The sequence below is a fragment of the Nicotiana tabacum genome, chromosome 16, assembly GCF_000715075.1.
Source record: "Nicotiana tabacum cultivar K326 chromosome 16, ASM71507v2, whole genome shotgun sequence".
NCBI classification, from domain to species: Eukaryota; Viridiplantae; Streptophyta; class Magnoliopsida; order Solanales; family Solanaceae; genus Nicotiana; species Nicotiana tabacum.
In genome coordinates this window covers 7,119,065-7,190,865 of record NC_134095.1, presented here as the reverse complement: position 1 = coordinate 7,190,865, position 71,801 = coordinate 7,119,065, and the positions used below count along the sequence as shown (strand labels likewise).

General features: G+C 38.6%; 5 protein-coding genes across 5 annotated transcripts; 2 read left to right on the top strand and 3 right to left on the bottom strand.

Moving 5' to 3' along the window:
• Positions 1 to 41,995: 41,995 nt before the first annotated feature.
• On the bottom strand, positions 41,996 to 42,451 carry LOC142170147 (uncharacterized). The gene has a single exon (XM_075231972.1). The coding sequence runs from the start codon at positions 42,449 to 42,451 to the stop codon at positions 41,996 to 41,998; it is 456 nt and encodes a 151-aa protein (XP_075088073.1).
• A 2,943-nt stretch (positions 42,452 to 45,394) lies between these two features.
• LOC107790025 (uncharacterized) lies at positions 45,395 to 48,168 on the top strand. The gene is made up of 5 exons (XM_016611921.2): positions 45,395 to 45,552; positions 45,628 to 45,718; positions 46,142 to 46,474; positions 47,460 to 47,800; positions 47,879 to 48,168. The coding sequence occupies exons 1-5, from the start codon at positions 45,475 to 45,477 to the stop codon at positions 48,095 to 48,097; spliced, it is 1,062 nt and encodes a 353-aa protein (XP_016467407.1). The 5' UTR covers positions 45,395 to 45,474; the 3' UTR covers positions 48,098 to 48,168.
• Positions 48,169 to 48,512: 344 nt separating this feature from the next.
• On the bottom strand, positions 48,513 to 53,968 carry LOC107790027 (octanoyltransferase LIP2p, chloroplastic). Its single transcript, XM_016611923.2, has 5 exons — positions 53,321 to 53,968; positions 50,193 to 50,328; positions 49,844 to 50,108; positions 49,327 to 49,477; positions 48,513 to 48,938 (listed from the first exon to the last, which is right to left on the bottom strand). Exons 2-5 carry the CDS (start codon positions 50,324 to 50,326, stop codon positions 48,577 to 48,579), a joined length of 912 nt encoding a protein of 303 aa, XP_016467409.1. The 5' UTR covers positions 50,327 to 50,328; positions 53,321 to 53,968; the 3' UTR covers positions 48,513 to 48,576.
• A 5,947-nt stretch (positions 53,969 to 59,915) lies between these two features.
• On the top strand, positions 59,916 to 61,919 carry LOC107790028 (uncharacterized). The gene is made up of 4 exons (XM_016611924.2): positions 59,916 to 60,341; positions 60,918 to 60,995; positions 61,158 to 61,257; positions 61,392 to 61,919. Exons 1-4 carry the CDS (start codon positions 59,970 to 59,972, stop codon positions 61,736 to 61,738), a joined length of 897 nt encoding a protein of 298 aa, XP_016467410.1. The 5' UTR covers positions 59,916 to 59,969; the 3' UTR covers positions 61,739 to 61,919.
• Positions 61,920 to 62,591: 672 nt separating this feature from the next.
• On the bottom strand, positions 62,592 to 67,370 carry LOC107790029 (putative hexosyltransferase MUCI70). The gene is made up of 6 exons (XM_016611926.2): positions 66,779 to 67,370; positions 65,017 to 65,231; positions 64,731 to 64,907; positions 64,368 to 64,523; positions 63,354 to 63,630; positions 62,592 to 63,194 (listed from the first exon to the last, which is right to left on the bottom strand). The coding sequence occupies exons 1-6, from the start codon at positions 67,143 to 67,145 to the stop codon at positions 62,962 to 62,964; spliced, it is 1,425 nt and encodes a 474-aa protein (XP_016467412.2). The 5' UTR covers positions 67,146 to 67,370; the 3' UTR covers positions 62,592 to 62,961.
• Positions 67,371 to 71,801: the final 4,431 nt, after the last annotated feature.

Here is a 71,801-nt window from a genome sequence, read left to right as displayed (position 1 = left end):
AATATATATAGCGCGGTTAAATACTATGTTATGTGTGTTGTCTTGTCGGTCTGAAAAGCTGCTAGACTACGAAAAAGTTGTTTTGTATCAGAAAGAATCTTTAACATGCCAAGCATAGAGCGGTTAAATACTACATTTTGCGTGAATATATATATAGCACGGTAAAATACTACGTTTTGTGTGTTGCCTTGCATATAAATAACGGGCGCATTCTAGTTGTTTTCTGTGCTTAACCATAACAAATAGCAAAACATTCCATAAAAGAAGGGTTTGTTTAGCTTTAACAAATGTCTAACCGCATGTATGTACCAATGTGCCAATATGGCAAACGCTGTATGATAGCGGATTATTGGGATGATGGTCAAGTTGGGCACAGATATTGGATGTGTGTGATTAGGTATGGAGGGAACAATGGAAATTTTTGCAACTTTGAGGTATGACTTGATGAACCCTGTGAGCAGGAATGCCACAAAAAATCTTTGCAGTATCTTCATGATTTGACCAAAAAATAGTTGGAATATGAACGAAACAAGAATATAAAGGAGAAATTGCGGAATTGAAGGAGAAACTCAAAGAAGTGAAAGAAGAAAAAAATAAGCTGGAAGAGAAATTTAAGTGGTTGGAGCAGAGAATACTAGGCAGTGGTGACTAAACAATGACATGTATGTATTGAGTGTAGTACTTTATCTTTATGTTTCCCGTGTCATGTATTTTCATTAGTTGTACTGCATTTAAATTATGTTAAGTTGCTATGTTTGTATTTGTGTTGTAGTATTAAAATAAAGAAGAAATGGGGAAATAAAAACATAATGCGCATATTATGTAAACATAAAAAATTATTGTTATTATTTACATAAAATAATATTTATATAGCGTATATAAAATACAAAAAATAAAAAGAAAATCAATGTGTCTCACAGCCTGTGTGCTCCAATGCAGCCGCTGGCCTGAGGCACATCCCATCCCCCCAGGATACGCTATCAGGATCATCCTCATCACATCGCCTCTTTATCGGAGGATGTGATGTCGCATGATCGTCAGTAGTGCTGACACGATCGGTAGAAGGGGTCGTCGGTCCATCAGCAACCTACAAAAGAATAAGTCAGCTCAGTATATGAAAATATATATATTAGTAGTGTACGTGTTAAGTCAAAAAAAATTATTACCTTGGTCTCGTCGAGCTCCTGAATATAAGCATTCGTCGTATCTTGCTCAGCATCGGACAAAGTGGCCTCTGTGACGGGCTGGGATGAAGTCTTAATAAGAAATATATAAAATTATGTATGGCGAAACAATGAGAAAAAAATAAATTTAAATTTAGTAGTAATACAAATATACCTGTGCTTGTGAAAGATCCACAGCACACGTCGATGATGAGCCATAACTCAGCCGGGATGAATAGGCGGCACCTCCATGTCGTCTATTGTAAATTAAACAACATTAATTACATGTTAGTTTTATAATTTTATATGTATGTTTGTAAATTAAATAATTAATTTTTATAATTATAAAATATTTAATTATATCAGTATTTGTAACGACCCGACCGGTCGTTTTGAGCTCTAGCGCATCGTTTAGCAGTTTGAGTTCACGAGGAGCTTCACTTCAGGTATTATGACTTGTGCGCATGGTCGGAATCGAATTCCGGGAAGTTCGGGGTTGATTTGGAAAGAGAATTCTCATTTCGGAAGCTTTGAGTTGAAAGAATTAACTACGGTTGGATTTTTGAGTAAACGACCTCGATATCGGGATTCGAAGGTTCCAGTAGGTTCTTATGATAATTTCGGACTTGGACGTATGTCCGGACTGGGTTTTGGAAGACCCGTGAATGTTTTGGCGCCTATTGTGGAAGTTAGCATTTTTGGAAGAATCTCAAAAGTTTGGATTGAAGTGCATTTCAGTGTTATCAATGTCCGTTTGAGATTCCGAGTCTAGGAATAGCTCTGTATGGTGATTCTGGTATTGGGAGAGTGTTCGGAAGTGAATTCGGAGGTCCTTGGTCATTTTGGAGTCATTTGGATAAAGATAGGAATTTGAAGGTTTTGGGAAAGTTTGACTGAGAGTTGACTTTTTGATATCGGGGGTCGAATTCCGATTCTGGAAGTTGGAGTAGGTCCGTAAAGTCAAATATGACTTGTGTGCAAAATTTGAGGCCAATCGGACTTGATTTGATAGGTTTAAACACTCAAAGTAGAAGTTTGAAATATTAGAGTTCATTAAGCTTGAATTGGAGTGCGATTCAAGATTTCGATGTTATTTGATGTGATTTGAGGCCTCGGGCAAGTCCGTGTTAAGTTATGGGACTAGTTTGTGGGATTGGACGGGGTACCAAGGGCCTCGGGTGGATTCCGGATGGTTAACGGATCAAAAATAGAATTTGGAGAAGGTTTGATGTTATTGGTACTGGTATGACCACATTTGCAGTGTTTGGGTCGCAAATGCTACATCGCATTTGCGAGAGGGAGCTCGCATTTGCGAACCTGGGGGCTGCTGAGGGGAGACCGCATTTGCAAGGGGGCCATCGCTTTTGCGATGTTGTCCTCTTCGCATTTGCGAAGAATTTTGTTGCAAATGCGACCATGGCAGGGAAAGCTGGGTTTCGCATTTGCGATGCCTTTGTCACAAATGCGACCATCACAATTGCGAGCTGGGAGTCGCAAATGCGACTTCTACGTCTGGTGCAATGGCTTTTATTCCCAGACTTAGCCCATTTCCCACTTGGTCTTAGGCAATATTTTAGGATATTTGAGGAGGGGTTCCATCATCATCAAAGATGTAAGTAATTTCTACACATCATAAGTTAAATACATGGATTATAGGAAGATTAACATGTGAAAATTAGGGAAAATCAAGGGTTTTCGATGAAACACCTAGAATTTGGTAAAAACAATATTTAACCACGAAATTTGTTAGGGAATGGAGTAAAAATCATATATTCTAGATCCTTAGGTTATGGGTAACAATTTTCTTCAAAAAATTTCGGAATCCGGGTACGTGGGTCCCGGGTTGAATTTTAGGAACCTTGCTTTAGGGTTGGGAAATTGGTTTAATAATTAGAATATGAACATTTGGGCATGTATTGACTCGTTCTTACCCTATTTGAATAGTTTTGGATCGTTCGGGAATTGGAGGTTCGAGCGCGTTCTTGAATCGGAATATAGGCTTTGGAGTGAGGTGAGTCTCCTTTCTAACCTTGTAAGAGGGAATTGTCCCCATAGGTGAATTAGTTGGTTATGTGCTCCTATTTGTGGGGGCTACGTACGCACGAGGTGACAAGAGTCCATCCGTTGCTACTATTATGCTATTGTCCGGGTAGTCTAGGACCAAAAGCATGTTGTACTTGGAAATATTTGTAATCCTATTGACGGTTTGACTTGCTTAAATTCTATCGAATTGGTAAATGGATTTCTAAAAGGATTAAACTTCATTTTTCTTAAATCGTTAAAAAAGAGGATTTGGAGTTTCCTTGGATAGTTGTTCCCTAATGAAGTCTTGATTAACTGTTTGAATATGTGATTCTATGTGTACCTGCGTCGTATGTATGACTCGTGAACCGGGTGTTTATTTATTTTATGTTGACTGCATCGCATGGATGATTCGCGAGCGGGGTAATAGATGCATCTATGGTTCGCGTCGTTCGACCCTCGGCAGTGCACATTTTACATTTATGTTGGATCGGGTCGTACGACCTCGGCATGATTTGTCCATGTTTGCATTGCTTGCCTTGAGATTTATTGATATTGATATATTCTCTCCCCAGTTTGAGATAATTGAAAATTTTAAATTATGAACTCGGAGACTTTTAATATAAAGAGGAACTTTTCCCTGTTTGTGACTTATTTGAAATTACTGTCGTTCTTAATAAATCCATGATTATTCGCATTATTAATATATTACCAATGGACCACTAGTAAGTGTCGGAGTCGACCTCTCGTCTCTACTTCTTCGAGATTAGATGGGATACTCATTGGGTACACATTGTTTTCGTACTCATACTACACTTGTTGTGTATTTTTGTTGCACAGGTTCATATGTGGCTAGTGGCTTAGTGGCATAGCGGCAGGGTTGACACGAAGACTTAGGCGAGCTGTATTTATCGAGATGAACCGTAGCCAGCAGAGTCCCATTCAGAGTATTTTACTATATATTCATTTCTGTCCATTCTGTAATCTAGACAGTTACTGTATTTTATTTCATTCCCTAGTAAATGCTCATGCACTCGTGACACCGGTTTCTGGAATGGTTATGGGGTATCTTGTATTAACTTCTTAACATTCATATTTGATTTGAAATGATTCTCTTTTACTAGTAAAATTGACGGAAAATCATAGTTTTCAAAATTATTAAAATGAGAATTTAATTAAGTATTTTGGTTGGCTTGCCTGACAGCGGTGTCCGGCGCCATCATGACCCTTAGTGGATTTTGGGTCGTGACAATATGGTATCAGAGCACTAGGTTCCCTTAGGTCTCACGAGTCATGAGCGAGTCTAGTAGATTCTTGCGGATCGGTACGGAGACGTGTGTACTTATCTTCGAGAGCTACAAGACTATTAGGAGCACTTCCCTTCTTGATTTCCTCATCGCGCGACTTGATTCCTTAGGGATTATGCCCTTGTTTCCTTCCTACTCAATATTACGTGACGTGAACCGCTTGTTATAAATCGAGAATTGAAGAATTGTCATGGTATTATAGATGTGGTGCGGGATGTTTCTCCCAGTATAGTTTGGTGAGCTATTGTCGTCGCCTTGCTGAAGGATTTTTCTATCGTTTTGGCTTGATAGTTGTGCTTCTAAGAGCTTGGAGGCTATGCACAGGTTGCTATGATGCTCGTGATTGTTTATCGCACAGTATTGACTTGATGGTAGGAGACTTGCCTATGTGTTGGGGCGGTGAATGAGTTGAAAGGAAATCTACTCATTGCACGATTCAGAGATATGATATTTCACTTCTGGCGGAGGAAAAGCAATTGGCTTATGAATGTCCAGATATGGGGTGATGGAGTAACGAGACTTGATAATTTCGAGCGTGGTGGAATTTTTATTTGCAATGTAGTGTCGTCATCCTCGATTGTATGTGTTAAGTTCGCCGAGTGTTATGGTCTTCTGCGATTCACCATTGGGTAAGGATATTGTGAAATAATATTGGAGAAACGACTGTTGGATATCGCGGGGTGTGGTGGTTCAGGATTGAATCGGTGTTTCTAATGTCGACGGCTCGAGAAAGATGATCTTTGGAAGGTTTAAAGTTAGTAGCGATTTGTGAGTTCAAGTGCTACGAAGATAGATTTTATTAAGGCAACAACTGAGCAGCAAAGGATGAGGAAGGACATGTGGGGAGTGTCAGGCGATGGTTAAAATTTCTAGAAGGCCAGGTATAAGAAGCAAAGGTCGAGTGGTCAATTAGAGGGGTGAGCTCCGCCAAAGTGGGAGACTGGCGGAGTTGCATATGGGCTTTGTGTTAGGATGACTATGCACCTTAAGGAGAGTTTGGAACGACTTGGAAATTTTAGTGATTGATGATTGGGGTCTAAGGATCTAATTTGAAGTATGGGCTATTATGCGGCAAGAGATTTGATATAACAGAAAGGAGCTACTTGAAATGAAGAATGATACAACGTAACTTTGAACTGGAAGGATGTTGCTTGTCATGACCCCGGTTCGCCCTTCATGAACTATAGTGACGGCACCTAGTCTCTACAACTAGGTAAGCCTAAACTGCGGAAGATAACCAAAACTTGCAGAAGTAAACAATTTAAAAACAGAAACAAGGCAATAACAATGTTTAAATGTGCCGCTCGGCATACACCATATATAAATCTCAAAACCAATATCCAAATCCAAGACCCGGAAACCCACGAATCACAAGCTAAGAAAAGAAATACTACATAGCTCTAACTCCGGAATTTTGTCTAGTACAGAAGGCTAAATACTAAAAGCAGGAATAGAAAAGGACTTCTCGGTCTGGGGACGCGGCAGATGTACCTTGAAGTCTTTAAGCAGTTGTCTCCCTCAATGATGGTAGGCCTGAGTAAAAGTACCTGGATCTGCACATGAAAAATATGCGCAGAAGAGGCATGAGTACACCACAGCGGTACTCAGTAAGTGCCAAGCCTAACCTCGGTTGGGTAGTGACGAGGAAGGTCAGGGCCCTACTGAGATTAAATAAATATAGAGAATATGAGACATGATAGTATAAGATAATCAGTACAGTTGAAAATCTACAGTAAGATTCTACATAGGATAATAAGAGTACAATAACGGAAACAGAGATGAAGGCAAACCACAAGAAAGTAACCAGGGATATCACAGTATCCCGAGGATCTCTTAGTACCCTCAATATATATCAGGGATATCTTGGTATCCCGAGGATCTTTCAGTATCCTCAATATATGCTAGGGATCTCTTGGTATCCCGACGATCTCTCGATATCCTCAATATATGCTAGGGATCTCTTAGTATCCCGAGGATCTCTTGGTGTCCTCAATATATGTTAGGGATCTCTTGGTATCCCGAGGATCTCTCGGTATCCTCAATATATGCTAGAGATCTCTTGGTATCCTCTATATACGTGCCAGGGATCTCTTGGTATCCCGCACCTCAGTCCAGATCATAAATACATACAGGGGATCTCCCGGGATGTCGTCCCGTAGTCCCAAATTAAAAACACATAGAAGCAACACAAGAATACTCAATTAGATGCAAAATTTCATACCAAGTAACCAGTTAATTCTAGCCTAACATACTTCACATAATGCAATTAAGGCAGTTTAAGCAAATAGGCAATTAAATCAACTAAACATGCTTTTCTAAACTAGCAATAGGCTGAATTCACAAGTAGAATAAAACAGGAAAAAGAACTCAATTTGAATACTTAATGAAAAACCGAATTTTCAACAATTAGCTCAAGTACGCGCTCGTCACCTCACGAGGCATTTCATTTATCAAATATCTCATATCCTAAGGGGAAGGTCCCCCACACAAGGTTAGACAAGCCATTTACCTCGAACCGGCTCAAAATCAACCCAACACCACGTCTTTGCCATGAGTACTCAACTCCAAATGGCCCAAATCTATTCAATTCAATTGCATAATGTAAATAACACTTCAAGTAACTGATTCTACAATTAAATTCTAAGCTAATGCGCGAAATTATGTAAAATAACTAAAATGCCCATCGAGCCCACATCTCGGAATTGGGTAAAATTTATATTTTCAGAAACCTCGTACTCTCACGACTCTATACATAGCAAGAACACTGAAATCAGAGTACAAATGGCCCCTACAATCCTCAATTAAAGGCCTCTTAAACTCAAGCCCTAATTACCCATTTTTCCCAAATTTCTCACTACTAATTAGGTCTTTAATCATATAAATACGAGTTATGAAGTCAAGGACGTTACCTCCAATTGATTCCCCTTTGTTTTCCTCAAAAATCTCTCTTAAAAGCTTCAAACCCGGATGAAAATGGTGAAAGAATCCCTCAAATTCGCGAAGGCAACTATTTATATGTTCTGCCCAGCGATTTCTGCATTTGCGGCCTTGGGACCGCATCTGCGGTCCCGCTTCTGTAGAAACTTTGTCGCATCTGCGATTTTCACTTAAATGGCCAATTTCCGCATCTACGACTCCCAATCCGCAGATGCCGTACCGCTTCTGCGGTTTTGAAGAAGTCCCCAATTTCCACTTCTGCGGAAAACTGACCGCATCTACGGAACCTGCTGAAGAGACCAAAATCCGCTTCTGCGGTGACAACGCCGCTTCTGCGGTGACAACGCCGCTTCTGCGGCTCCGCACTTGCGGAACCCAAACCGCAGGTGTGGTTATGACAGATACTAGCTGAACCAGTAACCTCTTAACTTCAAAAATCCTTCCGTCAACTATCCGAAATCATCCCGAAGCCCCCGAGACCTCAACCAAAAGCACAAACATCACCTAATACCTTATTCAAACTTGTACCAATCCTTAAAACACCTAAAACAACATCGAAACCTCGAATTAACCATAGATTTAAGCCTAAGAACTCCAAATTTTCTCAAAATATGCTTTCGATCAAAAAGTCTATCAAAACACGTCCGAATGACCTGAAATTTTGCACACACATCCCAAATGACATAACGAAACTACTGCAACTCTCGGAATTCCATTCCGACCCTTTGATCAAAATCTCACTATCAAACCGGAAACTTCCAAAATTCAACTTTCGGCATTTCAAGCCTAAATTAGTTGCGGACCTCCAAAACACATTCCGATTATGCTCCTAACCCCGAAATCACCCAACGGAGATAACGGAACCATCAGATTTCCATTCCGAGGCCGTCTTCACACTGTTCCGACTACGGTCAACTTTCCAACACTTAAGATCTCATTTAGGGATTAAGCGTCCCAAAACTCTCCGAAACTCAAAACCAAACACCCCGGCAAATTGAAATAGTAGAAATAAACTTGGGGAAAGCAGTTAATAAGGGATCAGGGCATAAATTCTTAAGACGACCGGTTAGATCGTCACATTCTCCTACACTTAAACATTTTCCCGTCCTCGAACGAACATAGAGACATACCTGAAGTAGTGAAAAGATAAGGGTAACAGCTATACATATCCTTTTCGGTCTCCCAGGTCGCCTCCTCAACCGGCTGGCCCCGCCACTGAACCTTTATCGAAGCAATGTTCTTTGACCTCAGCTTTCTAACCTACCTGTCCGATATTGTCATTGGCTCCTCAACATAAGATAGATCCTTGTCTAACTGGACTGAACTGAAATCCAACACGTGCGGCGGATCGCGTGATACCTCCGGAGCATCGAAACATGAAATACCAGATGAACTTCTGCCAAGTTGAGAGGTAAGGCAAGCTCATAAGCAACCTCCCCAACACGCCCCAATATCTCAAAAGAGCCAATAAACCTCGGACTCAACTTCCCTTTCTTCCCAAGTCTTATAATGCCCTTCATAGGCAAAACTCGAAGCAAAAACCCGCTCTCCAACCATATAGGAAACATCACGAACCTTCCGGTTTGCGTAACTCTTCTATCTGGACTGGGCTGTGCGGAGTCTATCCTGAATTACCTTAACCTTCTCCAAAGCATCCTAAACCAGGTCTGTGCCCAATAATCTGGCCTCACCCAGCTCAAACCAATCCATCAGAGATCTGCATCGCCTACCATATAAAGCCTCATACGGTGCCATCTGAATGCTGGACTGATAGTTGTTGTTGTTGTAAGCAAACTCTGCCAATGGCAAAAACTGATCCCAAGACCCTCCAAACTCAATCACACATGCACGGAGCATATCCTCAAGAATCTGAATAGTGCGCTCAGACTGTCCGTCCGTCTGAGAGTGAAATGTTGTACTCAACTCTACTCGAGTACCCAACTCATGTTGAACGGCTCTCCAGAACCGTGATGTGAACTGAGTACCTCTATCTGAAATGATGGAAATCGAAATACCATGTAGATGAACAATCACCCGGATATAGATCTCCACCAACCGCTCAGAGAAATAAGTAGTACACATAGGAATAACGTGAGCAGACTTGGTCAGCCGATCCACAATCACCCAAATAGCATCAAACTTCCTCAACATCCATGGGAGCCCAACTACAAAGTCCATGGTGATCCGCTCCCACTTCCACTCCGGAATCTCTATCTGCTAAAGCAACCCACCTGGTCTCTAGTGCTCATACTTCACCTGCTGATAGTTGAGACACCGAGCTACGAATCCAATTACATCTTTCTTCATCCGCCTCCACCAATAGTGCTGTCTTAAATCCTGATACATCTTCGCGGCACCCGGATGAATGGAATACCGCGAGCTACGGGCCTACTCTAGAATCGACTCTCGAAGCCCATCAACATTGGGTACACAAATCCGACCCTGTATCCTCAATACCCTATCATCACCAATAGTTACCTCTCTGGCATCACCGTGCTGAACCTTATCCTTAAGGACAAGCAAATGAGGGTCATCATACTGCCGCTCCCTGATACGATCAAATAAAGATGACCGAGAAACCATGCAAGCTAGAACCTGATTGGGCTCTGAAACATCCAATCTCACAAACTGGCTGGCTAAGGCCTGAACATCCATCGCCATAGGCCTCTCCGATGCTGGTAAATAAGCCAAACTCCCCAAACTCTCTGCCCGGCGACTCAAAGCATCGGCCACCACATTGGCCTTGCCCGGGTAATATAATATAGTGATATCATAGTCCTTTAGAAACTCCAACCACCTCCTCTGGCGCAAATTTAGATCCTTTTGCTTGAACAAGTGCTGCAAACTCCGACGGTCAATAAAAATCTCACAAGGAACCCCGTATAAATAATGGCGCCAAATCTTCAGGGCGTGAACAATGGTAGCTAACTCAAGGTCATGAACAGGGTAGTTCTTCTCATGTATCTTTAACTGTCTGGACACGTAGGCAATCACCCTACTGTCCTGCATCAACACCGCTCCGAGGCCAACCCTCGAGGCATCACAATAAACCGTATAAGACCCTGAACCTGTACGTAGTATCAAAATTAGGGATGTGGTAGCTATATTGAGCTTGTAAAAGCTCGCCTCACACTCCTCTGTCCACTGAAACAGAGCACCCTTCTGGGTCAACCTGGCCATAGGGGCTGCAATCGATGAAAACCCCTTTACAAAATGATGGTAGTAACCCGCCAAACCAAGGAAACTACGGATCTTTGTAGATGAGGATGGTTTGGTCCACTCTGCACGGCCTTTATCTTCTTCGGATCCACCGAATACCCTCACTCGATACCACGTGGCCTAGGAATGCCACTGAATCCTACCAAAACTCACATTTCGAGAATTTAGTATATTACTTCTTTTCTCTCAAAGTCTGAAGCACAGTCCTCAGGTGCTGCTCATGATCTTCCCGACTCCGAGAATACACTAGAATATCATCAATAAAGACAATGACAAACGATTCAAGATACAATCAAAAAATAGTGTGCATCAAATGCATAAAGGCTGTTGGGGTATTGGTCAGCCCAAATGACATAACAAGGAACTCATAATGGTCATACCGAGTCCTGAAAGTAGTCTTCGGGATATCTGGCTCCCAAATCTTCAACTGATGGTACCTTGAGCACAAATCAATCTTAGAAAATACTCGTGCGCCCTGAAGCTGGTCAAACAGATCATCAATACGAGGCAAAGGATAATGGTTCTTCACTGTAACCTTGTTCAACTGGTGATAATCAATACACATACGCATAGAACTATCCTTTTTCTTTACAAACAAGATAGGAACACCCCAAGGTGATACACTGGGTCAAATAAAACCCTTATCAAGCAATTCCTACAACTGATCCTTCAACTCCTTCAACAGGAGGAGTCATACGATACGGAGGAATAGAAATGGGCTGAGTTCCCGGCAACAGGTCAATGCCAAAATCAATATCTCTATCAGGCGGCATGCCTGGAAGATCAGCTGGAAACACATCGGGAAAATCCTGTACTACTGGAACTGAATCAACTGAAGAGGTATCAATACTGACATCTCTTACATAAGTTAAATACGTGTCACACCACTTCTCAACCATACGATGAGCTTTAAAAAAAGAAATAACTATACTGGGAGTGTGATCTAAAGTACCCCTCCACTCAATATGCGGTATACCTGGCATAGCCAGCGTCACGGTTTTGGCATGACAATCAAGAATAGCATAATGGGGCAACAATCAGTCCATGCCCAAGATAATATCAAAGTCAACCATACTGAGTAATAATAAATCGGCTCTGGTTTCAAAACCACTAAGAGCAACCAAACACGACCGATAAATGCAGTCCACAACAAGAGAATCTCCCACAGGAGTAGAAACCTAAATAGGGGAACTCAAAGAATCCCGAGATACACCCAAATATGGAGCAAAATAAGAAGAGACATAAGAATAAGTAGAGCTTGGATCGAATAGAACTGATGCATCTCTGTTGCAAACTAGTATAATACCTATGATGGCAAAATTGGAGGCAACAACCTCGGTATGGGCAGGAAGGGCATAGTAACTGGCTTGGCCTCCCCTCGAGGGCGACCTCTACCTCCCCGACCTCCACCTCTAGCTGGCTAAGCAGGTGGGGTGATAAGTTAGGATTTTAACATGTTTTATGCCCCTACTTGCATATGCTTTGATCATATATTATTACAAAATAGTCCTAAAAGGCTCACAAGTTGTGCTTGATCGCAGGTTTGATTGACAAAGTGACAAAATGTCAAAGATCGACTCAAAAATGAATGAAACCTGCTCAAGTATCAAAGACCAAGAAATTTACGAAAAGAAGGCCTAGTGCGGACCGCGCAAAGTGGAATGCGGCCGCACTAGGTGGTTCAGAGAGTTGGTGAATCAGGCTAGAAGAAGTGCAGCCGTGGTACATATCTCGCGGTCCGCGGTGAAGGCTCCGCGACCTCACTACTCTTTTGTGTGGTCCGCGGTTATGAGATTCAGAAAGATGAAGTTTGCAAAGCTAGTGCCATGCAGTCCGCGGTCGTGGTTGCGCAGACCGTGCCAGCTCCCTCCGCGGCCGTGGTCCGTTCTACGCGGTCCGCGGAGTCTAAGTTTAGAGAAGCAAAAGTGAGCCCAGTGCGGCCGCGATCCATTTAATGCGGCCCGCACTGACCCCGCCGGGGTATTTTTGCCCAGTTTTTCTAGCCTAGTATAAATAGAACATTTTACCATTTTTTAGGTTATCAGATAGATTAGTGGACAGTTGCGCTCGTGAGAACATATTTTGTAGCCATTTTTGGCACTTTTGCTTTATAATTACGATAGATTCTTGTAATTTAATTTTAGCAATTAATTAATATGCTTAGTTCTTCATCTATTTCTTCTATTTCTTTATCTAGTATGAGTAGCTAAACCCATTAGCTAAGGTTGTGGCTCAACCCTAGTATGGGTAATTGATGGGTGTTGCCATCTAGTGTTAGATTGACTATGGGTGTTTGTTATTTGAGTTGATTTTATGTTTTAATCTAGAATTGGTGGTTGCAAACACTGATTCAAGCTTTGTGGGTTTAACTTTTCTTGAGAAAGAGAGCCTATAACCCCAAAAATTGGCCCAAAAAGGAATTAGGGCGGACTCATGAGAAATAATAGTCCCAATTAACGGGTTAAACCTCGAGAGAGTAATTACCCTACTTGAACCCTAGTTGCTTGGTCTAATTTGCCTACCCATTTGGTCTCGAGAGAGTCAATTGGACAAAATCACTCTCTCTACTGAGAGGTGTGAGAGTGGATAAAATTGTGCAATGGTTGTAGCATAAGCCCCAATTATGTCAATCGAACCTTTGTAACATCTATCCATCAATTAGCTACCTAGGTAGTGTCACGACCCTAGTGCCCATCTTCCCATTAGATACAACTTAGCAATATTCTCGTAGCATAATTTAGTGTTAATCAATAGTTTTACAAAAATAGTTATAATTTAAAAACCCAAAAATGTTTGAAGTGACATTAGGAGTAAAAACACATCTCTAGGATAGGCAGACAATCCAACTCCACTACTAGCTCTCTGAGGAATTCGATCCCGACCCTCATATTGGGTAAAAGCTAGTGTGATCCGCTCTACCTACCTTGGGGTAGCAACTGGAGCTGTAATCATAGCCTGAGAACTCTGTGGGGCACGCTAGGGCTGAGAAGTCTATGGAGGTACACTCCTCCCAAGTCTAGGCAATCCCTCACTACGTGGCGTGTGTCACCACACTCAAAAAAAGCTCTGGGAGGACGCGGTGGCTGCGACTGGCTAGGGCCAGGTCTGCTGGACTGACCTTTGAAAGCACCTCGCGCAGTAGGTGCTCTAGAAACCAGAGGTGCATAATAAGGCTCCTGACGTCTAGGATGAGCTGGAATACCACTAGCTGCTAGAAGAGCTGAATGAACAGGGCGACACATATAACCCCTACCATGATGACCTGCAGCTGGGGTACGGGCACCAAAATAATGGCCCAACTCTCGAGACCTCTTGGCCTCCCTCTCATCTCTCTCCCTAGCATGCATACCTCAATCCTCCTAGCAATGCTCACCACCTGCTGATAAGAAATATCCATCTCCAACTCACGAGCCATGCTAGATCTGTTGTTGGGAATAAGGCCCTCAATAAATCGGCGAACTCTCTCACGAACAGTAGAAACCAAGAATGGTGCATGCCTAGCCAAACTGGTGTAACGGACAGCATACTCTGAAATAGTCATAGCACCCTGGCGCAAATGCTCAAACTCTATGCGCCATACGTCCCTGAGGCTCTAAGGAACATACTCCCTTAGGAACAGATTTGAAAACTGAGCCCAAGTCAGTGAAGCAGCCTCATTTGGACTGTCTAACTCATAGATGCGCCACCACTTAAAGGCGGCTCCTTGAAGTTGGAAGGTAGTGAAAGAAACCCCGCTCGATCCTGAGATACCCATGGTACGGAGAATGCGGTAACACTCATCAAGAAATCCCAGAGCATCCTCCGATGCTAGACCACTAAATACGGGGGGCTTGTACTTCTTGAACCTCTCAAGCCTCAGCTGCTCATCCTCGGAAGTCGCTGCCCTGTCCTCCGGCTGAACTGGCACTGCAGGTGGCACAGGGATAATCTTAGGGACCTGCTCAACATGCACTCGCTACTCAAGAGTGCGGGCGGCGGGAGTCTATGCTCCTCCCCCGGCATGGGATGTAGCTGAAGCAAGGGGAAGCAACCCTGCCTGAGCCAAAGTGGTGTACATTCTCATGAACTATGCCAAAGTCCGCTGGATCCGCTGGTGGTACCTCGGCGGTAGCTCGCGCAGGTGCCCTGGCTGCACCACGTGCGTGTCCTCGGCCTTTACCCCAGCCCCGGCCTCTGACGGCTGCAGTAGGGGGCGCGGGTGACTGATCATCTCGGGTAGCATGTGTCCTCACCATCTATGAGAGAATAGAAGACAGATGTTTAGAATTGTGATGTCAAAATACCACACGACAAGGAAATCAAATGAAGTGGAAATTTTCCTAATAGTTACATAGCCTCTCGTAGATAAGTACAGACATCTCTGTACCGATCAGCGAGACTCTAATAAACCGGCTTGTGATCCATGACTCCTATGAACCTAGAGCTCTGATACCAACTTTTCACGACCTTGGTTCGCTCTTCGTGAACCATCGTGACAGCACCTAGTCTCTACGACTAGATAAGCCTAAATTGTGGAAGATAACCAAAACTTGCAGAAGTAACAATTTAAAAACAGAAACAAGGCAATAACAATGTTTAAATGTGCCACTCGGCATACACCATATATAAATCTCAAAACCAATATCCAAATCCAAGACCCGGAAACCCACGAATCACAAGCTAAGAAAAGAAATACTGCATAGCTCTAACTCCGGAATTTTGTCTAATAATAACAGAAGTACAGAAGGCTAAATACTAAAAGCAGGAATAGAAAGGGACTTCTCGGTCTGCGGATGCGGCAGATGTACCTTAAAGTCTTTAAGCAGCCGCCTCCCTCAAGGATGGTAGGCCTGAGAAGAAGTACCTGGATTTGCACATGAAAAATATGCGCAGAAGAGGCATGAGTACACCACAGTGGTACTCAGTAAGTGCGAAGCCTAACCTCGGTTGGGTAGTGACGAGGAAGGTCAGGGCCCTACTGAGATTCAATAAATATAGAGAATATGAGACATGATAGTATAAGATAAGCAGTACAGTTGAAAATCTATAGTAAGATTCTACATAGGATAATAAGAGTACAATAACGGAAATAGAGATGAAGGCAAACCATAAGAAAGTAAACGGGGATCTCACAGTATCCCAAGGATCTCTTAGTACCCTCAATATATATCTGGGATCTCTTGGTATCCCTAGGATCTCTCGGTATCCTCAATATATGCTAGGGATCTCTTGATATCCCGACGATCTCCGGTATCCTCAATATATGCTAGGGATATCTTAGTATCCCGAGGATCTCTTGGTACCTTCAATATATGTTGGGGATCTGTTGGTATCCCGATGATCTCTTGGTATCCTCAATATACGTGTCAGGGATCTCTTGGTATCCCGCACCTCAGTCCAGATCATAAATACGTACAAGGGATCTCCCGAGATGTCGTCCCATAGTCCCAAATTAAAAACACATAGAAGCGACACAAGAATACTCAATTAGATGAAACATTTCGTACCAAGTAAACAATTAATTCTAGCCTAACATGCTTCACGTAATTCAATTAAGGCAGTTTAAGCAAATAGGCAATTAAATCAACTAAACATACTTTTCTAAACTAGCAACAGGCTGAATTCACAAGTAGAATAAAACAGGAAAAAGAACTCAATTGGAATACTTAATGAAAAATCAGATTTTCAACAATTAGCTCAAGTACGCGCACGTCACCTCACGTATAAGGCATTTCATTTATCAAATATCTCATATCCTAAGGGGAAGGTCCCCCACACAAGGTTAGACAAGTCACTTACCTTAAACTAGCTCAAAATCAACCCAACACCACGTCTTTTCCACGAGTACTCAACTCCAAATAGCCCAAATCTATTCAATTCAATTGCATAATGTAAATAACACTTCAAGTAACTGATTCTACAATTAAATTCTAAGCTAATACACAAAATTATGTAAAATAACCAAAACGCCCCTCGGGCCCACGTTTCAGAATTGGGTAACATTTACATTTTCAGAAACCTCATACTCTCACGAGTCTATACATAGCAAGAACACTGAAATCGGAGTCCAAAAATGACCCCTCAAATCCTCAATTAAAGGCCTCTTAAACTCAAGCCTTAATTACCCATTTTTCCCAAATTTCTCACCACTAATTAGGTCATTAATCACATAAAAACGAATTATGAAGTCAAGGATGTTACCTCCAAGTGATTCCCCTTTGTTTGCCTCAAAAATCTCTCTTAAAAGCTTCAAACCCGGATGAAAATGGTGAAAGAATCTCTCAAATTAGCAAAGGCAACTATTTATATGTTCTGCCCAGCGATTTCCGCATTTGCGGCCTTGGGACTGCATCTACGGTCTCGCTTCTGTGGAAACTTCGTTGCATCTATGACTTTCACTTAAATGGCCAATTTCCGCATCTGCGACTCCCAATCCGCAGATGCGGTACCGCTTCTGCGGAAATACAACCGCTTCTGCGGTTCTGAAGAAGTCCCCAATTTTCACTTCAGCTGAAAATTGCCCGCATCTACGAAACCTACTGAAGAGACCAAAATCCGCTTCTGCGATGACAATGCCTCTTCTGCGGCTCCACACCTGCAGAACCCAAAACGCAGGTGCGGCTATGACAGATACCAGCTGAACCTGCAACCTCTTAACTTCAAAAATCCTTTCGTCAACTATCCGAAATCATCCCGAGGCCCCCGAGACCTCAACCAAAAGCAAAATCATCACCTAATACCTTATTCAAACTTGTACCAATCCTTAAAACACCTAAAACAACATCAAAACCTCGAATTAACCATAGATTTAAGCCTAAGAACTCCAAATTTTCTCAAAATACGCTTTCGATCAAAACGTCTATCAAAACACGCCCGAATGACCTGAAATTTTGCACACACATCCCAAATGACATAACGGTAATACTGCAACTCTTGGAATTCCATTCTGACCCTTGGATCAAAATCTCATTATCGAACCGGAAACTTCCAAAATAATTCAACTTGCGGCATTTCAAGCCTGAATTAGCTACGTTCCTCTAAAACACATTCCAATCACGCTTCTAACCCCGAAATCAACCAACAGAGCTAATGGAAGCATCGGATTTCCATTCCGAGGCCGTCTTCACACTGTTACGACTACAGTCAACTTTCCAACACTTAAGCTCTCATTTAGGGACTAAGTGTCCCAAAACTCTCCAAAACTCAAAACCGAATACCCCGGCAAATCGAAATAGTAGAAGTAAACTTGGGGAAAGCTGTTAATAAGGGATCGAGGCATAAATTCTTAAGACGACCGGTTGGGTCGTCACATTTTCGCACATTTAATTGATGTCTATGAGGGGTGAATGGACTTGTGCAGCTAGAGAGTGAGATCGGACTCAGGATAGGTTATTAATGTCATAGTGATTGTACCCCGTGTAGCAGCGTTGGAAGATATCGGCACGTAAATTCCACAGGCGGGTTATCTCCAGTGAGCAGATAGGCAATCGCATGGTTTGCGAAGCTTCGGCGAAGAATTCTATTAGTCATATAGCAAAGAGATCGGTCGTGCGAATGTGGTTGATGATTTAGAGTATAAAAAGGGGTTTCACAGAAAGATTCCGAGAATTTTGGCGGTTGAGTGAGCAAGGTTATGTCAATAAGAGATAAAGAATCCTGGTGAATTCCAGAGTTGTGTAATAGTGGCTTCAAGCTAAGTGGGAGAGTCCCACCGCCTATGATTGGGTTGCATGGTTAACTACTTGCGAGGTTTCTGGTTATTAGCATATTGATGGGTTATTTCAGCTACGGGAAAAGAACATAAGTGGTAATTTGAGCAAAGGAATTGTTAAAGGTGTGCTATGGTTGGCCTTATTAGCTTATGTTCAGACTTGGGGAAGGATTCAAGATTTATGCCTTGTATAGATGCGGGTTTCAAGGGAAGTGATTCTGCCGGGTGCTTCGTCCAGGGGGTATTCATGTGCTAGAAGATTCATAGAGTTGATTATATTCGGGGCCAAGTCAGAGAGGGTGGCTCTCAACAGCAGTCTTAGTGAATTCAAAAGTTAAAGTGTGTTGCCCAATGATTTCGAGCCTATAGGTATAGTTAAGAATCAAGCTTTTGTAGCAGCTCATTAGAAGAAGCCCAGAATGTTCTAGGATGTTTTGACTTGCAGTGTTGCATTTGGGAGGAAAAATGAGAAAAAACTTCAGATTCGTAGAGGGATTATCAGAATGGGCATGCCAGTTGAGATGCGAATGCGCGCGCACAAGGGAGGTATGAAATGGTTCGAGGAATTGGAGATAGCATGGTCTCCTGATTCAAGGTCACTCGGGATGAGTGCGTATGGAGTGTGTTATATGTTGAATGGCGTTATTATTAATTCTAAGGCAATAAGGATAAATTGGAAGGAGATAGATTGATTAGCCATAGTTGAATTTGTATATTGGTGGTGGTGATCAGTTTCTTCAGCGTAATCAAGTTATGCGAATGATTTGTGACTATATGTGCGAGGCTCGTCGGCCGTCGTAATTGATGTTATTCATAAGTATTCTACTATTATGGCCTGTCATGTGTAGGCGGATCCCGGAAGGGCTATAGTGGCTTAGACCACTACTTAGAGGTTTGTATATTCTACGGTTATGAGAATTCACCTGTGTGTTGCTATGGTTCTCTTGAAGTGAGTTAAGTGAAATGTTTTTATATGGTGAAGTGTTAATCTATTAGTGGTTCCGAAGTTATAATGAAAATCGTGTTCTATCGTATATTGGCATGTTGGGTGCAGTGAGTGGTATGGAATTTGAAGTGGGGATCAAGGTTACAGTTCGGTGTTGACAAGGATGTCACGAGCTCGGATGAGCAGGAAAGGAGTTTCGATGTTTAAAGTAAGTTGGTATTGTCTTCAGTGTCACCTGAGATCGGTGTTTTGTGAAAAAGGCTTTGCATCCTGGTTAAGGATTCTTGATCGCTTTTCAATGTTAGTGCGGCCGGTGGTTTGGATATACAGACCTGTCATCTATTACCGAAGGTTGTGGGAGTGTGCCCACGGGAAGGTTGTATAAGTATGGCATGTAGTCACTTGATTGATTGAAGAGTTAAACCAAGTATGAAAATTGTAGTGATGTCGTTAAATTGGGAATTGATGCCTGGAGGGCACTCGGTTTATTGGGTTGTTGACTGTGGAGGATTACTCCGGTTATGATGGTTGTTCTTCTGTGTTATGAGAAAAGGGGAGTTATTATGGACTTTTGAAAGGTTATTAGCCCGGTTCAGTGCGATCAGAATCAGCTTGAGGTATGTGGATGGATTTAAATGTGATTGGGCTCTATATCAGGCCAGATGTATTCATTTCAGCCATGCGCTCCTTATGGAAGAGTAGTCGGGGTGTTATTTCATTGTCAGCTATTTCATGTAATGATGTATTGCATCGCGTGAGTCGTGAGATGGCTTGGTGAATTTCATATGTGTTGAGGTTCTGCGTAGAGATGCTGTTATATGAGCAGAATGGCTCTTGAGATTTAAAATCGTATATCGCACCTCAGTTGTGCTTGAGTTTGTAGCTTATAGCACTATATATCTCCCCAGGGATGGTATTATGCACTTGACGAGCTGGTGACCGACATTCGGTATTTTGATGTAATGATCAACCTAGCTTAGTGTGTATCTCCTTATGTGAATTTTATGTGTGGATCGGGTGGCACGCCGCCATGGGTATGTTACTTGGATCGGGTTGCACGCCGCAGCAGTGTGATGTTGAGTACAGTTCCCCGTATCTGTTTTTATGTGTTTTGTTTCCTATTTTTCTGAGGAAAGCTCATATTAGTTGTGTGCCCGTGATGCATGTATGATTCGCTAGCGGGGTGTCTGTTTAGTTATGTTGACTGCATCGCATGCGTGATTCGTGAGCGGGGTAATTGGATTTCCTTTTCAGAGTTCATTTTCCTTTTGTATCGCGTTCGAATTGGCAGCCTATTGGCACATTGAGATAGCATATAAGACTTTTTGATCATGTCTGCGGTGGCTTATTGCCTAAGCAGTTCGTACTGGGTGAGACGAGATCGTGGATTTAGGATCATTGCAATCTGATTATATGAAGTATATTAAGGAGTGAAGACCATTATTTGGTTCAGAATGGGGTGATGCTTCCTGTTAGGAGTATAGACCCAATGAATTGTTGATTTGGTAGTTAGTTATGAATTTTTACACATCTTTTCCGTCGTGGCGGTATTGTAAGAGTTAGAGCAAGACCTATGTATGTCATGAGGTGCAATGGGAGCATAAGATCCATGGAATTTCGACTAAATGGATCAGAGAATGTTATTGTGGTCCTATAAGTAAAGTGGTGCAAGGTGTGAATTCAGCTAAGGTATGCAGTCATATTTTGGTGATGCGTGTAGCTATTGATACGGTGAGCGTATGTTGGAACAGGCCTGGTGGAGAATTCTGGATATTAGAATTGGGCTCTAAGGCTTATTTGCCTAAGTGAAAAAGGGTATCTTCATATTGATCGAGCTAGGGTGCGCAGCTGAGTTGTGATAGCATGGGTAGGTTCTCGAGGTGTTAAACAGTGATTTCGGGCAACTCCAGCACAGTTCTTAGCACGTTCGAGGACAAACGTATGTTTAAGTGGGAGAGAATGTAACGACCCGACCAGTTGTTTTGAGCTCTAGCGTGTCGTTCAGCAGTTTGAGGCCATGAGAAGCTTCACTTCAGGTATTATGACTTGTGCGCATGGTCGGAATCGAATTCCGGGAAGTTCGGGGTTGATTTGGACAGAGAATTCTCATTTCGGAAGCTTTGAGTTGAAAGAATTTACTAAGGTTGGGCTTTTGAGTAAACGACCTCGGAATCGGGATTTTAAGGTTCCAGCAGGTTCGTATGATGATTTTGGACTTGGGCGTATGTACGGACTAGGTTTTGGAAGACCCGGGAACGTTTTGGCGCCTATTGTGGAAATTAGCATTTTTTAAAGAATCTCATAAGTTTGGATTGAAGTGCATTTCAGGGTTATCAATGTCCGTTTGAGATTTCAAGTCTGGGATTAGCTCCGTAAGGTGATTCTGGTATTGGGAGCGCGATCGTAAGTGAATTCGGAGGTACGTAAGTCATTTTCGAGTCATTTAGCTAAAGATAGAAATTTGAAGGTTTTTGGGAAGTTTGACCGAGAGTTGGCTTTTTGATATTGAGGTCAGATTCCGATTCTGGAAGTTGGAGTAGGTCCGTAATGGTAAATATGACTTGTGTGCAAAATTTGAGGTTAATCAGACGTAATTTGATAGGTTTAAACACCGAAAGTAGAAGTGTGAAATTTTAGAGTTCATTAAGCTTGAATTGGAGTGCGATTCATGATTTCGATGTTGTTTGATGTGATTTGAGGCCTCAGATAGGTCCGTGTTAAGTTATGGGACTGGTTTGTGTGATTGGACAGGGTCCCGGGGGCCTCGGGTGGATTCCGAATGGTTAACGGATCAAAATGGAATTTGGAGAAGGTTTGATGCTGCTAGTACTGGTATGACCGCATTTGCGGTGTTTGGGTCGCAAATCCGACCTCGAACTTGCGAGAGGGAGCTCGCATTTGCGAACCTGGGGGCTGCTGAGGGGAGACCGCATTTGCGAGGGGGGTCATCGCTTTTGCGATGTTGTCCTCTTCGTATTTGCGAAGAATTTTGTCGCAAATGCGACCATGGCAGGGAAAGCTGGGCTTCGCATTTGCGATGCCTTTGTCGCAAATGTGACCATCGCAATTGCGAGCTGGGAGTCGCAAATGCGACTTCTACGTCTGGTGCAATGGCTTTTATTCCGAGACTTAGTCCATTTCCCATTTGGTCTTAGGCAATTTTTTAGGGCATTTGAGGAGGGGTTCCATCATCATCAAAGAGGTAAGTAATTTCTACACATCATAAGTTAAATACATGGATTATGGGAAGATTAATATGTGAAAATTAGGGGAAAATCAAGGGTTTTAGATGAAAAACCTAGAATTTGGTAAAAATAAGATTTAACTATGAAATTTGTTAGGGAACGGAGTAAAAATCATATATTCTTGATCCTTCGGTTATGGGTTCTTCAAAAAATTTCGGAATCCGAGCACGTGGGCCCGGGGATGAATTTTAGGAACCTTGCATTTAGGGTTGGAAAATTGGTTTAATAATTAGAATATGAACTTTTGGGCATGTATTGACTCGTTCTTACCCTATTTGAATAGTTGTGGATCGTTCGGCTCCGAATTGGAGGTTTGAGCGCGTTCTTGAATCGGAATATAGGCTTCGGAGCGAGGTGAGTCTCCTTTCTAACCTTGTAAGAGGGAATTGTCCCCATAGGTGAATTAGTTGGTTATGTGCTCCTATTTTTGGTGGCTACGTACACACGAGGTGACGAGAGTCCGTGTGTAGCTACTATTATGCTATTGTCCGGGTAGTCTAGGACCCAAAGCATGCTGTACTTGGAAATATTTGTAATCCTATTGAAGGTTTGACTTGCTTAAATTCTATCGAATTGGTAAATAAATTTCTAAAAGGATTAAACTTCATATTTCTTAAATCGTTAAAAAAGGAGGATTTGGAGTTTCCTTGGATAGTTATTCCCTAATGAAGTCTTGATTAACTGTTTGAATATGTGATTCTATGTGTACCTGCGTCGCATGTTTGACTCGCGAGCACGGTGTTTGTTTATTTTATGTTGATTGCGTGCATGGATTATTCGCGAGCGGGGTAATAGATGCATCTATGGTTCGCGTCGTTCGACCCTCGGCAGTGCACATTTTACATTTATGTTGGATCGGGTCGTACGACCTCGGCATGATTTGCGCATGCTTGCATTGTTTGCCTTGAGATTTATTGATATTGATATATGCTCTCCCCAGCTTGAGATAATTGAAAATTTATAAATTATAAACTCGGAGACTTTTAATATAAAGAGGAACTTTTACCTATTTGTGACTTATTTGAAATTACTGTCGTTCTTAATAAATCCATGATTATTCGCATTATTAATATATTACCAATAGACTACTAGTAAGTGTCGGAGTCGACCTCTCGTCTCTACTTCTTCGATATTAGACGGGATACTCATTGGGTACACGTTATTTTTGTAATCATACTACACTTGTTGTACATTTTTGTTGCACAAGTTCATATGTGGCTAGTGGCTTAGTGGCATAGCGGTAGGGTTGACACAAGACTTAGGCGAGCTGCATTTATCGGGACGACCCGTAGCCAACAGAGTCCCCTTCAGAGTATTTTACTATGTTTTCATTTCTGTCCACTCTGTAATCCGAACAGTTACTGTATTTTATTTCATTCCCTAGTAAATGTTCATGCACTTGTGGCACCCGTTTCTGATGGTTATGGGGTATCTTGTATTAACTTCTTAACATTCATATTTGATTTTAAATGATTATCTTTTACTAGTGAAATTGAAAGAAAAAATCATAGTTTTCAAATTTGTTAAAACAAGAATTTAATTAAGTATTTTGGTTGGCTTGCCTGACAGCGGTGTCCGGCGCCATCACGACCCTTAGCGGATTTTGGGTCATGACAGTATTCACATAAGGGTTCCAGACTCGATATTTGAGGCCCAGTAGCACCAAGATATCCTAAATTCTTCTATGTGTTAGTTTCATTATAATTTTATATGTTAGTTTGTAAATTATATAATTAATTTTTATAAATTAGTATTCATATAAGGGTTCCAGACTTGACATTTGAGGCACAGTAGCACCAAGTTATCCTAAATTCTTTTATGTGTTAGTTTTATTATAATTTTATATGTTAGTTTGTAAATTAAATAATTAATTTTTATAAATAAACATTTACATATGGGTTCCAAGCTTATTTTTAATATAGTTTTATATGTTAGTTTGTAAATTAAATAATTAATTTTTATAATTAAATATTCACATATGGGTTCTAGGCTCGATATTTGGAGGTCAGTAGCACCAATTTATCCTGAATTATTTTCTATGTTAGTTTATTATTTTACATGTTAGTTTTATAATTTTATATGTTTTTTGTAAATTAAATAATTAATTTATAATTATACAAGATTTAATTATTGAGTATTCACATATGGGTTCCAGGCTCGATATTTGAGGCCCAGTAGCACTAAGATATCCGAAAAATATTATTGTTTTCTGATGTTATTTTCTTACGATCATTGACTAGAATTGGACAGAGTTTGTGTTTGCTCTATCAGCTATACAATATTAATTATTAAATATTCATATATGGGTTCCAAGCTCGATATTTGCGGCCCAGTAGCACCAAATATATGTTGACTATAATTGGACAAAGTTTGTATTTGATCTATCAGTTATTTTGACGTATTTTTGAGTATAAGAGATACTTAAACTACAGGGAAACTACGCTAAAAGACACTACATTTTACTACGCTAAAAGGCACTAGATTTTACTATGCTAAAAGGTACTACATTTTACTACACTAAAAGGCATTGCATTTTACTACCCTAAAAGGGCACTATATTACTAGTCTTTAAGCAAAAATAATATAAACCAGATAAAACACAACAAATACATTTTAATCACAAAACATTCACAAAAATATATACGAAATAGTAATAGTAATTTATTAACATTTAAGTAATAGTAATTTATTAACATTTTTATTAATAAATAATAATGATTTCGCAATTTTTACATGTTTTTTTAGAACATTAATATCTTAGTCCATAAGAAAATAACATACCAATTTAATCGCAAAAAAAAACACAAAACAATATGGAACACATTCAAAACAACTAATATGCATTATTTATACGAGTTTCGACATAAACTAAATCGGAATACCTCGATTAATGATTTTTGAAAATTTGACTCCGAAACAAGCAACCCACAACAATAGAAGGCTTGGCTAGGATGTGGGACTAATTTTGATTAGTTTTTGTGGGACGGGTGAGGTCCACACGAGCTTTTTGGGTCGTTAATAGAGGGGAGGGACCGCTGTATTTTTTAAAACAAAGACGGAAGGGATTTTGTCGAGGGAAAGAGAAGGGACGCATTTTATAACTATATAAAGCACGGTTCATTACCGCATTTTATATATAAAATATGGTAATGAACTGCGCTTTATATAGTTGTCTTATCAGCTTCCAGGTTTTATATAAAATGCGGTAATAAATCGCGTTTTACCTTAACGTTCCAAACGGTCGTTAAGGTAAAACGCGGTTTATAACCGTATATTATATAAAATCATAAATATTTTTCCACCTAAAAAGGTATTTTGAGTCCAAAAGAACCACATTTGATTTTGAACTCAGCTTAGGTGTATATTTATAACTACTATTACGAAAAAGGATTATTAATTGCACATAAACCATGTGATAAAGTTACCAAACCTTAGCTTATTACCCCTATATAACCTATATGAGCCACTAGTCCATAAGAAGAATTGGCTACATGAAGAAGCCAACTATCGTGTAAGTACTATCATTTGGTTGTTGGGATAAATTAAAGATACTAATCCCGATATACAAATTGGGATTATATTTATAGCGTATTTGGTTGTGGGTATTAGCTAATACTAAAATAAATTTTATACCAAAGTTTTGGAGCTATCCCATACACTAGCATAGTCAGGAATTACGCCAAGAGTGTTCAAATTTTAAATAAGTTAATAATCTTTTTGGCGATGAATAGTGTACCAAAATTTTTAAACCAAACTACGCAACATTTAGCTAAACAATAAAAAAACTTTTGAAAGAACTATAGTTTTATAAATAAAAATTAAAATGGCAAAAGGACAACATTAGAAATTTTACTAATAAAAGTAAGTATAAAACCAAAGAAAAGGAAGAGTAGAGAGAATTTGTATTTTGTAGAGAGTTTTTGTTGAAGAAATTTTTATAGATTTGACTTATAAATTATGTAAGAAATTACTTTTAAGATTAGTTATTTATTTCTACACAAAATTTAAGAGTTATTTTATTAGAAAATTTTTTAAATTGAAAAGAATTAATATATTACACATGGTGGTCTCCTTTTAGTTTTGGCAAATAAAATGGGCAGTATTTTGAACCCGTGAACCACACGTCACTTTGAACTCCCTGAACCGCTGAACTACCTCACTCAATTATGTTAAGGGTGTTTAACATATAATATATTGTAACAACCCGACCGGTCGTTTCATGAGTTACCGCTCCGTTTCGCCTATTTCTGCGTCTTTATGTGTTGTCCAGTTGTATTTCATTGCATCGTGCTGGTTAGGTTGGGTTCGGAGTGGTTTTGTAGAGAAATGAGACACTTAGTCTCTTAAGTTGGCCATTTAGTTGGAAAAGTCAACTGGAAGTTGACTTGTGATTAAACGATCTCGGAATTTAGTTTTTATGATTCGGATAGCTTTGTGAGGTGATTTGGGACTTAAGAGCATGTTCAGAATGTAATTTGGAGGTCTGTGGTAGATTTAGGCTTGAATTGGCGAAATTGAAATTTTGGCGCTTTCCGGTTGGTAGTGGAAATTTTGACATCGGAGTCGAAATAAAATTCTGGAAAGTGGAGTAGGTATGTGGTGTCATTTATGATGTGTGTGCAAAATTTCAGATCATTCGGAGGTGGTTTGATAGACTTTTTGATCGTTTGTGGAATTCGGAAGTTTTTGAAATCCTTAGGCTTAAATCCGAGGGTGTTTTGGTGTTTCGCGTTGTTTTGAGTGTTCCGAAGATTGGTATAAGTTTGCATAGTTGTATGTACTTTCGTATACTTTTGGTGGAGGTCCCGAGGGCCTCGGGATGATTTCGGATGGTTATCGGAAAGTTTGGGAGTTGGAGTTTGCAGCTGAAGTTGCTGAGGTTCTGTCATAACCCCACCTGCGGTTAAGGGACCGCAGGTGCGACGATTGCAGAAGCGAGAATCAGCCATAGATGCGGCCACAGGTGAAGAAGGCAGAAATCGTAGATGCGGAGAAAGGGACGCACTTGCGTGACCGCAGGTGCGGGTATTGTGTCGCAGGTGCGGTCAGGGAATTTAAATGAAAAACTGCAGAAGCGGTTGGATAGGCGCAGAAGCGATCCCGCAGGTGCGGGAAATGGACCGCAGATGGTATCGCTGGCAGAAGGTATACAAGTCCCCATTCGGGAATTTTGCTAAGTTTTGCCATTTTTGAATACGGGAAGAGAGCTATTGCAGTGATTTTCCAAGGGAATCGAAGGGTTTCAGTTGGGTAAGCTTCTTAAGCCTTATTATTTGTGTTTATTGACATTTTTCCATTATTTAATCATGGTATTAGTGGAAAATTAGGGAAGAAAGTTGGGAGATTAAGGCTTGGAATTGGAGGCTTTGATTTAGGGATTTGAGGGATCGTTTGTGGTCGGATTTTGGCGTATTTGGTATGTATGAACTCGTGAGAGTGTAAGGATTTTAGTTTTGTAAATATTATCGGAATCCGAGATGTGGGCCCGGGGGTCAGGTTTGGCCAATTTCGGGATTTCTGAGTTAAATTGATAATTTTTGTATGGGTTTCACTCCTTTAGCGTATATTGATGGTTATATACTGATTTTGGTTAGATTCGTGACATTTGGAGGCCGAATCGAGAGGCAAGAGAGTCACGGGCTAGAATTTGGCTTGGCTTGAGGTAAGTAACGCTTCCAAACTTGGTTCTGAGGGTTCGAAACCTTGAACTATGTGATTTATGATTACTATTGAGGTGACGCAAATGCCAAGTGACGGGCGTGTGGGCGTACACCGTGAGAATTGTGGCCTGGGTCATTCGATGGCACCGCTTAGTGACTCTTTCATGCTGATATTTGTGTTGAAATAATGTGATTAGTTTAATGAGTTGCAAATCATGCTAATTATCATGTTAAGGCTTCACGCCAACACTATTGAGACCCAAGAGGTCGTTTCTATCTATCATGTCATTTGCTTCATTTATATTTTGTACTCAGTCCCGTTCATGCATATTATATCATGCCTCAGTCTCGATTATTGCTATTGACATATCATATCATTGTTCGGGCTAGTATCATGACATTTTTGAGCCCGTGTTTGTGAGACTGGAGAGTAATGAATGAGTGAGTCCGAGAGCCTGATATTAAGTGACAGTATGGGATCGGGCTGCACGCCGCGGCGAGATATTGATCATGCCTTTGTTGGCTTGATATAGTGTTTGGGCTAAGAGAAGCCCCTCCGGAGTCTTTACACTCTCAGTGAGTGCAGTTGTGATATTGAGTGATGGATCTTCCCTGGACATGGATCTTGTCCGAAGTATTGATACCTGGAGATGGATCTTCTCCACAGGGCTGGATTGGCCTTCCTCGGTACTAGATGACTGCGGTCAGTGTTGTGTATATATTCCAGGATGTATCTTCCCTAGGCCGGATGGCCATATACATTACAGAGTGGTTGAGCACTTGTGAGTGGAGGTACACATAATATCGATCATGTTATCTGTGCATTGGTACTTAGAGGTTTCTAAGCTTTACACTCTGTACTGTTCATATTATATTTAGTTACTGCTGAGAATTTACTTGAACTGCAAACAAGTCTACTTGTATGTACAATTAAATGTTGCTACATGTTGAGGTTTGGTTCATCACTACTGTCAGTCCATAGTTTGGACTTGTTACTTACTAAGTTGGTGTACGCACATTACCCCATGCACCCCTGTGTGTAGATCCAGGTATCTCGGGACACGGTAGCGGTTGCTGATCATACCAGTTGGAGACTCTTCTTTGGAGATTGCGAGGTAGCTACCTGGCAACAGCAGTTCCGCCTTCTCCTTCATTATCTTCCTTGTAGTACTTTTTATTGGATATTCTCAGACTATGTAGTCTAGTTTATTTTGAACAGTTATAGTATTTTGCTCATGACTTAGTGACACCCGAGGTCGGGCTTGTATTTCTTTCCGGTGGTTTTGATTTCTACTTTTATATTATGGGATTTCTGTTGAAGATATGAGTTTTTCTTAAGTTTTTAATTGAAAAATGGAGTATCTTGAAAAAAGTGGCTGGCCTAGTTTCACGATATGTGTCATCACGACCGGGTCAGTTTTTGGGTTGTGACATGTTGGTCTTAGAGCCTAGGTTACATAGGTCTCACGAGTCATGAGCAGGTTTAGTAGAGTCGCGGATTGGTACGGAGACATCTGTACTTATCCTCGGGAGGCTGCAAAACCTTTAGGAAAAATTTCACATTCTTGAATTCTTCAGGAGACCTTGGCTCAGATCTTGACCATGTGCACTAACCTTGCTCAGGCAGTCCTAGTTTCTACCACATTAGCTACTTCTCAAGCTGGGGGAGGCACTCAGACTCCCGCCGCCCGTACACCCTAGTAGGTTGTTTAGGGACTCCAGACACCGGAGGCACCACCAACCCAGCCGGTTGCACCTGCTCAGGATTTTGTGGTTTTTGTTATGCCTGATGACGAGCAGCGTCGATTGGAGAGGTTTGGTAGACTTCAGCCTCCGACTTTTAGTGGCGCAGAGGGCGAGGATGCCCAGGGTTTCTTTGGTAAGTGTCAGAGGATGTTGCATACAACGGATATTCTAGAGACTAGTGGAGTCTTATTTACTACTTTTCAGTTTTCTGGAGCTTCCTTCACTTGGTGGGAGGCTTATGAGAGGCGTAGGCCTGTTGGTGCACCACCCCTTATCTGGCATCAGTTCTTAATTCTCTTCCTAGAGAAGTATGTACTGCATTCCCATAGAGAGGAGTTGCGTAGGCAGTTCGAGCAACTACATCAGGGGGATATGACTGTATCGCAGTATGAGATAAGGTTCTCTGAGTTGGCCCGTCATGCTATCTAGCTATTTCCCATGGGTAGGGAAAGGATCAGGAGGTTCGTTGATGGCCTCAACTATCAGCTACAAATTTTTCTGACCAAAGAGAGAGTATCTAGCGCTCCTTTTAAGGAGGTGGTTGACATTGCTGGAGAGATAGAGTCAGTTCGCCGCCAAGAGCGGGATAAGAGGGAGGCCAAGAGGTTTCGAGGATCTGGTAGTTTTAGTGGTGTTCCTTCGGGAGGTCAGTCTCAGCACAGCAGAGGCCGTCCATTCAGACATGCTCAGCCAGCCCGTTCAGGTCACCGTAGTGGGTCATTTGTTCATGGTTCTCACAGTTCACATCAGGGTCACTCGTCTCTCAGTGCCCTTCCAGCTCAGAGTTTGACTCAGTCACCATCAGTTTAGGGCTCATTTATGCCCGGTTCTTCAAGTGGGCATCCCAGTGCGTGGGGCTCCCTTCAGTCCCCACCGCCATTTGCCAAAAGAGGTTGCTTCGAGTGTGGAGATTTGGGTCATATTAAGAGGTTCTGTCCCCGTCTTACGGGAGGTTCATCCCATCAAAGGAGTCAGTCTTTGGCTTCAGCACCAATTACTTCCCCACCCGCTCAATCAGCTCGGGGTGGAGGTCGATCAGCTAAGGGTTTCCCTAGAGGGGGAGGTCGATCAAGTGGTGGTCAGGCTCGTTTCTATGCCCTCCCAGCCAGACTAGATGCTATTGCTTCAGATGTTGTGATTACAGGTATTATCTTAGTCTACCATAGAGATGCCTTTGTATTATTTGATCCCGGTTCCACTTTTTCATATGTGTCATCATATTTTGCCCATTATTTGGATACGGCCTGCGAGTCTCTTGTTTCATTTGTTCATGTATCTACTTTGGTGGGTGATACTATTGTTGTGGACCGTGTATATCGGTCGTGTGTAGTGACTATTGAGGGTTTGGATACCCAATTGGATCTCTTGTTGCTTAGTATGGTTGATTTTAACGTGATATTGGGCATGGATTAGTTATCACCGTGTCGTGCTATTTTGGACTATCATGCTAAGATAGTGACATTGGCTATGCCGGAGCTGCCATGGATTGAGTGGCAAGGTTCGACTAATTTTGTCCCCAGTATGGTGATTTCGTTCTTAAAGGCCCAGTGGATGGTTGGGAAAGGTTGTCTTTCATACTTAGCCTTTTTAAGGGATGTTAGTGCAGAGGCTCCTAGTATTGATTCTGTTCCTGTGGTGAGGGACTTTCTAGATGTGTTTCATGCAGACCTGTCGGGCATGCCCCCGGACAGGTATATTGATTTTGGCATTGATCTGGTGCCGGGCACTCAGCCCATTTCTATTTCACTGTAACGTATGGCACCGGCGAAGTTGAAAGAGTTGAAGGAGCAGCTTCAGGAACTCCTTGATAAGGGTTTTATTTGGCCTAGTATGTCATCGTGGGGTTCGCGTGTCCTATTTATGAAGAAGAAGGATGGCACTATGAGGATATGTATCGATTATAGGCAGTTGAACAAGTTCACAATCAAGAACAAGTATCCTTTGCCTCGTATCGATGATTTGTTCGACCAGCTTCAGGGAGCGAGGGTGTTCTCTAAGATTGATCTTCGTTCAGGATATCACCCAATTGAAGATCAGGGACTCGGACATTCTTAAGACATCTTTCAGGACCCGATATGGTCATTATGAGTTCCTTGTGATGTCTTTTGGGTTGACCAACACCCCAGCAACGTTCATGTATTTGATGAACAGCGTGTTTTGGCCTTATCTCGACTCGTTCATTATTGTATTCATTGATGATATTCTGGTTTACTCGCGTAGTCAGGAGGAGCACGCGGAGCATTTGAGAGTTGTGTTGCAGAGATTGAGGGAGGAGAAGCTTTATGCAAAGTTCTCCAAATGTGAGTTTTGGCTCAGTTCAGTGGCTTTCTTGGGGCACGTGGTGTCCAGTGAGGGTATTCAGGTTGATTCGAAGAAGATAGAGGTGGTTCAGAGTTGGCCTAGACCGTTCTCAGCTATAGAGATTCACAGCTTTCATGGTTTGGCGGGCTATTACCGTCGGTTCGTTCAGGGATTTTCATCTATTGCATCACCCTTGACCAAATTGACTTAAAAGGGTGCTCCATTCAGGTGGTCGGATGAGTGTGAGGCGAGCTTTTAGAAGCTCAAGACTACCTTGACCACAGCTCCAGTATTAGTGTTGCCATCAGCTTTAGGTTCATATACCGTGTATTGTGATGCTTTGAAAGTTGGTATCGGGTGTGTGTTGATGCAGTAGGGAAGAGTGATTGCTTATGTTCCTCGTCAGTTGAAGCCCCATGAGAATAACTACCATGTTCATGATCTAGAGTTGGCTGTCATTGTTCACGCGTTGAAGATTTGCAGGCATTATTTGTATGGTGTGTCTTATGAGGTGTTTACTGATCATCGTAGCCTCCAGTACTTGTTTAAAATGAAGTATCTCATTTTGAGGCAGCAGAGATGGTTGGAGCTGCTAAAGGACTATGATATCACCATTTTGTATCATCCTGGGAAGGCCAATATAGTGGCCGATGCTTTGAGTAGGAAGGCAGTGAGTATGGGTAGTCTTGCATTTATTCATGTTGGGGAGAGACCTCTTGTCGTTGATGTTCAGGCCTTGGCCAATCGGTTTGTGAGGTTGGATATTTCGGAGCCCAGTCGGGTATTAGCTTGTGTGATTTCTTGGTCTTCCTTATTTGATCGTACCAGAGAGCGCCAATATGATGATCCTCATTTGCTTGTCCTTAAGGACAGGGTTCAGCACGACGATGCTAGAGATGTCACTATTGGTGATGATAGAGTTTTGAGGATGCAGGGCCGGATATGTGTGCCTAATGTAGAAGGGTTTTAGGAGTTGATTCTAGAGGAGGCCCATAGCTCGCGGTATTCCATGCATTCAGGTGCCGCGAAGATGTACCAGGATTTGAGACAACATTACTAGTGGAGAAGAATGGAGAAGGATATTATGGGATTTGTAGCTTGGTGTCTCAATTGTCAGCAGGTGAAATACGAGCATCAAAGGCCGGGTGGCTTGCTTTAGCAAATAGATATTCCAGAGTGGAAGTGAAAGCGGATCACCGTGGATTTTGTCGTTGGACTCCCACGGACTCTAAAGAAGTTCGATGTTATTTGGGTGATTGTGGATCGGCTGACCAAGTCTGTGCACTTCATTCCTGCGTGAACTACCTATTCTTCAGAGCGGTTGGCAGAGATCTATATCCGAGAGATTTTTCGCTTGCATGGTGTCCTAGTTTCCATCATTTCAGATAGGGGTACTCAGTTTACTTCACAGTTTTGGAGAGCCATGCAGAGAGAGCTAGGTACTCAGGTTGAGTTGAGCACAGCTTTTCACCCTCAGATGGACGGGCAGTCTGAGCACACTATTCAGATATTGGAGGACATGTTGCATGCTTGTGTCATTGATTTTTGGGGTTCATGGGATCAGTTTCTACCGCTCGTAGAGTTTGCCTACAACAACAATTATCAGTCGAGCATTCAGATGTCTCCATATGAGGCTTTATATGGGAGACGATGTAAATCTCCAGTTGGTTGGTTTGAGCTCGACGAGGCTAGGCTTTTGGATACAAACTTGGTGAAAGATGTTTGGACAAGGTGAAGGTGATTCAGGAGCGGCTTCGTACAGTGCAGTCGAGACAAAAGAGTTATGCTGACAGGAAGGTTCGTGATGTGTCCTACATGGTTGGGGAGAAGGTTCCACTGAAGGTTTCGCCCATGAAGGGTGTTATGAGATTTGGGAAGAAGGGTAAATTGAGTCCTCAGTTCATTGGGCCTTTTGAGGTGCTTCAGAGGATTGGGAAGGTGGCTTATGAGCTTGTCTTGCCACCCAGCTTATCGAGTGTGCATCCAGTATTTCATGTATCTATGCTCCAAAAGTATATTGACGATCCGTCTCATATTTTGGATTTCAGCACGGTTCAGTGGACAGTGATTTGACTTATGATGTGGAGCCAGTGGCTATTTTGGAGTGTCAGGTTCGAAAGTTGAGGTTAAAAGATATAGCTTCAGTAAAAGTGCAGTGGAGCGGTAGGCCAATGGAGGATGCCACTTGGGAGATCGAGCGAGAGATGCAGAGCAGATATCCTCACCTATTTAAGGCTTCAAGTATATTTCTTGACTCGTTCGAGGACAAACATTTGTTTAAGAGGGGGAGGATGTAACGACCCAGCTGGTCATTTCATGAGTTACCACTCTGTTTCCCCCATTTTTGCGTCTTTATGTGTTGTCCACCTATATTTCATCGCATCATGCTGGTTAGGTTGGGTTCTGAGTGTTTTTGTAGAGAAATGAGACACTTAGTCTCTTAAGTTGGCCATTTATTTGGAAAAGTCAACTGAAGTTGACTTGTGAGTAAACGATCTCGGAATTTGGTTTTTATGATTTGGATAGCTTTGTGAGGTGATTTGGGACTTAGGAGCGTATTCCAAATGTAATTTGGAGGTTCGTGGTAGATTTAGGCTTGAATTGGCAAAATTAGAATTTTGGCACTTTTTGGTTGGTAGTGGAAATTTTGATATCAGGGTCGGAATGGAATTCTGAAAATTGGAGTAGGTCCATGGTGTCATTTTTGACGTGTGTGCAAAATTTCAGGTCATTCGGAGGTGGTTTGATAGACATGTTGATCGTTTGTGGAATTTGGAAGTTTTTGGAATCCTTAGGCTTGAATCCGAGGGTGTTTTGGTGTTTCGACATTGTTTTTAGTGTTCCGAAGATTGTATAAGTTTGAATAGTGGTATATGACTTGTTCGTACTTTTAGTTGAGGTCCCGGGGGCCTTGGGATGATTTCGGATGGTTATCGGGAAGTTTGGGAGTTAGAGTTTGCAGCTAAAGTAGTTGAGGTTCTGTCATAACCGCACCTACGGTTAGGGGACCGCAGGTGCAACGATCGCAGAAGTGAGAATCAACCACATATGCGGCCACAAGTGAATAAGGCAAAAATTGCAGATGCGGAGAAATGAACGCACCTACATGACCGCAGGTGCGGGTATTGCGTCGCATGTGCGGTCAGGGAATTTAAATGAAAAGTTGCAGAAGCGGCCGGATAGTCACAGAAGCGATCCCGCAAGTGCGGGAAATGGACCGTGGATGCGGTATCGCTGGGCAGAAGGTATAAAAAGGCCCCCTTCGCGAATTTTGGTAAGTTTTACAATTTTTGAAGATGGGAAGAGAGCTAGGGCAGTGATTTTCCAAGGGAATCGAAGGGTTTCAGTTAGGTAAGCTTCTTAACCATTATTATTTGTGTTTATGGACATTTTTCCATTGTTTAATCATGGTATTAAGTGAAAATTAGGGAAGAAAGTTGGGAGATTAAGGCTTGGAATTAGATGCTTTGATTTAGGGATTTGAGGGGTCGTTTGTGGTCAGATTGTGGTGTATTTGGTATGTATGAACTCGCGAGAGTGTAAGGATTCTAGTTTTATAAATATTATCGGAATCCGAGATGTGGGCCCGGGGGTCGGGTTTGGCTAATTTTGGGATTTTTAAGTTAAATTGATAATTTTCGTATGGGTTTCACTCCTTTAGCTTATAATGATGGTTATATATTGATTTTGGTTAGATTCGTGATATTTGGAGGTCGAATCGAGAGGCAAGAGCGTCGCGGGCTAGAGTTTGGCTTGGCTTGAGGTAAGTAACGCTTCCAAACTTGGTTCTTAGGGTTCGAAACCCTGAACTATGTGATTTATGATTACTATTGAGGTGACGCAAATGCCAAGTGACGGGCATGTGGGCGTGCACCATGAGAATTGCGGCTGGGTCATTCCATGGCACCACTTAGTGACTCTTTCATGCTAATATCTATGTTGAAATTATGTGATTAGTTTAATGAGCTGCAAATCATGCTAATTATCATGTCAAGGCTTCACACCAACACTATTAAGACCCAAGAGGCCGTTTCTATCTATCATGTCATTTGCTTCATTTATATTCTGTACTCAGTCCCGTTCATGCATATTATATCATGCCTCAGTCTCGATTATTGCTATTGAAATATCATATCATTGTTCGGGCTAGTATCATGACATTTTTGAGCCCGTGTATGTGAGACTAGAGAGTAATAACTGAGTGAGTCCGAGAGCCTGATATTAAGTGACAGTATGGGATCGGGTTGCACGCCGCAGCGAGATATTGATCATGTCTTTGTTGGCTTGATATAGCGCTTGGGCTAAGAGAAGTCCCTCTGGAGTCTTTACACTCCCAGTGAGTGCAGTTGATGGTATTGAGGGATGGATCTTCCCTGGACATGGATCTTGTCTGAAGTATTGATACCTGGAGATAGATCTTCTCCACAGGGCTGGATTGGCCTTCCTCGGTACTGGATGACTGCAGTAAGTGTTGTGTATATATTCCGGGATGGATCTTCCCTAGGCCGGATGGCCATATACATTACAGAGTGGTTGAGCACTTGTGAGTGGAGGTACACATAACATTTAATCATGTTATCTGTGCATTAGTACTTAGAGGTTTCTAAGCTTTACACTCTGTACTGTTCATATTGTATTTAGTTATTGCTGAGAATTTACTTGAAATGCAAGCATGTCTACTTTTCTATACAGTTAAATGTTGCTACCTGTTAAGGTTTGGTTTGTCACCACCGTCAGTCCATAGTTTGGACTTGTTACTTACTGAGTTGGTATACTCACGTTACCCTCTACACCTCTGTGTGCAGATCCAGGTATCTCGGGGCACGATAGTGGTTGTTGATCATACCAGTTGGAGACTCTTCTTTGGAGATTGTGAGGTAGCTGCCTGGCACCGCAGTTCCGCCTTCTCCTTCCTTATCTTCCTTGTAGTACTTTTTATTGGATATTCTCAGACCATGTAATCTTGTTTATTTCGAACAGTTGTAGTATTTTGCTCATGAATTAGTGACACCCGAGGTCGGGCTTGTATTTCTTTCCGCTGGTTTTGATTTTTACTTTTATCTTATGGGGTGTCTGTTAAAGATATGAGTTTTTCTTAAGTTTTTAATTGAAAAATGGAGTATCTGGAAATAAGTGGCTGGCCTAGTTTCACGATAGGCGTCATCACTATCGGGTCAGTTTTTGGGTCATGACATATATAATTATATAAAGTTCTAGTTCTGATATTGCATTCCCTGAATATCCCTGCAATGAACCAAACAAACTCCTAATATTATTTTATGATAAAACTCACACACGCACATATATGAATTAGGAAGAGGAAATTGAGCTCACGACTTCTTCTTTCATTTCAGTAAAGAGAAGAATGAATTATACCTCTGTTCTATACACTACACTGTATATATACGCATATCTAACCACTAACTAACATCTGACAGCTAACCCCACGTGTAGGTAGTTATTAACTTCTAATACTTACAGATACACCCACTAATATAAGTAAATTACATTCACTACCCTGGGCTCATATCACTAGTCTCATTACTCCCCCTCAAGCTGGAGGATGCAAAGATATTAAGCAGTCCCCGCTTGGAAACCAAGTATTCATGTTGTGGTCTGCCAAGTCTTTTGTTAGAATATTCGCTTGTTGCTCTCTTGATTGCACATGTCTTGGTGCTACACTCCCATTCTGTACCTTCTACCTTATGAAGTGGCAATTGATTTCTTTATGCTTTATTTTTTCGTGGTAAACAGGATTTCCAGCAATCTGATTTACTGCTTTTGATAGCAATGTCATAGGAAAATTCAATTGGACACCAAGTTCTGAGTATAGTCTGATTAGCCAAATAACCTCTGATACTACAGAATCCATGCGCATATACTTAGCTTCTGTTGAACTTTTAGAGACTGTTGTATGCTTTTTTTATTTCCAGGATATCAATGAATTCCCAAACTTTACCAAGTACCATGTCAATGATCTTCTGGTTTTGGGGCATGAAGCCAAATCAGCATCGCAGTAGGAATTGAGCTGAGTTGATGGCTTGCTTGACAATAAGACACCCATTTCTAGTTCTTTTTTTTATACCACACTATTCTTAATGCTACCTCCGTGTGAGATCTCTTTGTCTATTGAAAGAACTAACTCAAGGTTTGTATAGCGAAGTTTATGTCTGGCCTTGTCATGGGGAGGTATAGTAGTTTGCCTATCAATCTCTAATATGATGCAATATCTTCTAAGAGTTCATCTCCCCATTTTTCCACATGATTGTCATATTCCTTGCTAGTTAACTTCAGATTGTACTCTATAGGAGTCCATGCTAGTCTGGCACCTCCTAAACCTAATTCTGATATAAGCTGCAAAGCATACTTTCTTTGATTCATAAGAATTTCCTTGTTGGATCTTGCAAAATCTATTCCTAGGAAGAACTTCAATTCTCTTAGATCTTTTATCTTGAATGTTTGCTGCAGAATGCCTTTTGTCTCCAAGATCAAGCCTTTGCCATTGCCTGTGATCAGTAGATCATCAACATAGACAAGAACCACTGCTATCTTCTGTCCAATCTTCCTTATCAGTAGAGAATAATCTAGTTGACTTTGTACAAATCCTGATTGTACTAATGCTTCCACAAGCTTCATATTCCACTGCATTGATGCTTGTTTTAGTCCATAAAGGGACTTAATAAGCTTGCATACCATGATTGACTATCCTTTGCTGGCAAAACCTTAAGGAATCTGCATATACACTTCATCATAAAAGGTCTCCCTGTAGGAAGGCATTGTTCACATCTATATGATGAATGAGCCAGCCTTGAACTACTGCAATAAAGAGAACCACTCTCACTATGACCATCTTGACAACAGGAGAAAAAGTCTCCTGATAGTCAAGACCCTCCTTCTGATTATTCCCTTTAGTCACCAGCCTTGCCTTGTACTTTTCTATTATTCCATTTTCTTTGTATTTTATTTTGTAAATCTAATTGCATCCTATTACCTTCTTGTTTGGTGGAAGAGACATAATAATCCAAGTCTTGTTCTCCTCCGGAGAAGACAGATTAGCTTTTATTGCATCAATCAACTTGGGATACTGTGATGCCTCATGGAAAGAAGTAGGATCAACACTTGTTGAGTAGGCTGCTATGTGTGCCTTTTATTTGGGTGAGAGACATTCATAGCTCAGGTAGTTGTCTAGTGAGTAAACACATGAACTAGAAGCTTTTGTAGCTACATAGTCCTTTAGCCAAAGTGGTGGAGCCTTATCCTTAGAAGACCTTCTCAGAGAAGTATCTGAATTTTGGGCATTGTGAGTTGGGTAAGGTTGTGCAACTTTAACTTCAGCTTCATGATTTATGTCTCCATCTACAATCTCAGCTGTAGAATCAACATGTTCAGTTGTTTCTCTAATAGCAGGTTTTGCATATGGCATGTCAGCCATGTCATCTTCTTAGTAGAGAGTTGTTGATTCTTTATTAATGTCACTGTCATAGTATGCAACTTCCTGAATACTATGTGATTTTGAGCCGCATCTGGTTCAATAATTCCATTCCCTTCACTAGTATCAGGTGCACCATTCTGAGAAGCAATTGCTTAGTGACTTCTTCATCATGTGGCCATTGACTAGGAACAAACAAGGGAGTTCTGTCAATGCCAATAGATTTAAAGGGAAAAATACTCTCTAAAGGTGACATTCTTGCTAACAAAGAAAGTTTTGTTAGTCAGATCAAATAACAGGTACCCATTCTGAACGGCTCAATACCTCATCATGGCACATGCCAGTGCTTTGGGTTGAAATTTGTCTCCTACAACTGATGGAACAGCATAACATAGACATCCTGGAACTCTTATGTGATCCATTGAGGGGCTTCTTTTGTGAAACACCTAAAAAGCTGACTTCCCTGCAAGCACTGGGGTTGGCATCCTGTTAATGAAGTAGGTTGTCATCAATACACACTTACCTTAAAAGTTAGGAGGGATATATCCCCTAAACCTTACTGCTCTAGCCACTTCCAGTAAATGTGTGTGTCTCCTTTCTACTGTGCCATTATGTTATGGTGTATATGGACATGATCTTTGATATATGATCCCAAGACTACTAAATAATCTAGAATATTTAGAATTAATGAATTCTGTTCCATTGTCAATTCTTATCCTCTTTACCTTATTTTTTATTCGATTATGTGCCATTAGCAGAAAGTTTTTGATTACTACTATCACATCTGACTTTAGTTTCAACAAGTAAATCCAGGTCACTCTTGAGAGATCATCAATTATTGTTAAGAAGTATTTATTACCATCATAGGTATGTACTCTAAATGGTCCCCAAACATCCATATGTAGCAACTCAAACACACCTTTTGCTCTAGTATTACTAATAGGAAATGGTAACTTTGCTTGTTTTACCAAAAGGCATATATCACAATTATTTACTATATTTCTACATTCTTCTTCACTAATGGATAGTAGTTTTCTCATGACTCTTGCAAAGGGATGCCCCTTCCTCCTATGCTAAAGCTGCAATGTGTGTTGGTACAATCTAGCAATCAATGAGTGTGTGGGCTTATTTTCTTGTCTCTTATTAGATCTACGGAAAAGGGTCAAAACTGTCCCTGGACTATTGGAGTTGGTACAATAATACCCTTCGTTCACCTATTTTGCAAAAATTACCCTCATCGTTATCTTTTCGGGTCAAGACTGCCCTTACGACTAACAACCATGTTAGGTAAAAATAACTTAATTAATTTCCACATGTCATCGTCCAATTGCCCTTACGAAAAAGGTTTGACCCTTTTTCGTTATTTTAATTTAGGTGAATTTTAAGTTAGGTCAATGGGACGATGACACATGGAAATTAATTAAAGTTTTTTTTCTACCTAACATGGTTGTTAATCGTAAGGGCAGTCTTGAGCCGAAAAGATAACTGTGAGGGTAATTTTGGCAAAATAGGTGGATGGGAGGTATTATTGTACCAACTCCAATAGTCTAGGGGCATGTTTGGCCCTTTTCCGTTAGATATATAGTAGTTAGTAGGTAGAGTCCATCATCTTTTCTACCAATCCCCTTCACTTTTCCAGTGTAGAGGTCCTGGAACACACAAAATCTAGGAAAGAAGGCAATCATACATTTAACTTCCCTTGTCAATTTAGAGACTGACAACAAGTTGTACTTGAAATCGGGATATACAACACATTTTTTACTTCCTGGTTTTCTCTTATTCTGCAATTGCCAATGTGTGATACTGCTACCTTGGTTCCATTAGGCAAATTTACTATTTTGCTATTGTTTTTCATCACTTCCATTGTATCTGATAATAGGTTATAAATGGAGGTCATATGATTTGTTTTTTTAGTGCCTATAATACAATTGTGAGACTTAGTTGTATCACTTACCAAGCAAGCACTGCAATAGGACATACCTGCCATATTGGTTGAGGTGTCTGGCACTCCTTTTTTATTCAGCATTTTCAAGATCTGGTTGAATTATTCCTGAGTAAACACTAGTGTTATGCCAAAGTTTGATGATGTAGTGGCCCTATCATTGAATTGAGTTGCATTCTTGTTTCCCTGGTGCTGTGGTTGAGCATCTTCAAGACTTCAACTGATGCAGGATTAAGAGAGTTGAATCCCCTTTTCTTTTTTTATGCTTGAAGTCTGTTGGATAGAATTTTGCAGCAGTTTTCTCGAGTGTGCCCTTTCATTTTGCAAAAATCACAATATAGATTATAGCCTCTTTTAGGTGTAAATGGAGAACCACCTCTAATTGTCATTAAGGCAGTTGTATCACGTCCCCAGTCATGTCTGAATGATTTGTCATGGCTATTTGACTCTTAAGCTCCATTAACATTGAGTAAGCTTTGTTCATAGAAGAAACTGGTACCATCATCAATATATGACTGCGAGCTTGTTTATATGGCTCGTTCAAGCCCATTAGGAACTGCAATAGCTTCAATCTCTCCATAAATGCTATTGACTTATTCGATTTTGCACAATTGCAGCCCGGTGCTGGTGTTAAGCTATCAAACTCTGCCCATAACAATCGTAATTTTGAGAAATATGCGGATATTGATGCAGTACCTTGATATTCAGTTGCAATCTCTTTGTGAATTTGAAAAATCCTTGAACAATCAATTTTTTCAAAGCGTTCCTTTAGATCATTCCAGACAGTCGTTGCATTTGACGAGTAAACGATTCCACTGAGCAGCTCCAGTGACACACAATTCATTATCCATGATAATACAATTGCATTGCACCTCTACCAAGGATCTACGAGATTTATACCGTAATTTTTCCGTTTGTATGTGCCGTCAATAAACCCTAGCTTGTTTCGACCTAGGATCGCAATTCGCATTGCTCGGCTCCAGACAGAATAGTTCTCCGGTCCTCGTAGTTGTAAGGAGATTAATACTGGTCCAGAGTTATCATTTGCATTCAAAAACAGAGGACGGTTGTGATTGACTTTTCGCGGCAGTTCATTGTCAATTTCCGCCATCGATGCTATCTTCAGTGAGCTTCTGAAGTAAAATTCGAAGATCGAAATGGAGAGACTACACTAATGGTCGTGTGGCTCTGATACCATGATGAAACTCACACACGCACACAGATGAATTAGGAAGAGAAAATTGAGCTCAGAGCTTCCTCTTTCATTCAGTAAAGAGAAGAATAAATTACACCTCTGTTCTATACACTACACTGTATATATACACATATCTAACCAGCAACTAACATCTGACAGCTAACCCACGTGTAGGTAGTTGCTAACTTCTAATACTTACAGATACACCTACTAACCTAAGTAAATTACATTAATTACCCTGGGCTCATATTACTAGTCTCATTAATTTAAGAATTTGATATGCCCGAAATTTTAGGTAGCATTCCTTAAAATTCATTTTTATGTTACATTTCATACTTGATGTCAAACTTGTGGAAGAATTTTACTTTATTATCCTCCCAAAAACTTATACTTAGTAGCAAGTTTAACAATAAGGGAGGAAGGATTGACATAGCCGTCTAAAAGATTTATTTTTACAAAAAAATATATTCACTATAGTATTACTTAGCATAACTTTTAATTTTAAATGATTTACAACGCCATCATTCACTAGTCTTCTTTCACCGGAACTATTCAATAGCACGTCAACAACAACAATAAGAAATATAGTATACTTTTACAAGTAAGGTCTGTGGAGAATAGTGTGTACGCAGACCTTACCTTTATCTTGAAAAGGTAGAAATGTTATTTCCAATATATCATCAGCTCAAGAAAAGATGAAAAAAAAAAGATTTCAATAGACACATCGAGACGAACAAAAGCATAGGCAACACTCATGATTTTAAAGGAAAGACCAAACAATAAAGGCATGTTTGGAAAGCCACCCTTTAATTGAATTTAGGGTGTAATTACACAGTTTTAACATGTTTGTCCGATCAAGTAATTACTTAGTCAGCATGTAATTAGGTGTAACTGGGGGGTGTAATTACACTCTGTAATTCTCAAGGGGAGCTGAGAATTGCTAGTAATTACATGATGTAATTCCCAGGTTATTTTTTTTTTTGAAATTCTTTTTTTCTTTTTAATTTACTTTTTATTTATATTATTTTTTTACTTTTAATTTTTTTAAAACTTTTAAAATTCTTTTTTTTTCAAATATATATTTTTTACATTTTTTATTTTTTATTTTCTTATTTCCTAACATTTACTTTACGCGTTTCTACATAATTTCTCATAATTTATTTCTTTATTACTTATTTTCTTTGTTTTAAATACACTTAGCTATGTTATTATTCTAAGTTCTCTAAAACATTATACCTCGTAATCTTAGAAAAAATAAGTCACTTGACTTATAATGAGTAATGTTATTAGAGTTGAACTTTGTTATGATGAGGTTATATGCAAACTTAAATATGTTAAAAGGATAGATTACTTTTTTAATATTTAAATAATATTCTTATTTTTCAATCTTTATTTTTTGTGATTCCATGTAGTTGCTTATATTTTTTTTCTTTTTTATTTAGCACAATTGTGCTATTATTCTTTTCTTTTTTTGAAATTCATCCTCCTAATATTAAAAAGAAAGAATCTTTAATAAAGTTAGCATATAATGAGTGATGTCATTAAGTAGAATCTCATTGTTAAATGAGGTTATAAACTTATGTTTTTCTTTTCTTTTGAATTATATTTACTTAAATTATGTTGAAACTTAGTTTAAGTTATGTTGTAATTTTACATAAGAGTATTACATTAATTTATTTTTTTTGAATTTATGTTATATTTTTTATCCAATTTTATTTGCTTTAGTAGTATTCACTTATTATCTAAGATTGCATGCCATTCATTTTTCAATTAGAATTGATATATTATTTTTACATAAAATATATGATTAATATTATGGCATTATATTTATAAATATTAATCTTTTTATCAGGCATGCAGTCCATGATGTTATTACAAAATATGTACTTTTAGTTTTTATTATTCATTAAAGTAAAATTTTATTAATTTTGAAAAATATATATCAAATACTTTTACAATATTAGTTACAAATATGTGATTATTACTTAATATATTTTCAAGAATCAATATCTATCTTAAATGTCAAAATTAATATTATTTATAAAGGTATATATTTGTTAAATTTTAACTTTTAATTTTTGATAATTAACTTTATATATATAATTTAATTTAACTATGTAATTATACTTGTAATTACACTGTAATTATATTATGACACAAACAGGTTGTCGTAATTATAACATTGTAATCACTATCCTAGTAATCAGGGGCGGAGCTAGAGTAGATTTGGTTCAAACTCTGTATTTGTTTTAAAAAATTCATTGAATATATCTAAATTAATTTAACCTAGTAGCTTAAAACAATTAGAATTACGAACTCATAAACTTGAAATTCTGGCTCCACCTCTGCTAGTAATTACACCAATTCTAATTATGTAATGGTTTTCCAAACAGATCCTAAAGTAAAATTGGGACATTGAGTTCCCAAATAAGTAGTAATAATAAATTCATATATATTGAAAAAAGGGAGTAGCTTTTAGCTGGTGGACTCGGATGTTCAAATACGTTAATATGGGATAAGGTGTCCGTAATATTGCAAACTGCATGAGGCCATGTGTCATTATAGTAAACATACGGAGAGATTTGTAAATTAATACTTGGAATTTAAAAGAAAAAAAGAAAGGAGCTCAAATGGGGTTTAGGGTTTACTACTATCCTTAAAAAAAACAAAATATGAACCTGCAATCTGCTTGTTCTTTGCTTCAACATGAAGCTTCAATCCCCAAATGTTCTCAATTCCAGTTTCACAATGTAAGTATTTTTTTTTTGTTTTTAGCCCATAGCTATCTGTATATACACTTGTAAAATTTTGTTAATTCTATTTAGGTTTCTGTGTCATCTCTGGTGCGGAAGAACAATGGCAGAAGCTATGTTCGATTGGAGAAAACAAACCCTTTTGCTCAAAACGGTTTGAAATGTAAATTTCCTTCTTTTTTTCAATTTCCTCTGCTGGGTTTTATTTTATTGCTTTAAAGATATATTTTGGGTTGAAATGTAAATTTTCTCGTTTTCTTCGCAATTTCCTCTGTTGAATGCCTATTATTGACTTAAATATAGTATTTTGGGTTGAAATGTAAATTTCCTTGCTTCCTTTCAGTTTCTCTTTTGGGTTTTATTTTGTTCCTATAAAGATAATATTGTGGGTTGAAATGTAAATTTTCTTGTTTCTTTGAAATTTTCCTCTGTTGGAGTGTCTATATTGCTTTAAAGATACTATTGTGCGTAGTTGGAATGCAAAGTTCCTTTCTCTCTTTGTAATTTCCTCTTTTATGTACCTCTATATTGCCTCGAAATATAGTATTTTTTGCTCTGCTTCAATATGGTCTATTTGTTACTACAGTTATTCCATCACTGAAGAAGGGGTTGATAGTGTATGCCTCTAATTCTAGTCCTCCGGAGAAGTTAAATTATGATGGCAGGGAAAGTAGGAGTGTAAGTCTAATCGCCAGTAATGGGTCTGAACCATTTCGGGGTAAATCAGGTTCTGTTTCATTCCACGGACTTACTCACCAACTAATTGAAGAAAGTAAGTTGGTGTCAGCCCCTTTTGAGGAAAAAAGAAGCTCCTTTCTCTGGGTTATTGCTCCTATTGCGTTGATCTCTTCTTTAGTGCTTCCTCGGTTCTTCATTGCTGTTGCCATTGATGACTTAATCAAGAATGTGACCTTTGCAGGTATGCCAAAAGTTTAGTTAATACTTGGTTGTTACTTTATATGTGCTGATTTCTGTAAACATTGACTGGATATGCAAATTCTTGGAATGGTGCTGACTAATCTAGTGATTGGATATAGAAATTTGTGGAAATGATGTTAAAAAATTATCAGCTTTGAATGTTTTGATGTGTATAGTGAGGGCTAATTTAGTCAATTTTTATAACATAATTTAGGAATATCTCCCTTTTGGATTAAACAAACAATTTATTTTAGTTTGTTAATGAACAAAGAAGTGGGACCATGCTATTTTCTTAAGCTTGAATGTTGTGGTTATCTAGCTGATATAAGTTCCTATGGGAGGTACTCCGATCATGAACTGTCTGTCTCTTTTGGGATAAAGCATATAAGTTCCTATGGTTTGTTAGCAATCATCTATTCTATTCATTCATGGAGAGTAGAAGCTACTAGCTCAGACAATTAAAATGGTTAATTAGATACATCCCCACTAGATGTAATTAGCAGTATGCTCTAAGCTGATGGAAAACAAGATTTAAGTGTCTCAGAAGATTCCTCTGCTTTTATGTTTATGATTGTTGTATCAGCTGCATGTAGTAAAAATACCCAACTTTGAATTGTAGGTTGAAGTGTTACTTTGGGCTAGCTGATTACGTTCTGGTAGTTATGATAGTTTTAATAGGCAAGCTCGGTTGATGTGTAGCTTGCTTGTTTAAGCTGTTAAGCAACAACATTATGATATCTTGAATACTGATTTTATGGTCAGTTTTCTTCCACCTAAAAGCATCTTCCTGGTCGAAGAGTCGTATCATGTAATAGGATCTCTTCCTATTTTACCATTACTAGAAGGTAGCATGTTATCAGATTTACAGAACTGAGATTTTCCAAATTGTATGAGCCATGAGATTGTGAACATAGTTAGATGAACACGATTAGCTGCACCTGCTTTTATACATGTCAAAATTTAATGAAATCTACATGTCTTTGCAGAAATTGTGTCTTCATTTTTCTCTGAGGTCATGTTTTATATTGGCCTTGCGACATACCTTCGGGTCACTGACCACGTTCAGAAGCCATATCTACAATTCAGTGCAAAGAGATGGAGCCTTATTACTGGGCTGAAGGGATATATAACATCTGCTTTCTTTGTAATGGGGTTTAAGATTTTTGCCCCCCTCTTTGCTCTTTATGTTACCTGGCCTTCACTTGGCTTGCCAGGCTTGGTTGCAGTGGCTCCTTTTCTGCTTGGCTGTTTAGTACAATATTTATTCGAGAGATTTCTTGACAGACATGGATCATCTTCTTGGCCCGTGGTGCCAATTATTTTTGAGGTATGTATACTGCTACATTTTCTTTTTCTTTCGGGTGTGAAAGTAGAATGGAGAATTGAGGATTTCGAATATTTGCAGGTTTACAGAATATATCAGTTGACAAGATCCGTGCATTTTGTGGAGAAGCTGATGTTTGCCATGAGCGGAGCTCCTGTCACCCCGGAGTTGTTTGACAGAAATGGTGCATTGATTGCTTTGATAGTGACTTTCCAAGTCTTGGGAATAACTTGCTTATGGTCGTTGCTTACATTTCTTCAAAGGCTCTTTCCTTCCAGACCTGTTTCTGAAAACTACTAATCTTTGTAGATGAAGTTGTTCATCCTTTTCTTTTTTGTTTTATAGAAACTTTGGGTTGCATTAGCTTCAAATTATCTGATGCAGTATTTCGGTCCTGATACCGCTTCTTTTTTTAGCTACTTAACCAGAGAGGAAGGAAACCATAACGTAGCTCCCGACCACATAGAAAGGGAGCCACAGAACAAATGTCCAAATGTACAACGAAAGAATCTTTACACCTTGTTAATTAGTTTTTTACTTATCCAAAAAGGAAGAAGATAAGTTTGTTTCAGGAATAATTGAGTTTGATGGTAATACACTCTTAACCAGTGCCATACATGTTCGACACAGCAAAAGCATACTACTCCGTATCCATATTAAAGTATCAATTGCAGAATTGCAATGCTCATAATTTAGATCAATCAGACCAAATCACTTGAAAAGAAAAAATTGCATCAAATCTGATAATTCTTTGTAAAATTTCATGACTAATTCACCCTTCAAGAATAAGTCATATCCTTAATCAAGCCAGGAGAAGGGCTTTCTCTAAAAGAAGTTAAAACAGGTATAGGTTTACCATGGATATCAACTTGGAAAACTTCAGAAAACTCCTTAACTAAAGATCTATGAGCAATATCAATAAGTTGGAAATCATCAGTGTCTTGATGGTTTTCTGTACCACAGCCATTAGAGACTGAGAACTCCTTCAGTAATCCCTTTATGCTTCCAACTTGACGATCACGGATCCCACATGGAACTATCTGCTGAAAGGGAGCCAGATCTGCGGTGACATTCAGCGCTAGGCCATGATACGTGACCCATTGAGATACTCTGATACCAATTGCAGCTAATTTGCGACCCTCTGAAAGAAGCCAGTGTTAGACCAGTATTTCATGCCTCCCTTCAGAATTAAGAGACGTAATAATAACAATACAGAAAACTTGAGGGATAAAAAAATGAAGAAAAGGTTCGTATGCGAGGTGTGTGGAAGGGGAGAAACAACAATGTAATTGAGATGAAATTGCCAGTTCCCATGACTAGGCAACTCCTACGAGAAATTGTTCTAAATCACCAATGTCATTCATATGCCCCAGAGCACATGAGGGACCTTCAATACAAACCATTTTAACTAACTATTTTCACCTAAACCTTTATAACCACAGTATCTTAAAATCTTGTTTAGAAATATCTGATAATACTGTTGCAGACTGATATAGGCCATCCAAATAATATGGAGATTCAGAACTTACCGACCCAAACACCAGTTAAACCGTCAATTCTGGAAGCCTCCATAGAAAATGATGAAGAAAGAACTCGTATAATCACCTCCTCAAGGCTCCTGAGGTACCAATGAAGGTCCATCTTATGATATCGGAGATTGATGATTGGGTACATAACTAGCTACAATTTCAGATAAAAGCATCACATGTCAGAAGTGTAAGAGCTCAAACGAACACATGATTCAAAGTCTTTAAGCACATATGCAAATCCTAAGTAATACATTTCAAAAAGGGGAAACCTAACACCATCTACACATCCCTGCCCCAGCAGTTAAGCAGTGGAGAGTATAACAGCAGTCTTGTCAAAGCCCCATTTCAGCTTACCAACATCTGATTAGAGAACTTAGAATAGAAACTTTGCAAGCCCTTGAATCAATACCATCAAGCATTAAAAACAACCTATTCAGTCAGCTGCAGAGCACACTACGAAAAATGAGGATCATACTGCATCAATACAATTGGGGAAGTAGGCGCAAGTGAAATGTACCTGACCAGGGCCATGGTAAGTCACTTCACCACCACGTTCTGTTCGATACAATTCAAAAGGAGCATTCTTTATGTCAAAATGTAGATTCTCCTCAGAACTACCAGTACCCAACGTATAAACCGGCTGATGCTGCAATACAATGAGTGTGTCCGCAAGATCCTCATTCCTTTCAATTTGTGCTTTCCTCTTGTCGACAATGGCCTTTTGCCAAGACCACGCATTGGCATATGGAACTAGCTCTTTGTACATATCATAACAATCACAGCTAGCGTCAAGAACAGAGTTAACCTAGTGAAAAGCCTTAGAATTGCACAGAAACTGATCGCCAAATTGTCAAAGAAAATCTTACCATCTTTTGGCTTGACATCTTGTTAAAGTCAGCCTCCTAAAGATGGGTGTACTAGAGTGTTGCTTGCTCTCTGATGGGTTGCACAGTGGCCATGTTGGGGCTGAGCAAAACACTGAACTTGCCAAAACAATCATTTCTGCAAGATATGATTAGAAACAGATGAGCAACGAGTATGTAGAGAACCCCATTTATCTCAAATTGTAAATAACCTTCCCTTTTAACCAAAACACAAATTCAATAAATCAGGGACGAATCCAGAGATTATCTCAAATTGTCCCAAGGCAATGATAGAGGAGCAGATGAGTGCCGTCAAATATAAGAATGCTTCTTTTACTCGAAAGGGTCAAGTGCTCAAATAAGATAAAATATACATTAATTAAATAGATATTAAGAGGCAAGAAGCTCAGCATAACAACACCCTTGAACTTCAAAGTAATAAATCTTCTAATAAAAATCTGCATCAAATATTGAAAAATTTGAAATAAAAGCCTGCAAAACTTTTCTAAAATTTCATATCAGCACATTGAGATACAAGAATCAATTTTTCAAGTTTCGTATTTCAATTCCGTGACGATTGAAAACACGTCTTCTCCTTAGGAAGTGTGACAGAGGGTTGTGCAAGGATTGCAAGGTTATCCCGGGTGAGACCCTCGCGACGCAGCATAGGCTCTTGGTGATGGACGTCGGTATCATGATGAAGAGGAAGAAGAGGACTGCACGAGGACGACAGAGAATCAGGTGGGGCACCTTGACTAAGGATAAAGCTCAGGAGTTGGAAGGGAGGTTATCGGCTGTGAGAGAGAGGAAGAACGTCGACAAAGGATTGTATAAGGGAAGCAGCGAGAGAGGTGTTGGGAGTCTCGACGGGTTACTCTGGCGGGCACAAAAGCGACTGGTGGCGGAATGAACTGGTACAAGGTAAAGTAGAAGCGAAGAAGGGGGCATACCTGAAGTTAATAAGGAGCACAAGCGAGGAAGAGAGGAGAGCGAACAGAGAGAGATATAAGGTAGTTAGGAAGAAGGCGAAGCTGGCGGTCACAGAGGCTAAGACTGCCGCTTTTGATAGTCCGTACCAGGAACTAGGGGCCAAGGCGGGGAGAAGAAATTATTCCGGCTGGCCAAGGCGACAGAGAGGAAGGCTCGGGATTTGGACCAAGTGAGGTGCATCAAAGACGAGGATGGTAGAGTATTGATGGGAGAGGCAGATTCAGTGTTGTTAAAAGTGACTGCTTCCTCGCTTAAAGCGAGAAGCGATGCGAAGCGAGACATCTGGCGCTTCTCTGATCTGAAGCGTATCAGGTACACAAAAAGGATCACTTCCCCTGAAGCGAACAAAGCAACAGAAGCGAGCTCTTCTCTTTATAACTGGGTTGCCAACGTTAATTAATTAAAAAGGCTCTCTTTTTTTAACTTCAAGATCATCAAGGCTGAGTGTGGTTGTCACACCTCTTTTTTCCTGAGGGGATAGGGAGTTTTTCCAATTAAAGTGACTATTCGAAATGGAATTATTTATTTATTTCAGAGTCGTCACTTGGAATAATTTATGGTGTCCCAAGTCACCGGTTTATTTTAAATCCCAAATCGAGGAAATTGACTCTATTTATGGTCTACGAACACAGAAGACCGGGTAAGGAATTCTGTTAACCCGGGAGAAGGTGTGAGGCACTCCAGGATTCCGTGGTTTTAGCACGATCGCTTTAATCATACATGGCTTAATTAAATTGTTTAATTACTCATTTTTAGAACATATGTACATTTACCTTTTTACCGCCTTTAATTATGGCGTTTATGGATTTAATCTTGAAACGGATTACATGTGTGTAAACCCGTTTTATTTGGGGCGCGAAAACCATGTCACACATACGTGTACACGATTTATCACGCTTTATAAATTAAAGATTGTTTGGCCGAAGTTGCGCGGACGCATACCTCGATTTAATTTTTGAAAAATCATAATCATGTCATGCGAACGTGTACATAATTATGATGATAGATTAAATTGTGTCTAAAGCGAACTACAAACATCCATAATTTGTTCAACTCCTAAGTTTGAGATTATTGTAAGGCCTTGTGTTATGGAGATTAATTGTGGTGAAATGGATTAGCTATTGATTCATTAACAAGTTCAAAACCCTGCGACCTGTTAGCAATTGTGCATTCAACACCACTAAAATTTAAATCAACTTTGAAACTAACTGGACAAGTTCGAAGAAACTGACCTTCAAGCTTGCCATCCATATTTTAAGAATTACCCAACAGATACTTACACATCCATCTTATGAGAACAGATGAAAATGAATGCAGAACAAACAAAATAGTTTAACATATCATACTAACTTATTTGAAATCTAAAATCACATCAACAACAACAACAACAACAACAACAACAACCCAGTGTAATCCCACAAGTGGGGTCTGGGGAGGGTAATATGTACGCAGACCTTACCTCTACCCCGAGGGGCAGAGAGGCTGTTTCCAGGAGACCCTCGGCTCAAAGAGGCAACAAGAGACACTATATTAGTACTATCAATAGACTCATAATAAAACAACATAAAATACCATAAAATCCATAACATAACATAAATACCATAAAAACAAAGTAACAGCAATATAAGAGATATAGGAAATACGAGAATATGTAAGGTATTAATACACAGAAGATAAAGTCCATCATCAGTAGTTGATCAATAGCATCCTAAGACTAATTCCTAACTGGCTAGTCTCACTCTAGTGGTAAAAAAGACATCACAATTTCCCCTAACCTACAACCTTAAGCGATAAATCTATGGTATTACAAATGAAACTCTAACAATGATTAATTATCAACAGTAAATGTCAAATTATCCCTTAACATCTAACAACTCGAATATCTAATTTCAACCTGCTGAGAATTTCAAATCTTAACAAAGAAGGAATTCTAAGAACCAGTTTAGCAACTATACATGCTAGATCTAAACATTTGAATATGATTAGAGGATAAACAATTCCGTAGTCTAACAGAGGAGACAATTCAAAACAAGATCATCAATTACACACGATAGATCTATGCAGTTGAGCCGAGTTAAAAGATGAACAAATTTACTTTTCATATGGCATTCAAACGGAGTAACAGGGGTGTGTGCACATACCCGATTAAGCTGAGATAACAAAATTGAGAGCCTAATCCAGCCGGAAACAGCTAGTTCCTCTAGAATTAAGTTCGATGAAGAGAAAACCAAACAGGGGCGAAATTAACGAGTCAAGAATCAGCAGCAGCTCAGCTCAGCGAAATCCCAGCACTTTTACACAAACAGATATCCAGAAACTCCGAGAAATAAATTCGAAAACCAGTAGTAACCAACTTGAGCAATTTCGGACTCCTTTTTTCTTTCCCTTTTTATTGTTTTGTTCTTCAAATCAGAGATTTAGACTTTTCAAATTCCCAGCCCATTTATGTAAGCTCTTGAGTACGTGTGTATCAGGCGAGAGTGAGATATGGGTGCGAGGGTCAGAGATGGCGGCTGGCGGAGATGTGAAAAGATGAGGCGCCGCTACTCTCGTGTTTCCGGTGAGTTCGCCGATGACGGAAGCGACGCAGAAAACGAGAGAGAGGACTGTTGAGGCAACTGAAGGTGTTGAGAGGAGGGAGTTCTGTTGCTGAAGACGGAGGGGTGGCTGTTTTTCGTTGAAGAAGAGAGGAGCTATGGAGCGCCGCTGTTGGTTTTTTTCAAGGAGGAGGGTTGTGATTTTGGTAGGAAGGAATTAAAGGTAAAAATTGCACACACCCATTTTAACTTACGACGTTAATATACGTATATTAAAGCGTTACGCGTGTACCTATATTAATATATTAATGAGTACATAATTTTTTAAAAATTACGTAAATATTATTCGACTATATATTTAATTAATTTTAAATTATATAATAAAAGTTAAAGAAATATTCTTGGAACTGCTGAATGGTGTTCTCATTTAGTTAACTCAATAAATGAAGAAATCTTGGCCGACAAAAGTTTCTAGATAATTTATTGTGATTTATGAGTATGTGTGAGGTCTCATGAAAATTATTGTTATTTTAATGACTTAATACTAAAAACAAAACACAAAAGAGAATAAAAGGTTAGTCTTATAGCTCCAAAAATTAATATTGACAATGTAAAGTCTAAAAAATGAATGTGATTGAATTAATATCTTATAATAAATAATTTAATAAAAAAATAGAGCTAGGCATTGTCATTTGTTGGACTAAATGCAACGAGAAAAATGACAAGTTGTTTAAAATATATTTTTTCCTACTATTTCATTCTTAAATTTCTTACAAAAATATATACCATTTATTAGTATAATTTCGATATATAAATTTATCTTATTTATGTTTCACTTATCTGATTGCGTTTGAGCTTTAACATGTATACGTTCGACAAAAATATTAAAGTACATTATAGTTATTATTACTATAATTATATTATTTTCAAATATAGTCTTGTCATTTTTAAACTTAGTTATAGATAGTTCCTAATATGTTTATAGGTTTGGTTTGCGATGTACATGAGACTTCAATATGTATAAACTTGATATTATAAAGTTATAAAAGTAATTACGATTGAGTTAATAACTACTATAAATAGTTTAATATAAAAAAATATAGTGAGATTAGCATTTGTAGGACTGGATGCCAAAAAAGGAAAACATTAAAAATGACGACTTATTTATAATATACTTTATTTTTTACTATTTTATCCTTAAATTTCTTATAAAGAAAAGGTACAATTTATTACCATTAATTTAGATATATAAATTTTGGTTTCTTATTTATATTTCAATTATCTAACCGAGTTTGTGCTTTAACATGTATAACTTCAACGAAAAATTTAAAATACATTATAGTTTATTATTACTATAATATAATTGTAATTATTTTAATAATTGCATTGTTGTCTTTGGTAAACTTATTTATAGATATATATTTTTTTACTCATCATGTTAGGTTTATAAGTTTGATTTACCATGTATAGGAAACTTCAACAATTATGGACCTAAAATTAAATCTATTACTTATTGGTAAATTTTAATGCACATGCACCCTTTCATTACTTTAAGTTATTTGTTGTAAAGAGAATAGTGAATAACCTTTAAAATATTCACACTAAAAGAGTAATAATTTATATTTATTCTCTTTCAATTAATTTTCTTTTATTTTTTACTAAAATAGTAAAATTCTAAAGAATTAACCGGCAATAATTCTAAAACAAAGACAACACTCCTAAACCTTGAATGAGTTCTAGTACACGCTAGTTTCTTACATTGATTATGCTGGTATGTCTTTTATAAATATGGTATATTATATAGTTTAAATAAGGAAAAAGATAATATTGAAATTTAGGTAATTTTAAAGTCATAAATATTAGGAAAATAGTTAAATGACTATTTTGTCTAGTGTATACTTTATTTTCAAAGGGTAAAAAAGGCGAACGATATTTCGCTAAGGGCCTTCGTGCTTTTAATATAGTATAGATAACTATATTTTTAAAATTACTTAACATATACGTTACTTGTGCGCTCCTTTCTTCCTTCTTTCTTTTCTACTCTTTATTTTACTCTTTATTTTTTTAATTTGTAGTATATTTTACTACTGATTTGCTCATAATTACTGTCATTTTTGTTGAAACAACATTTTAGAACTTTTCTTCATCTATTTATAATTCATTGTCCGTATTTATTATATTTGCAATGAATTCAGATTGATCCAGGAATGGGATATCAAACAGCAAGCTGATTGCGGCTTTATTGATGCAATTCTTACACTAAGCTCTGAAAGTTGAACTATTATGCTAAAGTTCAGCAAATAGAGAACAAAACTTCAGCCAGTACGACTATAGGACAAAAAAACTTCAGCTTATTTAGTGCTGAAGTTTTTGAAAAAGCTTTATGACAAAACTAACGAATGCAGGACAAAAAACTTCAGCTTATTTAATGCTGAAGTTTTTACAAATTAACTAAATAACTTCAGCATCTTCTGCTGAAGTTTTTGAAAAAGCTTTATGAAAAAATTAATGAATCCAGGACAAAACTTCAGCTTATTTAGTGCTGAAGTTTTTAAATAAACTAAATAACTTCAGCATCTTTTGTTGAAGTTTTTGAAAAAGTTTTACGACAAAACTATTGAATCCAGGACAAAACTTCAGCTAAAACATGCTGAAGTTCAGCAAATAGAGAACAAAACTTCAGCTAGTAGAATGCTTAAGTTCAACAATTACAAACAACTTCAGGCCCGTCTACTAGAATGCTGAAGTTTGCGTAATCGCATTTGCTACTTCAGACCCGTATGCCTGAAGTTTACGCGAAAAGTGGGTACGCTTGCAATTTTTTTTGCAAAGGGGGTATACGTTAAAATGTGACCCAAAAAGTGGGTATAAATGCAAATCACCTGAATTAAAGGGGGAATTGGGTGTTTTAGGAATATAGAGAGTTAGGCCGATCAGGTATGGGCTTGATTTAAAGCAATTGGGCCATTTTAATGTGACCCAGTCCAATTTTTGACTTAGAAAAATGGCCATCTTCCTTTCTTAAATCTTTTTTCTTTTTTGGACTTTAAATCATAATCAATTAAAACTTAAAATGAGTCCGAAATTAATCTAATTTGTAAAAATTAAAATTATTTATCTATTTCTATCATTAAAACAACTAATTAACTTAAAACTAAAGAAAGCTAAATATGTAAAAATGACCACTTTTGTGATTTTTGCTTAATAATGCAATTAAATCAATGTAATTAATTCCTAAAAGCTAAATATTAATTTTAAAAACTAAAAGCTAAATATGTAGAAATGACCATTTTTGTGATTTTTGCTTAATAATGCAATTAAATCAATGTAATTAATTCCTAAATGCAAATAAACCTAAAATATTATGCAATGAATATTTCAGACATTTTGGGTATTTTCTTATAATTTTAAGATATTAAACATGCAACTAAAGTGCAAACAACAATTAGCAAGAAATTCCTAAAAATTCTATAAAAATTAAAATAATTAAAAACAAATCTATTTTTTGTGAATTTGTAGGAGTATTTTCTGTAGGGTAAAAATTAGGTGCTCACAGTTACCTCAATGTCTTCTGTATTGAGCCTGCCGCACATGGATTGCTTAGTATGGTTTACATCTCCTGTGTGGTTTGCAGGCTTACCTAGTGCGCACAAAGTGCTCGCCACAGAGTGCTCACCCGAAAGGCAGAGACTGTGACAGAGATTGTGACGTGCACATTTGACATGTAGATATAGAGATACAACATTCCTCATATCAGTCATACTTCACATATTTTATCCATGTTGAGCTTAAACTGTTAAACTTGAAAGCATGTCTACATTTCTGTATTGTGTACAATTGATTATGAGTTTTCTATGAGGTATTACTGTCATTTTTCTTATCATGTTTGTACTGTTTTAATATGCATTGGCTTGTACCTTTCTGAGCTCGTCACTGCTCGGTTGTACTCATACTATACTCTGCACTTCGTGTGCAAATTTAGGTACTTCTGGACATGGCGGTTGCTAGGTTTGGAGTTTCTATTGCTTGGATACTTTTGAGGTAGTTGCCTTGGCGTCCGCAGACCTCGACTCTCCTTCTTTTTAGTTTATTTGTACTGTTCTATCTTTCTAGACAATGTCTTAGCAGTCAGATTGTGTTGTCATTTAGATGCTTATGTACTTAGTGACACTCGAATTTTGGGGGATTTTGTATTGAGTTGTGGTATTTTCTTAATCAGTTATTTATGAGATTTTTACTATTAAGCTTGTTTCATTATGTTTTCAATTTAAAGATGTGTAGTTATTTGTGGATGTCGGCTTGCCTAGTACTATTATAGGTGCCATCACGACATTTGAGATTTTTGGGTTATGACACCACCACAGCTCCTCTCTTCTCGAGGCAAAGAAACAAATTACATTTGACAGCCAAAAAGTGTATATATATATATATATGGTAACGGCTAAAAGTATACATTTCTCTATAAACGTTATGGTTCATCCGAATCCATTAGTTTTACCTCTGATCTTATATAATTCACTTAACAAGTACAATCATATGGGGAGAACGGATTTTTACCAATGAGACCAAAAAAAAGTTTAAAAAATAAACATCTAATATACATGCATATAAAGGATTTTGACATTATATGCACAATGTAATTTTAGGTTCAAATGAACCTGTCTCATCCGCCCTCTACTCTAGCTTTGTCCCTGGGTACAAATAATAGATCTCAAACCAGTAAATCTTCCTTTTATTTATGGGAAAAAAAAAATAGAGACAGTGTTGTTTATGTGTACCAAAACAGTTGATTCAATTATTTATTTATTTATTCACGGATACACAAAAACAAGCCCAACCATCATTTTGTGAGCTAAATATATATTTATTTTAATATGGTTCAACCAATCTTACAGCTCCATAGTTTTTATCCTTACCCCCAAGAATTTGTCTTCTTGTTGCCGAATGCTTACTCCAAAGATGAAAGTAAGGAAATTCATGTGATTAAAAGAAGACGCGTCTCTACCAAGGCCAACAAATGTCACAATTCAAACGTGGTACTCACAAGTTTAAATCTGCTCTCCTTTACAATCATGTGGAAAGAAGGTGCGAATGAATAGGCCACACATTCAATTTTTGTTCTCTTCACTAGCTTGTTTCCTAAATATCTTTTGTATGGGGTTTACCCATGAATAGTATAGAGAAAGACGTCGTACAGAAACTTATTGATGAGCTTGAATCGTCCCATATAGAAGTGTCAAATTTAGCTTATTAAAATATATTCGGTTATATAATAGGGAAAACAGTTGCGTCAGATCAACATCGGGGTTAAAATCCACCTCCCTTTGCTTTATCAGCTTTGTTTCTTATTTGAACGGTCTTGACTTATAATAATTATAACTCTCACGTTACTTAATTTCTAATATAAGTCTTTTCATTAGCAAAAAAAAAAGTAAAACATATTATACAAATTTAAATAAACAATTGAAGAATGAACTTTAATTGAGCGATTTGGTTTTGACACATTAAGCTTCAACCTGTTTAACATATTCAAATTTAGCCCTAATTCTATTAAAAAAACCTATCACCTAAGTAGTTATGACCACTAAAATGGAACTTCAATTGCTTGACGTTCAATCTATTCGTATACACCGTTCACTAGGGTTTTACAAATTAAGGCACGTGGGGCGACAGCTGATATACAGCCCAAAGCTGCGTTTTAAAATTCAACCATGTAAATCAAAAAGGAATCCCACTTTCCAAATTCTGAAATTATTCTCTCTACGAATAGAAGTCCGCGGAATGATACGAACTGCCACGTGTGCGGAAGAGAATGCTTATGACCCTACACACTGTAATGTAACATTGTTGAAAAGTGTTTTTTAGTTTCCCACTTGGTGTTTATTGGAGCCCGATTATATCCGGATTCGCGCCGCGTAGGATCCCATTCGGAAAAGCGCTCCCTACCAAGGATTTTTTCATACCTAGGACTCGAACTCGGGACCTCTGGTTAAGGAAAGATCAGTCTCATCCACTGCACCACATTTTTTGCGGTTAACATTGTTGAAAAGTTCATAATACCTTACCAAAACCAACCTCTCCAAGAAAAGTGGAGAACAGTGCCAAAACAAAGGTCACATTACTTCACGACAATACTAGCTAATATGCCACGAATCTTCTGCACTTTTTCTGTGTATTGTATATAAATACTTGGGTCCAATGGAGAAAGAAAGTAAGTCAAAAAAAATAAAGAGAAAATTAAACAAGCTGAAAAATGGCCATCAGTGGTAGATTGTTACGTACCTCAAAACAATTGGGGTTAGGTGACAATGCTCGGAAACAAACACCTTGTAAATCTTTCAGGAATTATTCGTTGAGGTTACTATGTTTAAACAAAGGTAGTAAGATTAATGTTGGTGGCGGAGATGTGGAGAAGAAACCAGTGGCAGCTAAGGCTCATGTTGGTGGGGCAGGCACCATGTCAAGATTGGCATGTGTGGTTGTTGACGAACCAATGACACAGAACTGGTTTCCAGATATCGGTTTAGTAGCAGAAAATGTCTCAGATCTAATACTTCAGAACTTGAAAAACTTCCTCAAACAAATGCCGCAGAAGTTGCATCATCTACAGTTGTTCATCGAGAAGGTATGGATTTTCTTTTTCTCATAGGGATATAAAATGTCGTGTCTGGCGGATTTATAGGCAAAATTATGGGGCACGTGAACCCATGGTCTTTCCGCAAAATTAGGTATTCTATGTACTTATTTTCTAAATTGGTATATAATATTAATTATTGATATTCATACTCCAAGAAGGTTGAATGATACACTTGGTTGAATGTTGAGTTATTTATTAAGAGGAATAGGGATTAATTCATACTTAATACGTTTTTTTCTCATTTTTTTAATAGTGCACTCATGTACTAAAAATTTTAGATCCGCCTTTGTCAATCTATGCGTCTAACTAGTAGAGGTATGAATACAGGGTGTAAAGTTATCGACTTCAAAATCAGTGTGATTTTATTGTATGGATTTTTTTTTTTTTGTGTGTGTATACACAGTTTGAAGTTCCGCATAATAATTTATGTCCACAAGTCCAAATCCCAGATTGACATTTCCTACTTCCTGTTAACTAAATGAATAAAAACCCAAGAAATTGAAGTATATTCTTATGCTAAAGATTTGTTTTTTCTTAGTGGATATATGGAATTCTGTTTTGCAGGGTATTTTGGATTGCCGGTTCTTCACTCTCTTTGCAGTTGCAGGGACTTTGATTGGTTCATTATTATGCTTTGTTGAGGTAATATATATTAGTATTATTATTATTATTATTATTATTATTATTATTATTATTATTATTATTATTATTTATGATTATGTCTTTGGTTTTAGCATTTGATTGGTGAATATCATTGAATTTTACAATTTTAAGACTAATACATAAACATCCTCGTTATTGCAGGGCTGTTACCTAGTGGTAGAGTCATACTTCCACTATTTTATCGCACTCTCACAGAAGTCAGACCTAGGACATGTCGTGCAGCTATTGATCGAAGCTATAGGTAAGTACTTCTTTCTTAATTTATTTTTATACTATCAACGTATTTTAACCGATTATAGCAGATAATTGACTGCATTTTTATGTTACCAAATTAGAATTAACTCTAAACGAATAATGTTCTATTTTTTCTTTCAGATATGTTTCTTTTAGGGACTGCTATGCTTACTTTTGGAATGGGATTGTATGTCATGTTCGTGGGATCAAGAACTAATGTTGAAGGAGATCAAAGGTCGGGCCAAAATTTGTTTTACTTTCAGACACTTCCATCGATAATGGGAATGAAGTCAGTGATGCAAGCTAAATCAAGAATAGGACATGCACTAATAATGCTACTTCAAGTTGGAGTATTGGAGAAATTCAAGAATGTTCCTGTGGTTAATGGACTGGATCTTGCTTGTTTTGCTGGAGCTGTGTTTGTTTCCTCCATTTGTGTATTCATTCTTTCTAGACTTGCTGTCTCTACCACAAAGGCTGGCAACTAAGAAAGTCTACCTTTTGATACCTTTAGGTGGAGAAGTATATATATGTATAGAGCAAGAAAATTTGCAAGCAAAATAGAACTGTATACTAGTCAACAATTAGGACTTCTTATATATGACCTTTTTGTTAAATATTCTTTCAATTTGTAACAATTCAATAAAAATTTATTCATATTTCTTTGTACATTATTCCGAGTCAGTAAAGAGAATTGCCTTTCTATGTATTACGATTCCTTTGAATAGTGAATTCTTTTTCCAAGACTCCAACATAAAAGAACAGTGGGAAATATAGTATGCATAATTTTATGGTCAATACTGAAAGAGGCTGATGGCTTCCTCATTGACAGAATCGTTTTAAACAAGAGAATAGTGCAGAGAGTTAACTTGAGTAGTTGACAATACTACACTAGAGAGGTTGCTTATTAGAAATTTTAGTCTAGGCTCAATATAGTAAGTAATTTTTCACCTACAATCAAGTAACCGAAGACAAAGAACGAATACAGTCAGACTTCTCTATAATAACATCTTATATAACACTAGTTCACTATAAAAGTCAAGTTTTTACCGGAACCAAATTTCATGTTTTGTCATAATATATGTTTCCTATAACAGCAATTCGCTATAACATACAAAAATATCCGGAACAAACGAGGTTGTTATAGAGAGGTTTGACTGTATAATGACTTAAGTATGGAACTATTTTTAGTCTTGACATCGCCATTATTATCGAGCAAATCCTGCACTAATCCAAGAGAGCTAAACTAGGTGCTTTACATTTGTTAACGCACCTCAATATTAACACAGTAGAATGCGAACCCTGGCAGAATACCCAACAAATTTAACATTTTCAGAAAACTAGTGATAATAAAGAATAATAAATTGATAAAAAAAAAACCTTCCAAACAACGCCACTTTGTTCAAAAGAGATGATAAAAGAATTATAAATCAATAAAAGACCTTCCACACTGTTTAAATACACAACATACTCGCTGCTCTCCTCTTCTTCCCATTGATGAAACCCCCTCGGCCTCTCCCTATCCCTTCAGGGCTTCAAAAACATTGCCCTTTGAATTCTGAAGAATAAATAGGAATATGCTTATCCTATCCGATCTCTCAATCCAATGTCATCAACACACATAATAGAGGAAGCAATATGCTCGAACCTTGGAGAAAGACCTGAGCATTCTTGTTTCGGCTACCTTTCTCGTGCAAACAACGAATATACATTAACTTGTTAGAGGCTTCGCTTTTCTTAGGTGACCCATGCTATTAACCAGATCTTTACGTGTACAAACAGGGAACATGTTGATATTCCTAAACTCTTTGAACCGCCAAAGGACATATGGAAAACTCAGTTGATCACGGGATGTAAAGCGAACCACCTCATTGAACCATAGGCACATGAACAGATTAGTCGATGGTGTGTGCTCTTTCACAATAATTGAAGCCTCAGCAAGAGCTGCACACATAAATTGACTGTGAGAATGACTTATCTACTTGGGAGGAAAAAAAGGTCGTCTCGTTTGTGGAATTGAGGTACAATTTTATAATGATTATGCAGTGGATAACAATTATGGTAAGTCCATCCCCAGCTGACAAGGGAAATGAGAAATCCTACCTTTCTTCCCATTGAATCTCTTATCCTCAGGGAGGCCATCTTGACGGTACTGAGCTAACTGCACCTCCACTTCCTCCGGGGTGGCTTTGTTTTTCTTGACAACAGCCTTTGCCTCATCATACACGCTACTGCGAGCCCCATGTTCTGAGATTGCTAGCACAGAGTTTGAATGCCAGAGCAAAGCTTCCAGCACACCCAATGGATCCCTCCTAAGTTGGGATTTCGAATCTACCCAAATGGAATATCTAGCATTCGGAAAGAGACGATGGGCCAGCATCTGATTAATTTAGACATGAATTAAATCCTGATAAAACAGCTAGCAAGAAAAAAAGTACACATTCACATAAACCTATTATTTAAAAAATTTCAAAAGGATAAACATAAGAAACTTGAAAATTTATTGTGAGAGAGTATTGTGGACTAAATATTGGACAAAAAGCATCAAAACCCTAGCACAAACATCCTGAAAACTACTTTTTTGGTCAACGTCCTGAAATCCACAATTGGAGACCATGACTTGCTGCCGCATTATACAGATATTTTTTGTAGAAATTTTACCTACTAGATCAATGACAATAAAGGCACATGAACTTCAGATGCAATCATCAATTAAATTATGCAATTTCTGCAGTTATTGCTACAATGGGGAGCCCAGGTACAGAGACAAAAAATGGAAAATCAAGCAGTTGGAGAGTATGCAGGTGAGATGATGGATTTTCTCCAAAATGATACATGGTCCAAAAATCCAATTATTAAATCTTAAAGGAAGCATCAAAAGGCGACTAAATTTGACTTTCCCGACATTATTAATCTTCACAATTGGATCATCAATCCGATTTGCTTTATAGCACTTCTACTTTGTAAGGCACCATTATTTCTCGACGCATCGTGGAGAAGAATCTTGTTATCGGGAGTAAGGCAAGATTAACAGAAGCTTCACTTTAAGTATTAGGATATTTTCATTGTAAAATACAAAAGCATACAATAAATCGAGGAATCGGGCAATAAGCATACCTTTGGGATTTTACCATTCAACCTTTGGTCTCGGAAAGGTAGATCTTTAACAAGGATAATGCGCCATTTTCCGATATAATGGTCATCACCAACTTTATGGCCATCTGCCTCTTGTGATGCAAGTGTAATTTCATCCCAAAAAGCCACAAAGCATACCTGCATCATTTAATTCCAAAAACATTGAGTAAACTAATGTGTCCTGCATCATTTAATTCCAAAAACATTGAGTAAACTAATGCGTCCTGCATCAATTAATTCTCCAACGCTCCAACCCAACTACTTTGCAATTGAAGTGTAATCGCACATCATGTAAACTAAAGATTGAAAACCACTCTTAAGCATTAACAATCCCAAAAAAGTAACCTTCTTGAGAGATGACTCTGACATTCCTATAGGTTGATAGAGATCATCTCCACCACCAAATGCACAAGTCGACACCACAGCTTTGCAGGATTCCATATAATTTCTATCTTCAACAGAAATCCTAAAGCCTCCTTTATCACTGTAAAAACCACAGTGGATAGAAGCCTCTCCTTTCACCTGAGAGATAATGCTTAAGCAAATTGTCAAAGAAAAAGAAAGAGAGAGATACATAACTTATTTCATAGGTAAATAGGTAATCACCAAAAGCAAGATGCAGGTCGACAACCTTAAAACTTTCATCCCTTTGCTTGAGAGTTTGGTTTCCTGTGAATAAATTAAATCTTGTGGCCTCCGAGTGTTGCTCAAATGGCATATTCTCATCAACATAAGCAGGATTTGCCTTTGTGGTGTATATCACCAGTTTAATAGGATCAGCAGGTACTTTATCCATGGGAAAATCCAGATGCTCAAGCTCTTCAGCTGGTAGTAGCTTCAAGCAGGCTGAGAGATGCATGATTTGTTGCACATTATTGAAGACGATGGGCCAAAAAACATATCCACTTTGACAAGCATTTCAAATATCTTGTACATAAACAAAATCACTGTGTAATAAACCACAAAGGAATACTGAATAACATAGTTTTACTTGAAGAAAAGCCAAATGATCTGTCCCATATGTCAGCCAGATCACTTTAGCACCAACTTTATGATTCCTCCTATATCTTAGATACTCATATAATAACTCCAAGTATGAGTCCGAGCAACTTAGCTTGCGAGTGACACTTGTTTATTCATTTAGAATTTCCTTGTAAATGCTTCCTTTCAATTGTCCCAAAAATTTGATCTCTTTCCCTAAAAAGTCAAATTATACATTAACTTGACTTTTAAAATTAGATGACTTTGTCATTTAGGGAAAGAGGTCAAATTTTTGGGACAATTGAAAGGAAGCATTTACAAGGAAATTCTAGATGAATAAACAAGTGTCATTCACAAGCTAAGTTGCTCGGACTCGGGTGCGGGTATCCGATACGGGTGTCGATCTAGAGGCCGGTTCGTGATCTAAATTTTAAGATTCGGGTGTATGAACCTAGGTACGGATATGGGTGGGGGGAGTCGGGTATATCTAAAAATAGATCTATAAAAATATGCCTAAATTATGAGACATTGTGGAAAACTTGCATGCAGTGTGTAGAGTTCATTACTCAATCTTTTATTATCAAGTTGTAGGTAGTCATCCAGAAATCTACATTAGCTTTTGTCTTAATCAGAAATCAAAACGCCAAATCTTATTTCTAATTTCTCCTTATTTTGTGGTCAAAGTACTCAATATTGATTGACCAGATCCGGAACGTATCCCACACCCATACTAGTATTGGTGTCGTGTCGACATGGGTGCGACGCCATAAATGAAGAGTCCTTGCAACTTAGCTCGCAAGCAGTTCGCTAAGTAACACCCTTAAAGACCCATATTGACCAATATTGAAACTCCCAACTAATAGCCCTCGTCTGGAAAGTTCAAGGGAAATCAATTGGGAGTGGAAGATCTTGAATAAAGCACTGAGCTCATAAAGACCAAATTTTTATCATTGCCCTTATGCCTAGCACATATTTCATCTCTTTGTAGAATATAACAAATCACAAACATTAAGAGCTTCAAATTGGATGCTTGGTCATACATTACAAACATGCATAGTTCAAGCAGCCTGTCGACTCCTTAAATCATTCAACTTTTAAATCACTATATCAGGGGCATTTCATATAGAATGTAAGAAAACTTCAATTGGATTTAGGTTATATACTATAGGATAAAAAGAATTTGCACCATCAGTAATATTTAACCTGCATTAGTATTACCTTAAGAGATTTATTTGTAATTACCTAATAACTGACCTGATATTTTAAATATATTTTACACCATTAGTGAAGAGAACTTAAACTCAATTCAATTATACAAGCAATGTGCACATTCTGCCTAAACTGACATCGTAATAATAGCAAACAGCAGTTTCGCACTTAAATAATTTAGATCATAATGCAAAAATACTCACGCTCTCTAACTCCATGGACAACATGAGTGACCGGATCGAGACGATTTAAATTCGCCGGCGGTTTCTTCTCAACAGGCTTATTAAGCTTTTGTCCGGTCACCGGATCCGGTTTTTTAACAAGCGAACTAGGTTTCCCTCCAATTCGAGAGGCCTCGAAGATGAGAAGAGCTGCGGCAAGTAAGAATAGGAGAACAGGCCACCACCGGAGAAGCTTTTTAAAGATAATATGAGTGCAACTGGTTTTGCTTCGGTGACCGATTTTCTTTCTCTTCCTTCGAGCTCGTGCCCTAAGCTTGTTGGCAAATTCGTCGGGCTCGTCATCAGAGACAGTAATGGAGATACTGTTGTTGTTTAGCATCGACGACATGGAACGGCGGCGATTAGACGGAGAGATTTTGCAGCCGGCGACACGTCGTCCGTTCTGATCTTTCTTTCTCGGCCGAATATATTAGCTAACGGTGACCAACGCATCAAAAAGCAGAAGTTAGCTTCTTCTTCTTTTTTGCTTTTTTTTTTTGTCTCTGATAAAATTCTTTTTACTTGAATAAATTTTCGTTTTTTGTTCTTAGAATTTTAGTTATACATTTACCATAAGAACTAGGGGTGGAGCCAAGATTGAAGGCTATAAATTTAGAATTCTAACTATTTTAATTTATCAAGTTCTAAATTAATAATTTATATATATTTAATAAAAAATTAAGATAAATGTTGGATTTGAACAAAAGATACTAAATTCGTAATACGTTTTCTAGCTCCGCCCCACAAAAAATAAAGTCATTATTCCTTAAACTATGAAATTAATTAGGGTGAAGTGCAATAATAGTCATCTTAAGCTCGCTCTTTAAAATATATCCAAAATTTATAATGTATTTGAAGATTAGACAATTCACCCAAACTAAGCTAGCGTTTGGACATAAATTTTGCTGAGACTTGAAAAAGTAATTTTTGAAGTAGTTTTGAAAAATAATTTTTGGAAGTTAAAATTATGTTTGGACATGCATTTTATTTGAAAAAAATTTGAAGTTTTGTGAGTGGGAGAACAAGTTTCACCCAAAATCTACCCTAAACTAGATTTTGGGAACTTGAAAAATAATTTCAGAAATTTTTCAAAAATAGATCATTAATCTATGAACAAACAATGTTTTCAAAAAAGATTTGAAAAAATATTGCCAAAATGTATGGCCAAACGGGGCCTAAGTATCTTGAATTTGGAAATTCAAGACTTAGTGTCCTGAATTTTTGAGCTACTAATTTGAAATTCACGATTGAGTGTCCTAAATTTCTGAACTACTAATTTAAAATTCAGGACATAAGATTAAAACTTATTGACACAATTTTCGAACTTTATGACATGATGTCCTGAAATTTGAACTTTGAGGTTTAAACTCTAGGACGTCATGTAACGACCCGACTAGTCGTTTTGCTTTATAGAACTCTGTTCCCCTAAATAAGACTTCTTGTACTTGTTTTTACTGATTTATGACTTGCGGGGATGATTGGTTCGGAATTTGGAAGAGTTTGAGTTGAAATCGGAACACTTGGTTCCTTAAGGTTGGCTTAAAAGGCCAAGTTTGACTTTGGTCAACATTTTGAGTAAACGACCTGGAATCGAGACTTGAAGGTTCCAACAGGTTTGTATGATGATTTCGAGCTTGGGCGTATGTCCGGATCGGGTTTTGGATGACCCGGGAGCGTTTTGGCGCCTAATAGTGAAAGTTGATTCCTTAAGGATTTTTAAAGTTCTTTAAATTTAGTTTGGAGCGGCTTTTGTGATATCGAAGTCCAAACGGAATTTCGAGACCAAGAATAGTTCCATAATGTCATTTAAGACTTGCACGCAAAAATTTGGTATCATTCCGAGTAGCATAAGTATATTTCGGCACGTTGGAAGTAGATTGAAGAACTTGAAGTTCATAAGTTTGATTCAATTTGTTTTAGGGTGTAATTCTTAGTTTTAATGTTGTTTCGGGCATTCCGAGGGTGCGAGCGAGTCTGTTTTATGATTTTAAACTTGTCGGTATGTTCGGGCGGTGCCCCAGGGGCCCCGAGCGTCAATCGGACGAGCCTCGAGCTAAGTTGAAAATTTGAGAATGAGCTGAAGCTCCAGTTGCTGTCACAACCACACCTGCGGTTGGCCAGCCGCAGGTGCGAGCCCGCAGAAGCGACTAAGCCATCGCAGATGCGGCCCAAAGGGAGGAGCTCAGGTTCCGCAAATGCGGCCCCTCTTCCATAGAAACGAAACCGCAGAAGCGGTCCCCTGACCGTAGATGCGGCCCCAGCTAGTCCGACCATTTTCCACAGAAGCGGACGATCTCCCGCAGAAGCGAGACCTCAAATGCGGTCCCCTCACCACAGATGCGGAAATCGCTGAAGGCAAGTGACCTTCATTTAATATGAGAGTTTGTCATTTTTGACATATCTCACTCCATTCTTGCGCGATTTGAGAGCTTCAAAAGGGGAGACTTCCATCTAGCTTTGTGAGGTAAGTTATTTCTATTTAATGTGAGTTTAATACATAGTTTATGGGTAGATTACAACATGTAAATTAGTGAAAATTATGAGTTTAGAGTAAAACCTAGGGTTTCGATAAAAATGAGATTTAACCACGAAATTTATTCTGGAATATAGTAGAAATCATATATTCTTGATCCTAAGGTTGTGGATAACGACTTTGTTCGAAAAAAATCTGGAATCCGGGCACGTGGGCCCGGGGATAAATTTTAGGAACCTTGCATTTAGGGTTGGAAAATTACTTTAATAATAAGAATGTAAACTCTTGAGCATATATTGACTAGTTCTTACCCCCATTTGAATTTTTGGATCGTTCGGCTCCGATTTTAGGGTTTGAGCGTATTCTTGAATTTGAAAGTAAGTTTTGGGGCAAGATACGTCTCATTTCTAACCTTGTAAGAGGGAATTTTCCCCATAAGAGTAATAATTGAATATGTGCCACTAATTGCGGGGGCTACGTACGTACGAGGTGACGAGAGTCCGTGCGTAGCACTATTATGCTTAAGTCCCGGTAGTCTAGAACCCAAAAGCATGATTTACTTGCCGTATTTGTAACTTTATTGTCAATTCAAAATGCGTAAATCATATCGAACTTGGCAAATGAATTTCTAAAAAGCTAAACATCATTTTCTTGACCGTTAAAGAGAAGTTTGACATTACTTCGGGTAATTTCTTTCCTGATAAAATAATTGATTAACTGTTTGATGTGTTTATCTGTATTTGACCGTGTCGCATGTATGATTCATGAGCACGGTAATAGATGCATCTATGGTTCGCGTCGTTCGACCCTCCGGCAATGCACACTTTATTATTATATTGGATCGGGTCGTACGACCTCGGCATTATTTGCGCATGCTGTTTGCTTGGTATATTCTGTGATTTGAACTGCTTTAAATGCCTTGAAATATAGATTGTTAACTGAAACGTCGGAAACTGAAATATTATTTATGAAAGAACCCGTCACTTTTCGTTATCAACTGTTATTTATTCATGACATCCATGCTTAGCGTAACACTTAAATTATATTATTATTTAACCCTAGTAAGTGTCAAGTCGACCCCTCGTCACTACTTCTTCGAGACTAGACTGGATACTTATTGGGTACATATTGTTTATGTACTCATACGACGCTTCTGTACTTAATTGTACAGGATCTGAGGCACGTGCATCTAGCTACCCGTCCGGCGCACGTTCCTGATACTTGACCGAGACTCCACGGTGAGCTGCCCCTTCTGAGCCATTCAGCAGCATACCGGAGTCTCTCTTTTGTTTATTATTGTCTATTCTATTTTAGGCAGTAAGATATTATATTCTTTTGTACATTCTACTAGTTGCTCTTGTACTTATAACACTAGATCCTGGCACACACATTAGTAGAGTGTTACTTTTGGCTTGTATATTATTATTATAATTCCCTTATTCTTTTTCTGATTCAGTTGCCTTATAAAATTGTTAATTATCAACTGTTTTAGATTTAAGCTAAGTAAATATTGGGATTGTTTATGAAAATAAAAGAGAACTCACTAGTTGATTTAGGGTTGGCTTGCCTAACAACGGTGTTAGGTGCCATCACGTCCTATAATGAAATTTGGGTCGTGACGCGTCATGTCTTGAAGTTTGAGCGAATTTGGCTAATCTTTGAATATATTATAAACTATGAATATATTTTAAACAACATGCTTAAAAATGGTTACCTGGTGTCATTTTCACAATTAATTAGAAGCCAATTATTATAGGGAATTTGGCATGCGTGACAACTAGGTCCAACAATTGGCATAAAAGCCAAACGTTTTAGGATTTGGCATATGGTAGCCTAAAGTTATTCTCTTTCTTCTAATGGTTCAACCACCACCCTATCATAAGCCCCATCAAAATTATTTTCCTTAAAAATAGCAAAAAATATTTAAAACTCTCTCTCTCTCTCTCTCTCTCTCTCTCTCTCTCTCTCTCTCTCTCTCTCTCTCTCTCTCTCTCTCTCTCTCTCTCTCTCTCTCTCTCTTATAGCATGCAATTGTCCTAGAAATTAGGTTCCATTTCCTTCAGTGGTATGAAAAAACTCTCAAATATTTTTTAATTATTTTTTTTATTTTTTTTATCTGTATATTCAAATATATATAACACAATAGTAATTATATTATTTGTATATCACAGTGTATAATGTAATAATAATGTGTATATCAAAAAAGTATATTAAAATTTTATTTTCCTTCTTTGTATAACACATTTCAGATTGAAAACTCAGGCTCAAGACGACTCCACATGTGTATGCCCTTTTGTATTTCGTGTATATCTCTATGTACATTAGTGGTATCTCATGTATATCATGTGTATATATGAATATCCATGAAAATTTGTGTTATATTCACGATATACAATATGATATCCACGGGCGTCCATAAAAAATTGTGTTTTATACACAATATACAAAGTGATATACACATACATTCGTAAAAATCTGTGTGATATACACTGATGTACACAATATACAACGTGATATACACTGATGTACACA

What these genes read in the sequence shown, in the direction of transcription:
- LOC107790028 (XM_016611924.2), top strand. Translation starts at nt 59,970, where the DNA reads ATGGCCATCAGTGGTAGATTGTTACGTACCTCAAAACAATTGGGGTTA. An exon ending in CATTATTATGCTTTGTTGAG is followed by an intron (nt 60,996 to 61,157) that starts GTAATATATATT and finishes TCGTTATTGCAG; the next exon opens with GGCTGTTACCTAGTGGTAGA. An exon ending in GCTATTGATCGAAGCTATAG is followed by an intron (nt 61,258 to 61,391) that starts GTAAGTACTTCT and finishes TTTTTCTTTCAG; the next exon opens with ATATGTTTCTTTTAGGGACT.
- LOC107790029 (XM_016611926.2), bottom strand. Translation starts at nt 67,145, where the DNA reads ATGTCGTCGATGCTAAACAACAACAGTATCTCCATTACTGTCTCTGAT. An exon ending in TGTCCATGGAGTTAGAGAGC is followed by an intron (nt 65,232 to 66,778) that starts GTGAGTATTTTT and finishes TGCATCTCTCAG; the next exon opens with CCTGCTTGAAGCTACTACCA. An exon ending in AAAGGGATGAAAGTTTTAAG is followed by an intron (nt 64,908 to 65,016) that starts GTTGTCGACCTG and finishes ATTATCTCTCAG; the next exon opens with GTGAAAGGAGAGGCTTCTAT.
- LOC107790025 (XM_016611921.2), top strand. Translation starts at nt 45,475, where the DNA reads ATGAACCTGCAATCTGCTTGTTCTTTGCTTCAACATGAAGCTTCAATC. An exon ending in CAAGAATGTGACCTTTGCAG is followed by an intron (nt 46,475 to 47,459) that starts GTATGCCAAAAG and finishes ATGTCTTTGCAG; the next exon opens with AAATTGTGTCTTCATTTTTC. An exon ending in TGGTGCCAATTATTTTTGAG is followed by an intron (nt 47,801 to 47,878) that starts GTATGTATACTG and finishes GAATATTTGCAG; the next exon opens with GTTTACAGAATATATCAGTT.
- LOC142170147 (XM_075231972.1), bottom strand. Translation starts at nt 42,451, where the DNA reads ATGAATTGTGTGTCACTGGAGCTGCTCAGTGGAATCGTTTACTCGTCA.
- LOC107790027 (XM_016611923.2), bottom strand. Translation starts at nt 50,326, where the DNA reads ATGATTGTTTTGGCAAGTTCAGTGTTTTGCTCAGCCCCAACATGGCCA. An exon ending in AGATGTCAAGCCAAAAGATG is followed by an intron (nt 50,109 to 50,192) that starts GTAAGATTTTCT and finishes TCTTGACGCTAG; the next exon opens with CTGTGATTGTTATGATATGT. An exon ending in CTTACCATGGCCCTGGTCAG is followed by an intron (nt 49,478 to 49,843) that starts GTACATTTCACT and finishes CTGAAATTGTAG; the next exon opens with CTAGTTATGTACCCAATCAT.